The sequence below is a fragment of the Argiope bruennichi genome, chromosome 1 (assembly GCF_947563725.1).
Source record: "Argiope bruennichi chromosome 1, qqArgBrue1.1, whole genome shotgun sequence".
NCBI classification, from domain to species: domain Eukaryota; kingdom Metazoa; phylum Arthropoda; class Arachnida; order Araneae; family Araneidae; genus Argiope; species Argiope bruennichi.
In genome coordinates, this window is record NC_079151.1 from 63,248,185 (window position 1) to 63,320,273 (window position 72,089).

General features: G+C 27.9%; 1 protein-coding gene across 2 annotated transcripts; it reads right to left on the bottom strand.

The window, feature by feature from the left end:
• Window positions 1–10,365: 10,365 nt before the first annotated feature.
• LOC129966661 (mRNA-capping enzyme-like) lies at window positions 10,366–35,384 on the bottom strand. Of its 2 annotated transcripts, none has more exons than XM_056081177.1 (19): window positions 35,147–35,384; window positions 29,692–29,782; window positions 28,777–28,886; window positions 27,671–27,774; window positions 26,095–26,183; window positions 25,645–25,720; window positions 24,368–24,398; window positions 22,491–22,599; window positions 21,664–21,758; window positions 21,478–21,581; window positions 20,291–20,392; window positions 19,353–19,488; window positions 18,950–19,021; window positions 16,430–16,594; window positions 15,511–15,582; window positions 15,169–15,269; window positions 13,734–13,800; window positions 11,025–11,148; window positions 10,366–10,899 (listed from the first exon to the last, which is right to left on the bottom strand). In XM_056081177.1, the coding sequence occupies exons 2-19, from the start codon at window positions 29,774–29,776 to the stop codon at window positions 10,808–10,810; spliced, it is 1,734 nt and encodes a 577-aa protein (XP_055937152.1). In that variant the 5' UTR covers window positions 29,777–29,782; window positions 35,147–35,384; the 3' UTR covers window positions 10,366–10,807. The 2 variants fall into 2 exon arrangements, with proteins under 2 accessions (XP_055937152.1, XP_055937144.1); XM_056081169.1 differs by having other exon boundaries at window positions 10,367–10,899; window positions 29,692–29,814; window positions 35,147–35,383.
• Between the last annotated feature and the right edge of the window lie 36,705 nt (window positions 35,385–72,089).

The following is a 72,089-nucleotide window of genomic DNA, read 5'->3' on the forward strand; positions in this document are numbered from 1 at the left end:
TATTCGTTTCAGAATAATATTAATATACAATATTCCATTCCCTTCCAAAAGTTTTCTCCCAGTGATAATTCAATGCGAATATGACGCAATATGACGAAAGTATATGTGTTTTTTTTTGTATGTATATATAAGATGCAAGAATGCTAGAAAAGTAAACAGGTGTAATCTTGATATTCTTTTTTAATTATCGCAAGAAAACCCCATTTATATGTATTCTGAAATATCCTCTAAATTTTGTAAGTAGTTTGATTGTAAAAAAATGAGTATTTTGAAGATACAGTAATTAAATTAGCAGTAATTACACAACAATTATTTAAAAATTTATTATTTATCCAAAGTGAAAATTTTGTAAGTAGTTTGATAGTAAAAAAATGAGTATTTTGAAGATACAGTAATTAAATTAGCAGTAATTACACAACAATTATTTAACAATTTATTATTTATCCAAAGTGAAATTTTTATTTTAACCCTTATACATTTCAATAGATCTGCTTAACTTTTTCGGGTCACTCATTATTATTATTGAAATGGATAAATTGGTATTTTTAGAGGCAATTTCAATATTTACAATCTGTTATCAATTACAAGCGGTATATCTCAAGTAAACAAAATAAAATGATTACTACACTAAAACATTAAAATACTTCAGGTTTACAAAATATCCATGGATTTCACGAGAATAATGATAATAATAATAATAAAAAAAATGCAAGTTCGTATTTATATGAAATATAAAAGGATAGAATTTTAAGCCTGTTTCATCCGTTTTTATCTTATTTCATCACAATTATATAGCAGTCATGACATATGCATGCAAAAAAAAAAAAAAAAAAAATTAATATTGCCACACTGCACATGTGTATAAGTGCAGTAATAATATCAATGAAAAATATATTCAAAAATATTTTGAAACATTTACTAAAATTAGGGGGAAATATTACAGAAATAAAAGTCACAATATTGAAAAACTTATTTTAAACTATTAACTTATTTTAAATTCATTTTCATAATTTTAAATAAGTTAATTTTTATTAAAAAAAAAAATTGCATGTTAGCACCTTAGAGAAACAAAGTTTTATAATGAAAATTACATTTCCAAAAAAAAAAGAAAAAAAAAAAAGATAAGATAATTAACATTTTCTAGCTATTCTAAAAGTAATTGTGATAAAATACTTTTATTTCATATTATTTATTTAAGTTTCTCAAAATATCTGATTATTTTTTTTAAATCCAAGTAGCAAACAAACATCTATGTAATGGAAAATACAATCTCTAACCTTAGTTAAGATAGACATTTCCGATCCATTCATACCATTCCTTCATCAATTTTATCTTTTATCAGACATGTAAACAATCATTTCCTCGGTAAACTCTTTGATATAATACACATCAACCCTCACACCCTATTCATTCTAAGCATCTATTTCATGATCAATTAACATGGTGGAAATGGAATTATGGATATTTGAAATAATTGGATATCGACATTACGCCAAATTTGACTGATTTTCTCATTGACGATCTATTTGGGAGTGCCACCACTCCATTGGCGCACGTGGAGCGGTCGCGAATGCCGCCTAGTTTTTACAAGGTGAATTAAGAAGAAAAATTTAAACTGGAACATGCAATGTTTAATAATGGATAAGGAGATTACCATAAATTATTTACATAAATACTAAATTTTTATTTACTTTTAATAAAATGAAAATGAGAATAAAAATATGTTTTTGGAATTATATATTGATAAATATATGATTAATACTTTTCAGCGTACATCAGTTTAAGAATTGTTGAATTAACTACTGGAATACAAAAGAATAAAGTGAGGATTTATAAAAATGCTCCTATTTTGTTCATTTATAAAGTTTGAAACCAGTTCTAATCATTTTTTTTTCTTGTTTACATTCGTTTTCTTTTCCTTACATCGTCTAAACCTTTGTATTCGAAATATTTTCAATGGGTATAATTGCTTAAAAGAAAAACCGAAGTAAATTTGAAAATGAAATGAAAATTAATATGAAGACGGCCTCGATACTTTACTATTTATACGTATTTAAGGTGGAAACATTAATAAATTATTATGCTTAAAAGTTAATTAAACAGAGATTAAAGAATTTTGTAGCAAACTAAATTGGCATCACTGAAAAAAATATTTCGATTTTAAAATGGTAGGTATAATAATTATTTTTATACGGAAATAGTTTCGGAAGTTATCGGGAAAAAACATCACAATATTGCTTAATTTTTAATTACTTAAAGATAAAAAAAATTGCTTCGAAGTGCACATTTTCACTCTTAAAATTTTATTTATGCTTAGTTTGATAAGTCAAATAGTCTGATCTGTAAAGTACCAACACGCACCTTAATTATAAGTAGAAATTAAATGTTTATCTGCATTCAGATAGATCATATATAATCAGTTAGCCAAGATACATAATAAAAGTGTATTTTTTTCGCTTTTTTGATAAAAGTTTAATTTCAAAATTTATTTTTTCTTTTACTACCAATTATGTACTAGTACCATCTCAAAAAATTAAAAAACATCCTAAAATTTATTATTTTTTAAATGCTTTTACCTTACTAGTAGGATCAGTTAGGATAATTGGGAACACAGTTAGAAGATTTTTTTTTTTATTTAAATTGATCATAAAAGATGGAAATTAAATCAATAATTTATGTGAGTGCATAATAATGTTCTGGAGGGCTCATTGTACAACGCCCCTTTTTACCAAATTAATTGATTAATTTCAGTTACAGTAATGCTCTTAATTACCTCGGTATGTTCTTAACACTCTCAGAGACTATGAAACAGTTGCGAACGCCTATTTTGGCTTCTAATTACAGTAATGAACTGATTTGAAGAGAACATATTTGAAATGATATACTATTACTTATTACCTCAGAATTTATTTTATCATCTGTCACCAATTATCTCATTTTTTTACTGTGTTTTTAAATAAAAAATATATAATTTCATTAATATCGCATATAAATAACTATAACTATATAATACTTTCAATTTGGAGCAATTTGCTATCATTCGATTTCTAATTTTGACGGGAAATAAAAACCCATAAAAAGATAAATGTCTAAATTATACGATACACGAGAAAGATATATTAAGACGGAGAAACACACACTAAAATGAGTAAGGATTAATAGTTCAATTTAGTAGTATAAAATATAGTTCATTGTTATAACACTTGAGTTTTCTTTCTTTCCTATCGAGTAGCCTTTTAGGATTGAATAATTATTATTTTTTGAACGAATTTGAAATAGCAAAAACCAACAAGAGTTTGTATCTCTTTTATTTTATCGCATTATATTGTTTTCCGGTGCCTTTGTTATTTTTATGTTTTATCATCATTACCAAATACAAGCGCGGAAAAGCATGCAGTAATCGCAAAGCAAACTCTTCAACTCAACTTTAGTAATTAAAAACATTTATTCTGTAAGCAAATACGTTTCTTTGTATAGTACAATTAAAAGTAATGTTTCATGCGAATTTTTTAAAAATACGATATTTCAAAACAATTATATTATTGTGTAAATAGCGTTTTAGAAAGTAAATGTTCAAAGGGCAATTTTATTATGGATAAGATGATGAAAAAGATACGGCAGCAAAAGACGGAGCCCTTACCGACTTCTTATATAGAAAATAACCAAAAAGAAAAAGAAATATTATATCTGGCTGAAAATTATCAACGCCAGTTTCAATATCTTTATCCAGATAGAATTGAACCTACTTTGTATTTGGAAAATGAATGCAAAATAAACAAACTTCTATGCACAACTTTATGTCCAATAAAAATTACTAAAACGACCGAACTGCGAGAATGGAATGACTGTGCGATATTCCTTGCTGATTATGTAGAATACATACCTTTGAAAATTCCGACAAGATGTCCACAAACTCTGTTTTCTTTAGACAGCATTTTAAAAAAACGAAAAGGCAATTCTTTGGAAATGAGTATGATTTTATGTACTTTGCTCCTTTCTTCAGATTATGATGCCTACGTTGTGCAAGGATATGCAACTAAGCAAGTGACGAAAAAAATAGAAAAAGAAAAAGCAGATCCGATTTTTACTTTACCCAAGAAATTCAGACGCTATGAAGAATTCTTTACTCAGAGACCTCAACCAGTAGTTACTGAGAAAAATAAATATAATTTAGATTTCGAAAAAGCAAGATTGTTCTGGTTGGAAGGCAAAGTTTTCGAGGAATCTGAAGAAATGAAAAAGAAAACTACCACCAAGGAAAGGCAAAGGGATATCTTGTATGGAAAACGCGTGCACTTTTGGGTATTGTTAAAGTCATCAGAGAATGGAACAACTCAACCAGTTTTCTTGGAAGCTTCAACAGGTGAAACTATTTCGATAGATAATCCAGAATATTTAGGAATTGAGTTTGTGTGGAATGACAGAAATTTCTGGAGCAACAATGAAAACTGGAACGGGAGTTGTAAAGATATAATTTTTGATTTCGAAGATTTCACGAAATGGGAAGTATTTTTGCCAGAATACAAAATACAAGAAACGGAATCCGGAAGCAGTACAATGCAAATTCGCATGCCAGAAACATGGATAAGAGATATTGAAATAACACAGAAAGATGTAGAAAACAGATTTCCACCTGATGGAAAGCATACAAGATACAAGACGTCAAAAGTGGATAAGTACAATCCACATACTTTAAGAGATGGACTTGTATGCAGAATAATATACTACAATAATGAAGATCTCAGTGATCCTATAAAAAGTCATTCTTTCTATTCAGATAGAAATGATAGTTTAGAATATCGGGTTTTAGATATAAAAGGCAATACTGTATTAGAAATGTTTGCACAGAATCGAGAAGATGCCTTGAAGTCGCATGAATACCATATAAACAATGACCCTCATTACTTTCAGACAATGGAGTTTTATTCGTATTTGAGATCAGACCGACTTTCAGTAAGAAAATGGACGGAAGAAACAGCTATAGATTATTTTATCAACCGTTCAGATTTTTTAAGTACTAGACAAGTAATGTATCAAAATCGCAGTAAATCTGAAGGTCCTCCAGATCAGCCACAGACGCAAATCCATGAACGAAGTAGGGAAAAAATTGATCTGAAGGATGAAGACGAAAAGCAAATAAAAGAGGTTGATTTGGAGGTAAAAGATGGAAAAGAAACAAAAGAGGATGATTTGGAGGTAAAAGATGGAAAAGAAACAAAAGAGGATGATTTGGAGGTAAAAGATGGAAAAGAAACAAAAGAGGATGATTTGGAGGTAAAAGATGGAAAAGAAACAAAAGAGGATGATTTGGAGGGCGAAAGTGAAAAACCAATAAAAACGGAAGATGATGATGCTAATGTAAGCAAGTCACAAACCGATATAAAAGAAACTGAACATTCTAAAACATGGTCTTTCAATCCATCTTCATTCGACTCTAATGAGCCTATTTTAGAGAATATAGACCTTTCTATCTGGAACTTTACAGAATTCTTACAAAGCATTGACCCAGCTGAGAGATATGCTACATCCGAATCAGAGTCAGAAGATGACGATGCTAAATTAACAAAAAAAGGTCATAAACATGATGCGAAGGAAAGGATGTTGCAAAGAAAATTAGAGGTCGACTCAGGTGAATCTAATGATAAAAAAGACAGCGGCATAACCAAAGAAACATCGAAAGTTGATGCAGGAGATGATTCTGACGAAAAAAAACCTTCAGTTCCAGAGTCCGATGATGAAGGTGATAATGATTCTGCTATTCAACGAGGGAAAACAGAAGAGGAAATTGATACGGAAATTTATGACGATATAAATTTTGATGCTTTGTCAGATGAAGAGCTAGAAATTGATTATCAAACGTATTTATCGAAAATATGGAAGGAATATTCGAATTCACAATGTTCCAGTTTATTTTATATAGATAAAGAATATCAAAATAGAAAAGACATGAGTAAAAAAAAGGTCCTTGTGGCGAAGAAAAGAGTAATTAAAAAAAGGCGTATAAATATTAGATATCTGGAGAGAAAGGAAGCAGGGAAACCATTAGTTCGCCACTATAAAAAGAAATCTGAAGAACAATTGGAACAAGGCAAATATACTGATGCTTTGATCAAACACTTGCATTTAAAAGCAAAATTAGATATACCTGAAACCCCATATTTAAAAGAATTTCATGTAGTGGATCTTGATGAAGATCATATTAACGCAGCAGAAGCAGAAGTTATTAAAAAAGAAAGTATGAAGCTTTTAGACAGGAGTCTAAAAGTGGCAGCAGAAACTGAAGCATTGATTAGTGGTAAACGCATTTTATCTATTAAACACACCTATTTAAATGATTCATCTTCTCCATTAGAGAATTCGATACAAAACATCTGGTTTCTGTTTGAGAATAATTCTTACAGAATTGATTTCCATCGTCCAGAAGGAAGATCGACTTGTAGGAGCATAATATTTACGAAACCAGAAAGTGCAAGTACCGAGTTCACTTTTTCTGATTATTTATGCCGCCAAATAATTCCGGTATACGAAAAAAGAAAAATTACGAGGCCAAGGTTATATTCTTATCTTGCATCACTAATAAAAAAGGAATCGCTTGTACTACGAGAAAACACAGTTTTTGAAAATGACATGAAACAACTTTTGGCCAAAAGAGCAAAAGAAATGAGAGTAGCTTCTTCATTCCAGGAGAGATCTGGATGGAAAATTGCAGCTCAAGATGTGCTAGAGGCGAAACATATGTAAATTTAAAATGCTTACTTATAAAGCAAGTGTGAGTTTCTGTTTATTAGAACAAAAAATAATTTCATTTATATGATGTTACAAAAATGGGGTTTAGAATAAATGTTGATTTTTTTGAAATAATTCAAAAATTAGAAAGTTCCAAAAATTTATAAAATTGAGAAGAGTAGCCAGAGTTCTACAAGAAGAAACTTCCAATAAGAATTCATAAAATTTTTGCTAGTTAACTAGACTTTCTTTTTCTGCGAGAAAAAATTAAATTTTAGAACTACATTTCTTTTTATAAAAATACATAAAAATTTTTGAAATATATTTATTTATTAGGAAGTTTTAGATTATTCTGATTTTAGTAAGTATTTATAAAACATCCAAGTATATCTGAAATAAAATTATACAAAACCCAATTACAAATACTTAATACTCTTATATCTGGCTCAATAGATAACTTAGTAAAATATAATTAAATTCCTCTTTCACTTTCTTTTTACAAAATACTCTTCCGGACTTTTATAGAATCTAAACTGGAAATAAATTATTTTCAATGCAAAATTTCCGAGCATTATTATTCTTCAATGACGACTAAAGGATAGAACAACTTGCAATATGAAGAAGAAACAGAAAAAAAAAAAAAAAAGTTTTCTTTCAAGCACCCCACTCCCCTCCGAATAATTGGAAGATAAAATACCCTCTGATGCAGAGTGGACTCTTCTTTTTTCTCATTGACATATAATTCACCTATCAAATCTGAGATACTGAATAGCATAGAGGAGTAAACATAATTTCTCGATCGCATAATACTAAAAAGTCGTATCGACCTATAAGGAAGGTAAAAATAGCATCAGAATAACATCTGTACTACCTGCAAGGAAAGCACTATATAATTTACTTAAAAAAGTAATAGAAAAATGATCAATTTGTAAGATCTTGATAACCCTATATATTTTTTGTTCCTTTCATAACAGTACTCATTAAAAAAAAAAAAAAAATACAGATTTAAATAATATTATAATTAATATTCTGTTAACAAATTTTGTATCAATATATGGATAAATTATATCAGCATTTAATTTAGCAAGCCATTAATTATTTGATGTCAACGATTACAATTAAGTTTTTCAAAAGAAATAGAGCAAAACGTATGCCAAATTTGTCTAACCCAAATTTAAACTTTGAAATATATTAGCTAAAACCAATTTTACTTACAATAAAGATGAAAGTGTGTTGGTATTCCACAGGTCAGATAGTTTGACTAAGAGTACCAATATGACAAATACATAATAGGAGAGAGCGAATGTGCACCTTGGAGCAATTAAGTTTTTTAATTAATTAAAAATAGAAGGAGATTTTGGTGTTTTGTCACAATAATTTAAAAAAATATTACATAAAAATACGATTTTTACATCGTCTTAAAATTTAAAACATTAGTTTTTCAATGTGTGGAAGTTTTTTAACATATAAATTAATTAGTTAAAAAATATTTGAACCATGCTTTTCGAAGTTTATTTTGCACCAATTAAAAATGAAATTTATTACACATGAGCCCTATGTTACCATGAGAAAAATTAGCTTAATCTACATGTTGCCACTACATTGATAAAAGCTCACATTAAAAGATTAGATTAACTTTTACTGCAAACTAAACTTTAAAAGGTAATTTTCAACATATGTCTGTATGAAATAAAATAAATTTTATGAATTTTAAAAAGAAATAAATGTAAGAAGAAATTTTCTGTGGCCTTGTAAAATATCTATATTATTAATTCAATAATTCAGATAATTTAAAACAAATATAGTTGAACATACATACAGAACAACCATTCTAATCAGAGCTCAACAATTATTTCTAAAATCGTAATAACAGGCATACACATCTAATAAAAAAATGATATGAATAAAATAAATAAGCATATTTTATGCAGTTTAAATCAATAAATATTCTGATGATTTACGATTTTTTAAGTTTTTATATGAATCCCCAGCCCTGTGAGTCATATTTAATAAAACTATTTCGAGACATTAATATTTTAAATAATAAAAAAGTACCATTCTTTTGTGCTAAAATGAGTTAAGTTACGAAAATTTGGATACCTCTATTCTATAAAATGCACAATTTTAGACCTTTCCATTGAATGTCATGAAAAAAATAAGCCAACCAGTACTATCCAGAGTTCCTCCTACAAGGCTCATTGGTCTAAAATAATGAAACTTTATTGCAGAAGACTAAAACGTTAGATATTCAAGATTATTTTACTAAAAATCATTCACATGATTGAAGGATATAAGATTTAGATTTAATTTTTTTCAAAGGTACATTTATTGACTGAAATAAGAAAATATTACTTACCGCATTTATTTTTGAAAATTAAAGAATTCTTATTGAAGATACTGCATAAATTATAAAAAATATAGTATAGTATTCATGAGACTTTAGTATTGAATGACTCGATTTTCAGTAGTCATATTTTAAAAAAAAAAAACATGTTTGGTATCGGCAAAAACGTTTTTATATTTATTGAAACATTATCACTTCCTGTTCAAATGTTATGGGAGCTGACAGAAAATTAGAGTATACTTATTAACTGAAATAAAAAATTACTTACCACACTAAAATTCTTTTGAAGTAAAACTGAGGTAAATCGGAGAATTCTACATTGAAAAATTCTTTTATATTGCATAAATTATGAAAAATATTCTGCAGATTTCATTCAATTTTATGCAGTTACATTTTTAAAAAATGTGTTTTATTTCAATGAAAGCGTTTTTATGTTTATTAAAGCTTTATCACTTCAACTTCAATTCTAAATTTTATAAGAACTGACAGAAAACTAGAGAGATACACAATATAATGAACAGAATAACATAAGGCTTCGATAACAGTATGAATTATATGATGCAAAATTTGAAGCTTAAAAACTTTTGTTGTAGAAGCTATTAAAAGACCAAATTACATAAAATATTTAATTGAAAATTTTAGTGAGACATTAGTCATGGCAAATCATTGGTTGCCAACGGCAGATAATATAAAATAAATTTTTGTTAACTGTGTTCATATACAACAGCATTAAAAATGTATTACATAATAAAAGTTGTAACAAAATGCTGAGCATTTAAATGGCTTATAATATTCAATGTTTTATAACAGATTCTAGGTACAAAGCCTCGTTAAAATGATGACTGTACGTAAGTGAATTCCAAACGAAGATCCAAAATAAAATATCTATAAAAACAACATAACTAATTGAAACAATAATTATTAAGGTAACCCATATAACAAGACATATTTTATTTAAAATTCACATAAGGAATGAGATGAAGCGATGACTCTATTATTTTTAGAAGTTCCATAATGTATATCAAGTATCATATTAAGCAAAAGGAATAATAAACTGAAACAATATCATGAAAGTATTTTATATACAAAAATCTTACATTAATCAGTGAATGCACAGTAAACTTTGATAATTTTGGCAAATTTAGTATAGTAGAATTATTCTTCTTAAAAGAAATACAAATTTTCAAATAAGAATTTAAGGTAAACATTTAAAAACTTTAAATAATTTCAAACACAAGTCCACAATTTTAATTTGATTTCTTTTTCTCTTTCTGAATAAAAATACAAATGAAACCAGATGAAATATGAACTAAAATATGGGCATAACACAAAAGCAAAATATATGTATATCCATAATATATACATATGCAGGAAAACAATGAAATGAGAGAACCAGGAATTCTAATAATTTTACATTATTTCTTCTTAAAAGTTCAAACAATAATATTAAGATTCTTTATATTATTTCTTTTTTTTTCTATGAGCCCTGTCATCAATTTTACATTTTAACAATAATGAAAAATAAATGATGCTGAGTTAATGTATAGTAATGACATTTGAAACCCAAACTGAAATTTTGTGCACTATAGTATTTTATAAGCTATTTGAATATTGTTCCAACAAAACTAATTTCTACACCAAAACAATTCAAGAGTGAAAATGAGCAAAAATATATCTTAAATATCTCTTCAAGTATTTGGATATTAATTCTAAAATGGAAGCTATTCTACAAGAAGTCTATTTTTTATTAGGTGGACGCCATCGATAACAATCAATATGATGCAAAAGAATATCTGTAGTCACTGGATTTCGAATACTTTCACAGACTCCTGCAAGTAAGAAATTTATAGAAAATTAATTTGAATTCAATAAACTTTAAAACATACAAGTAACATTAAATGAATAAAAACAATTATTTAAAAAATTGTTTATACATAAATTAAGTAAAACATACCCATTGCAGTTGAATATGCATTAGGAAAGGATTTGTCTGTTCTCTCTCTCATAAATACCCATTGATTATTTTCATATTTACATTCAATTATTTTCTTGTCCAAGCCTCTTAATGGCTTAGTAACCTGAATGGAAGGAGGAAAAAAGATTTAAAACTCAGCAGCAAAAGATTTAAAACAATGTATTTAACACATTATTTCCAGTTAACTATTAATTAAATAAAGATTTTATTAAAAATCAATTTATATTAATTTAGTTTTGAATCTTTCTAGTCATGGAAACTCTTTACTATTAATGCTTAATAAAGAAGTTATTTATGATAGAAAGAAAGGCTTAAATCCATTGAGAATAAAAACATTTTAATTTTGTTTGTAACATGTATAAATATCTGCAACAAATGAAAAAAAATATTGATATTTCAATGAAATATACACTGAGCAATTAAATTATTATGACCAACCCCTCAATACAATGTTGGACCAACTTTTGCTCTTAATACTGCATAGATTCTTCTTGGTATGGATTATATGAGGTGCTGGTAGGAGGAATCCGAGATTATATCCGATTAACTACACTTTCCAATTCTGTAAGATTTGATGGTACTGGACTCGGCTGCCTGATGTCCCATTCGATTTCCTGTCACAAATTCTCATATGGATTAAGATCTGGCGGCTGTGCAGGCCAAAAAAGCAAGGTAAATGTTCCATCATGTTTTTTGAAACATCTAATGACTATGCCAGATTTTTGACAAAGAGCATTGTCTTGCTGGAAGAATTCATCCTTAAAAAGGTACACCATTAATACAACAGGATGTACTTGATCTGCAATAACACTTAAATACATTTGAGAATTCAGATGTTGTTTCACTGGAATCAGTGGACCCATATAATACCAAAGAAACATCTCCCAAACGATAATATTGCCTCCACCAGTTTGAAGCATTATAGCAATGCAATTGGGGTCCATGTTTTTGTGCTGTTTTCTCCATATTTGCACTCTACCATCTGTAAGGTGTAGTTGAAAATGTGATTCCATAGGACCCAGTTACTACCTCTTCTCTTGTTCATGGCAGACAGTAGATGCTTTCAAACAGGTCATTGGCTTCCATAGCCTATATAGTGTAAGGTGCAGCAAACAGTTTGGTCAGACATTTGTAGTTGCACCTCGATTAAGATTCCCTGCTGTTTGATGTATACTATTGAACAACTCTGGCAAGTCTCCTTTCAGCTCGAGCATTCAGTAGCTTGTTACAACAACAAGCCTGATGTTGAAACCTGGTTTTCTGCTTGGTAGTCCACATTCAGTAAGCATTAATAACTGCTGCTCTTGAAGAACACTTCACAAGAGCAGCCATCCTGCTGATACTGGTTCCAATGCTCCATTTTTTTTTTTTTTTTTTTTGCTCATATCTTAGCATGCAGAGCAATGCAATTGATGGTTCACTTGTCCTGCATTCTCTTTTTCTACATATTTCACTCCCTAGCAGCAACACTGTGATGCAATAGGTCATTTTTATAAAACTGTCATGTAGTCATAATAAAGAGGCTGTGCAATGTATATTCTAAGGCAAACATTTATTCAAATTTCGAAGCATAAAGGAAAAGAATTTTTTCAACCAGAAATTTCCTGAAACTTAAATTTTCAAGATATTTTCTGATATTTACATATTTTATAATTGAAATGTTCCAAAGATATGATAATATGAATGAAATGTAAATGCATTTCAGCAATTTGCAATTATTAATGAGCATTTTTAAAGAGATTCTTCCTCTTCACTTTAAAATTTCCATAATTAGTTAATATTACATACTAAAATTTTATTTGGTATGGTTTTTAATACACTTATGAAAATAAAAAAAAAAAAAGAATCAAATATAACAATTTAGTGACTGTAAACCCCCTAAAACTGTAACTTATAGAGAAAAAGGACAGTTATAAAAGCGTAGAGCATTACCAATTTAGAAAAATAAAATAAAAATAAATAAATAAATAAAATAATAATGCATAAAACAATAACCAATTTAGAAACACTATAATTATAATCAAAAGCACTTTAAGCAAATATTATAAGAACTACTAACATGAAATATACTGGGATGAAGATGCAAAATTTGTAATAGATTTAAGTCATTTTCTACTATATAATAATTCTGCACCAACGGCAGTGCTAACTGTCTCAAATGGTAATGCATTACCATTTCATTGTAAATATACAGAACTAATTTCCTTTGTTTGGTCCTACATTAGCTGAAAAAAGATATAGCATATATTTATCATACATTCTTATGATAAATATGATGTTGAGCATTTAATATTTTATACTTGTTTTTAAAAATGCTTTCCAATATTTATTAATTATCTTATATAATTTACATGTATTAATGTAACAATAAGCCAGTATAATTACAGCATTTTAAAGACTCACATCATAAATACAATGAAAGATCAGATCTTGTAGTAAATAGCAATTCAATAATAGACTATGTATTTAAATTCAAACAACCACAACAAAATTTTATATAATTTACAACCAAGAATATATGGCTACATTGCAAGGTTTAATAGCGATTAAGTTTGCCATTAAATTAAACTAACTATAAAGATATGAAATCGTGAAACAGTTTAAGTATAAAGTTTTTACTAAATAAAGATAATTACATATCAATAAAATAATATGAATTAAAAATATTGAACAGATAATTATATTCACTTTGATTTCAGCAAAGGGTTCGCTCATGCCGCCCACATACAAAAGACCAACTTTAGTAGGAAGAAGACTGAAATAATAATTTAAAAAAATGTAATCTTAATACTACAATTTTAAAAGATCATAATAAATAAATTCAAATTAAAAAAATTTACATTTTTGATTCAAATTTCTTCTATGCACTTTCTATTATTGATTAAGTAAGGAGGAATTCAATGTTGAATCAAAATATTTCAAAATGTTATTAAGAAGAAATGTATAAAAATAAGGTGTTCAAACAAAATAAGGTAATATAAAGTATTTTAGCAAATGAAATCAAGTCTTTTAGAACTGAATAAAAACAGGAAGTTTTTTAAAAAGTAGTATTCTTGAATAAAATAAGAAGGAGGGAGGATGCTTAGATTTGCCAAAGCAATGAAGATGTAAATGATAAATTCTTTTTTTCGCATCAATATTATTGAATGTAAAAATAAATCTTTGATTATTGTGATTATTCCAATTTATTTGTTTGATTAATCTAGAAATGTGAATTCTTTTAAAATACCCAACCAGTAATAAAATATATACTGCATTTTATAAAAAAGTTCACAGTGAGAAATTGTAAAAATTAAGCACTTTTTAAATCTAGCCAAAACATTAAGCATTGTAATGTAATGCATTTGCAAATGCATGCATATTTAGACTTATGTAGTTTCTAAACAGAGGATTTTTTTTTAAATTTTTTATTCTGCATTGTAATTTTCACAAACATTTTTTTAACATATATTTTTAAAATTTTAACTTCTATATCTGTATTTGTATAATATCTTCTATTAACTGTTTAGTTTGATACACACAAGCAAATAATGCAAATTGTCATTATGAAAAAATTAAATCAGCTTTTATAAAATTAACAATTGAAATCTGTGCCTTTTTTTTTAAATATTTCTTACATTAACAAAATAGCAGTTGTGATGGATTAATCATTTATAAAAATGTTGACCTTTATGCAAAAGGGGCACCAAAATTTTTTATCTTGTTTATATTAAAATTGAATATAAAAATTAAGAGAATGCATTTAAAAATAAGATAGGAAGAATCTTCATTTTAAACCTCCTTAAATTTGAAACAAACATTTCACCCAATACATAACTGCCTAATAAAGTTTAATTTCATTGACATCTAGAGTGGGAATAAATGAATTGTATCTGACTTTTATATATGCATAGCAACAAATAAAAATGGCAAGAATGAAAAGTGAAAAGTTTTTTTCTTGCTCTAAATCACCATGTTCAGTAACTTTATTTGCAACCTTAAAAAGCTTCAAATAAAAACATTCCTTAGTGGTGATTACCATAAGATTTGGTAAAACTGCCACAAAATTAAAGACTGAACAATGCCATGTTTCAAATGAATTTTATTTATGTAATTGAATACTTTTAGAAAATTATTTGCTTACCCCATTCCTGTTCGCTGAGTTATAACCAATTTGAAATCAACAGAATTCAAATGAGGTGGTTTCCATTTTAAAACATCAGGGCAACGTCCTCCAATATATGGCTGTAAGGACAGAAACAATATTAAAAAAAATTTAAAGCCTTTTATGAAGCTTGAAAAGTTTAAAAGAAGAAGAAAAGTAAAATTTGTTTATTACATTATTAAAATTCTATAATATTTAAAGTTATTAAAACAGATATTTAAGTTATTTTAAGAAAATTTAAAGTGTTATTTCTATTCTCCTTATCTGACCAGATACCAGAGAGATCTGGCTTACTTCTTATACTAAAGAGAATGAACTTACATCAGGAACAGGTTGAAAAATAAGACCATCAACTTCATGAGACATTTCTTTACGGAATTTGTCACCCAATATCTATAATAAAAGGAAAGAGGGGGACCCCCCCCCACGATTAGCAATACGAAGAGAAAATATAAAATATTAAGATTCATAAACTCCTTTTTTTTATTTTATTATGAACTGTTTTATAATTTTCTAATAAAATTATCAGATTCTTAGATAATTTATAAGTAAAAGTATCTTTTAAAAAATGATTGGAAACAAAATAGATTAGGATATAATCTATATGCTGGAAGCAATCAAACTGAGATAATAGCAAAAAAACATTTATGCTGCAATCAACTGATTACAGGGTATGTAGTAAAAATTTGCCATTATTTTCCCTACATCTGAAATTAAAAAGAAAACTAATTAAAGGATTTAAAATATACTTTCAACCAAAGTCTGAAAAAAAAAAAAAAAAAAAAAAAGGAATGCGAGAACATTACTTTAAAAATACAGAGTAAACATAATAGTAAATATTCCTATACAGTATAAAATCAAGTGCTTGCAAGCTGATAATACACTTCTACAAATTAGCAATTGAAGTCAATTTAATTTTTATCACATTTAAAATTTCTAAAATTTCAAACAAAATAGTTTTCAATTTTACATCAAAACTGAGAATTTTACTGAACAATCAATCTGGATATACATTAAAGTTGACCGTAACTTAACTAAATATACATTAACAGATGAAAAGCTAATTTGTTATATTCAGGAAAAAGTTAGAATGAAATATTGAGGCAAGTTTCGGTTGCACACAATTTAAACCATGAAGCACAGAGTACAGGAAAATAGAACATGCAACATTTCCCAAAGGTAATTAATCTTACAAATATAAAAAAATACACTCGAAAAATATTTCACAGAATGCACATACTTGTTTAGCAGAGGTTACATCCCAAAAGTCTTTGGCTCTTACACTGAATGGTTCCTGCATGCGATCAATTCTGCCATTAGCCATAGCATCTCTTCTAGGTTTTACTATTTCTTTTGCAATGCAAAGAAGTCGACGATCAAAGTCAGTTTGTCCTACATCTTGTCCCTTAAAACATTATATATATATTCAAGTCAATAAGTTCGAATATTTCATTTTTTTTTATTTTTTATTTTGAAGCATTAATATTCCCTTGCACATCACATAAAAATAAAAACTTATTTGGCTTTTATATACATCAACATTTCAGTCAATCTCTCTCTCTCTCTATATATATATATATTAAATAAAATAAAATAAAAAAAGTTTTCATAAAATGCCGAGAGATAAGATCTAAACATTGCTTTTAACAAAAACAGATAATTTTTACACTTTTAGTATCAAAAGCATTGTCAAAATGACTACATTTGATAGCATTTAACTCTGTAGTCTGAATATACTGCCTTAGTTACAGAATTAATATAACATGCAATTCTTAGTTTATGAAAAATTAAATAGAAACAAATAGTTAAAAAAATTATTTAGATCTGATACAAATAAAGAGTAGGGTAAAATTGTATATAAAACAGATGTGAAAAAAAAGAGCACAAATAACGTAAACTATCTAAAAATTGTTTTGAATATAATTTGCCATATAAACCTAGAAATTAAATGTATGATTTTAAAAACCAGGACTTACAGTTTAGGTCCCTAATTAATAGACATAATCATACAAAAAATAGGGAGGGGAGAGGATATATTTTGCGCAGCTATAAAAAAAGTGCTTCATTGCACAATTTTTTAATCCACATATGAAATATTAATAGCAGAAGATTCAATATTTCAAGAAAATTACATAATTTATAAATAACTATTTATTTTCAATTCATAGAATTAATTGATTTTCTGAAACGGATTTCTCAGGATTCTGACCATAATTTTAGTTTCTGCTCATCTGAGAAGCAAAAAATTTCACATTAAATATGGATGATTACTAGTAGAATATATATATATATATATATATATATATATATATATATATATATATATATATATATATATATATATATATATATATATATATATATCGTTCAAAATCTCGAGAGTAATAATTTTTCATGATTGCACTTTGCTTTGGGTGGTATACAGAAAGATGGGCAGCTATTAAGCCACCTAATTCTGCAAGTAATCTTCCACACTACTGCTAAATGCAAACATCTATGTTTTAGTGAAAATAACCTTTAATGAGACATTCAGAAAAGTATGGAGAGTTTTAGAATGAATAGCATTTACATGTTGTAAGAATACAACTAAAAATGATCAAGTCAAAAGAAAATGAGACAACAAGGTTTTGTTGTATTAAAACATCACCACTGTAATAAAAAAAAAGCACATGTCAATACAAGATCAGTGTATACTGATATGCATGATTTTTTTCTATTTAAGGGAAAAAAAAAAAAAAAAAAAAAAAATATTAACTCAATTTTTTTTACTTGGCCAGTTTTAGCTGTAACTGGCAATATATAAAATAATATATTCATTATACAAAATAAACACAAAGTGTAATGGCTAAATTTATAGAAGTTTAAATATTTATATAGGTTAAGCCAAAAAAAATTATATGACTATTGCTGTTAGATTTTTTCAAAAAGGCAACATCTTACGATATGTAAAATATATCATATGAAGTTGGGGGAGGAGACATCAGTAATGATATTATATTTTGGCATTCAAGATAAATACTTTTTACTAAAAACATCACAAAAAATGTCACATCACCTTCTAAGCATCATAATTTAAGGACATTTTCTTTCTTTGAAGATATTTTCATTATCTAAATTATTTTGATCATTTTTATTCAGCATATTTTACAAAAAAAAAAAAAAAAGTTATTTTATAATGCTTGCTTTTAACATGGATATTAAAGTATTTCTTAAAATATTATCTAACATTTACAAGATTCTCTCTTAAAACTTAATTCTTTTAGCTGATGGGTTTTCATTAAAAAAAAAAAATATAGCACTATGACTGTATGGAAATTACGTTTTTATTTATACTTCCTAAATTATTAGCTAACTATTTTATTTCCATCTAGATTACCAACCCTAGAATTATAGTGGCATATTTCAGATGTTAATTTTATTAAATTTGCTTCATCAATTTCTTCCTTAACCAACATTTTTAAGATATACTCAGAAGTTATATCATCAAAATCTTTCCTTTCTAGTGATTCAATATATTCAACAATTATATTCATTTCCATTAGTAACAATAGCTGTATAGTTTTTTATAATTCTCCAACCTTGTAAGAGTTCTGAAGTGCAGTTTATTACAAGCATCTGGTCTGATATGTTACGTTTTGGAAAAAACATTACAGAAAGTGCTATGTTTTTTGAAGGTTAATAGTAATAGGTCAACTTTAGTACTTTGTAAAAGAAACATGAATAAAAAATGACTAAATTAAAGCAAAACATATATAATTACCTCAAATTTTATGATATCATATGCAAGATATCTAGGAACATCTTTACCATCTACTTTATCTATTATCATTTCCTAAAAAACAATTACAAAAAAATATTAAATAAGCTTGTAATTACATGTAAATAACTTTGATTATCATACACATAAATAATATGCATAAAATAAAAATGAAACTCAACTCCAAAGAAAACTAAATTTGCAATTACAAACATTCAGATTTTTTAGAAGAAATAAAAATGTGCACTTGGAGATTTTTACTAGTCAGATCAAATCTTTTTAAGTATCATTGTAAACATATTTTTTAAAAAAATTATTCTAATGTTAAAATCCAATAACATAATCAAAAAATATGTTTTCTTATTTCTTAAATAAATTTAAAAAAAAAAAAAATTAAGACAATCACCCCATCTAAAAGTGTATTAGCGATGTGTTCTTCAGGTACTTTTCGGCGAGGAAATCTCAGGCCATCAACTTTGAATACAGAATTATCTCGATCAATAAAATATATTTCGTCTTCTCTATCTATGAGCATCATGTATCTAAAATTGGAAAATAATAATAATTATTATATTGATACTATTATTGTAATCAATAACTTTGATTTCAGTAATAATGTGGTTATATGCACTTTTAAAAGGAAGCACAAATTAATAAATATATATATTAATTTTAGATTAATAAATTTGGGTAATTTAAGAAATTACTCAAATATAAATTATATTTAAATTACACGGAAAACAATCAGTTCCAATTTGTATCAAAATTTTTTTTAATTGGGCCATTAAACCAGAACAGAATTAATAATAATATCTACAATTGTAGTAGGTATTTAATTAAGCCAGAATATTTTTTATAAATGTTACAAGTAAAACAAATATTTTAAAAATAAATAGCACTATTTTTATGTTATATAGAAAATTTCCTTTTTGTCTTTTTTGAAATAAATTTCATAAAACGTTCATAAAAAAATACACAATTAGCAATGCATTGCTTTTAAAAACTAATTGCAATAATTAAATTTTTAAAAATGATAGCATAAAAAAGCATTTAAATTATTTTCTTATTTAATGAATACTTCAAACATTACTTTCTTTATTTTATTATTATTTAAAGATGAGATATATTTAAAAATAAATCTGCAAAACTATAATGAACTGAATAAAAAAATATACTATTTTGCATGATATATACATTGATAAGATGTAAAATTTTGTACATGGTTGAAGGATTTGTAACAGAAAGAAAAGAATACAAAAATAAAAATTATTATAAAAAGGGAAAATCTGTTTTTGAAGTTTAAATACATTTCGTTAGCTAATAGAAGAATTAAATTATAAATACCTTGTGCCATCAGCCTTCCAACTGACTTTATAAGGCTTTGAATGCAAAAGTTTTATGTTATTTATGTCCATTGACACAGGCTGAGAACCAGGAAAACCCGAGCTAAAGCAAGGCAAAAAAATTATAAATATAAAAATAAACATTCATATAAAAATGACAAATGAAAATAGTAGCAAAAGTTAATTTAACTATTAAGTCATCTATAGTAAAATTCATAATTTAGTACATGAAATATGAATTGTGACATTTATATGGCTACTGGATCAAAGCAGAGATCATATAAAGAAGAACAACAAAGAAAAATCTTTTAAAACTAAATATTTGAAGGGGTTATTAAAAGATTAATAAAAATGGAGTGCTAAACAATAGAACAACATGTTTTCATTGTTGAACAATATTTAAAAAATAATGTAAGCCTGGCAGCCACAGTTCGAAAATTTGTGAATTGATCCCCTAGATTGTGCGATTTTACACCACTAGATTTCTTTTCATAGGGTTATTTGAAGTCAAAGATAAGCCAATAAACACACAAGCAGGGTAGCATTGAAGGAGGAAATTCAACACTGCACCAACAAAATTCAGCCACATTCATGCAAAATGGTCATGGAAAATTTCGACAAAAGAATGTGTATGTGCCAGCAAAGCCATGGAGGCCATTTGCACTATGTGTTATTCCATACATTACCTCATCATATGTACTTTACGATTCAATAAAAATATAACAACTTAAAAGAAAAAACAGGGTTATTTAATTCAGATTTTGTGTTAACACGTTGTTCTAATATGTGTGTAGCACTCCATTTTTACTAACTATCAGCTACCAAATGGCTTTTTAATAGGGTTGCCAACACTTTATTGCATGAATGATGACAAATTCAAATCTTGTATTAATAATTTTGGGACACCCTTTAGTTATATTTGATATTTAGTTTAACAACAGTGATTTAACTTAAATTCTTGGCTTGATTATAAAACATTTGAATGAATAAAAAATAATACATAAATTGATTGAAAACTAATTTAATAAATTCTATAATATAAAATATACATAAATGAAATAGCAATAAAAAAGTTAACAGTTATATTTAAAAAAAATCCCAATCATCCAAAAATTTTATTATAATATATAATATATTTTATTATAATAATAAAAAATTTTAAAATAATATATATATATAAATATATACCTTTTCCATCCACACATAATTTGGCATCTTTGTTGAATGCGGGAAAGGAGACCAGGATCTGAAACAGGAGAGACTCCAGGCACACCTTCCATAAAAACTGGATTCTAAAACCATGCAATAGTATTTTAATTTCAATTTAACTGAAAATTTTCTATAAAGAATTTATAAAAACTATACAAAACTTACTTTTTTGTGAAATTCCTTTCGTTTTTTTGAAGGTGGCCCTTCTCTTCTTTTTCCATCCTTTATCATATTCCCGTCATCATCAACATCATCATCTTCTACAATTAGGAACATATCACATAGTTGACAATATAATGAACTACAAGATGATAATAAGACTGGCATCATAAACAATGCTTCAAAGAGAAAATTTACATAATTTGTAGAGACCTAATATAAAAAGTTCACATTCTTTTTCTAGCACCCTTTAATCCCATTGCTTGAACTCTGAGGCAGGATTTTAGTTTCACTAAAAATGTTAGATCAATCCTTATTATTGATATGAAATAAAAAAGAAATAGCATTTTATATATTTAGTGAATTGCCCAACTAAATCAAGTTTTCTATGTCATACCTACAGATAGAAGCTCCATCAACATTCAAATGCTATATATAACTAATACAAACTGATAGAATGCAAAAACTGAAAGAGAGAAGGTTGCCCAAGTGACAGCCATTTGTGAATGAACTAATGGAGAAATGATTTCAGAACAGCATATAATTTAAATCTGGAAACTGGTATATTAAAAATTTTACCGATAACAATTTTTTGACTATTTGGCTTACACGCCTATTATTTTTATAGTACCCATGGTTAAAAAAATGTAATGATGATCCATGCTTTAAATTAAGTTGGGCATTAATAGTTAATTCTACTTTATATTATAATCTAAATTTATATAAATCCATATGTGTTATCAGAAATATTCATAAAATTATAAAACTTATAAATTAGAATAAGAATTGTTTACAACAGTGCCTATTTATAAATATAATTTTATTGTACTAACCATTGCACCAATCAGGAAGAGGCGGAGGAGGAATACAATCACCGATATCTCCATATCTTCGAAACAATTCTTGCAGATAATCACCCTTGTATATTCCAGGTGGACGAGCCTGTAAATTTTATCCATTAAAAACTAAACAAATAACTGAAAACTGCAATTATCAATCATTCAAGCAAATTTAAAGAATATTATTAAGCAATTACATAGTTAGGAGAAAAAATATTGTCTTAAAATATCTGTCTTCTTTAGGATGTTAATTACTGGAAAAAAGAAAAACCCATATTTTATCATGTACAGTCTAATCACAAATTGCAAGTGTAATGTGAATGAATTTTGCATATTTAAGAAATTTTATATTATATAAAGAATATATATTTTTTAAATAATAACTTGTTATATATACAAAGTCTACCCAATGAAGAATAAATTATTATTTATTTAGAAGTTTCTTATAAACACATTAACTGTTTGCTTAATGCTATATATATATATATATATATATATATATATATATATATATATATATATAAAAGTTAAAACTTGCTACTGGTTTGTTAACGCATGTTCTATAGCAACTTTTAGACATTACACCTCTCTCCCTTATCAAAATCTTTTCACAGAATATTTATAGGCTTGTAAATAAATTTGATCCACTTGAATAGAAGTACTATTTACTCTTAAATTTTGTAATGATTGAGACAAATTTCTACCAGTCTATGCTTCAACAAATTGCTTCTAATATATAGTAAAGAAACAACAAAATAATATTTTAAATTTTTGTGAAAAAATGGTATTGAAATTGAAGGACCAAGACAATTGTTTCAAGGCAAAAAATATCTTTTTGATTTAGTATACCAGTGTATGGAAAAAGTCTAAAAAATCACACTGATGATTGCTATTTTTATACAAAGAATTTGAAGTGTTTTGATCTAAAGGACAAAAAGGAAATGTTTTATACTAATAACCCATTGCCCAAATGTCCACATCCTTTTACCACTTAATTCTCACAATATAACTAGTCTGGCCTGTGTTAAAAAAAAAAAAAAAATGTCTTTCATGAATATGGTATGCATATTCTATTCCATATTGTGAAACATTTCTGCTGATTTAGAAATAATATGTCCATCTAGAATTGAGGATTATGACATGTATGACAATCCTGGTAGAAATGAATCTAATTTTTTATTCAAAATTTAAAGGAAAAAAAAAACATTAAGACAAAGAATTTTGAGTATAAACCAAATTTTCATATTGAGTATAAACCAAAGTAAAGACTAGAAATTTTCTATACTAATGGTAATTAGCTTTCTTGAAAATCAGAGGTCTTAACTACAAATATGTTACAAAAGAAATATTGATAAATATGACATTAGAATATAATAAGAATTTGAAATTTCATTTTCTCCATTCAACTAGACTAAATGCTGGAAAATTTAGATATAATCAAGTGAGGAGAAAAAAGATTTCACAAAGGAATAAAAATGGAAAAATACTATCATGGAAAGTGAAATACCTGTATATTTGCCAAAGATGTCGAAAAAGACAATCACAAGCAAGTTCATAGAAGAAAAAAAAAAAAAAAAAAAGGAAAAGAAAGACAATTAAAAGACGTTACAGCCTTTTTCTTACATTCATTTATCAATGAAATCACGACAAAAGTAAAAAGGGTGTTTAGGGGGTGATAAACACACAATGTCAAAATATTTCAATTTTAAATATTTCTCAAAGAAAATAAAATCATTTGTTGACAAAAAAAATCTTACTTGATGGGGGTTGGGGAAGAATTTCATTTTTGGAAGTAGAATTGAAAGTAACATAAGAACATACCATTAAAAATAAAATCTTCAATATATATTGTAAAATCTTATTTTACTTACTTGACTAAAACAAGAAATAGCTGCTTCCACACTAGGCAGGAGAAACAACAAAATTAATATTAAAATCTGAGAATGAATAACATTTCGACATGAGTAAAAACAATAACCTACTTGTGGTATTTTTTAGCCATGTGAGCAAACATATTAACAATGAATATTTAAAAATAATAGTTAAAATTAATAATTAAAGGAAACAGTTTCTTCATAAAATTATTTTGAAAAAAAAAAAAAAGACAAATAAACTTACAAGTATTATATCTTTTACACTATTTACAGTTACTTTATTTAAAAATTAAATTTAATTCACAAGGACCGTTAATAATAAATGAGTGAAAATATGTTTTCTGATACTGATCATAAAAACAAATTAAACATGTTAATTTTAGGAAGACCTGTAATGTATTTTTTTTTTTCTTCTTTTTTCCATAATACAAGTCATTTCAGTATCCTGAAACAATCACTTTTCGAAGATTCTATCTCTTTAAAAGGATGGTGAGCGCATTTCTGGAATTAATCATTCTTTCATTTTGCTTTCTGCCCTATTAAATACTTTTTAGCTCAATTTTTTTTTCTATGTGTATGCAAGTATTGTGTTGTTTTTGATAGTATTATTTTATTTTAATTCAGTCCACAACTAAGTCGAGTATGCTTTATAGTTAAATGTAAGCATCTCCTCCTTTCATCTTGCCCCTATTTTGATGAATTAAACCCATCCTAATGCATGCACAAAAGTGCAAAGGGTTTTAAAATCCATTGGCAACAATGAATGAGTTGATAATTATTTAACAAACTAATTTAATTCTTTACTTATAATCATTTACATGTGGTTAAGGAGAAGCATATTAATGTTGACAGCCAGGAAATAAAAAAATTAAATGCGCCCACTGATTGTAATGTAAGTGCTACTTCCAAATTTAGTTATAGAAACATCTGGACTAATACAGCAAATTATAAAAAAATATTCTTTATACAATATTTTATGTTTATAACATAATGAAGTGATACAAAATTTTCTGTTAGGTAACGTGCAATTTAAGAGAGAAGGAACAAATAAACAAAAAAACAATTCTACAGATAAAATTACTTTAAAAGAAAATTTTATTTCTATTTATTATCTATCATAGTAAGAATTTTTTTAAAAAAGAAGGAAAATATTACTTTTATTTTATGTATTGAGTTAAAAATTAGGTTTATGAATAATAAAATATTTTCATGACACATTTTTGTATTAGTATTTCATATTGATGTGAGGAAAAAAAAATGACACTATAAATTACCTCCAGGACAAGCTTTCAATTAAGTAAGCAATTATTAAAAAACCTGTTCTATTAAAACCATGAGTACAGTGAACACCTGCAAGAAAATAGAAGCAAAAATTATTTACAGTATAGAATTCTAAAAATAATTTATAAAAATTGAAACTAAAACATTTAAATACAAATGCAAAATTTCTAAAATAAAGCAAAAAAAATGTAGAAAAATAATTTAATGATCATTCAGTAAAATGTTCTTTAAATAATTGGATTATTGATGACAATGCATTATCAATTAAGCAGAAAATAATTATTCATAAAAAATTAATTCTATTAGAACTAAGTGAATAAGAATTACACCAAAAGTAAAATTTAATAATAAATAAGATCCATAAAAAATTATAAATCAATATTATGACAAATATTTTCAAATTTCTAAAGAAAATAAAAAGTAATTTAAATCTTTCTACTTACCAATAATTTCTAACGGATTCTTAGAAATAAATTTCTGACAGATTTCTATAAAAGTATTGGTTTGTTCAACAGAAGGGCATTCTCCATGTCTAAAAATGAAATTTTCATAAAAATTCATATTACAAAACCTTATTCATTAAAAATATATAGGCTATTTTGTATTGACATAATTTCTGACACAAAATACTTGAAATAACATATAATGTTATCAAGAGTAGAATAAACAAAAAAAGTGCTTAGAAGCTTTTATATTGTAAATCAAGTTATATAATGTTACAAGATAAAGTTTCTACAAAAAAGTAATGTAATAAAATAATTTGTTATTCCCGATACTGAATTTTTAGTGATTTATGTTATGTACTTAAGAAAACGTATTTAGAATATCTGTAGCTTTTTATAAAATTTAGCATAATTATCTAAACTCACATTATAATGAGCATCTATGATGTTAGTTAGTCTCATTACAATGTCAGTATCTTTCTGAATCTTAATAATATCAATTGAAATTTTTATTTAAGTTGTTAAGTAAGTTAAGTTTATTAAGTCAGTGTTATTAAGTCTGCTCATTAAAAAAAAGTTTAATCAATATTCTCAGAGAAATTTGGAAAAATGTACAAATTTGAAATTGTCCAAATACTTTTGATCATGCTGTGTATTTTTTTAAAACAATTTTCATTTTCTGAAAATAGAAATTCACTGACATCTTATAGAATTTTTTCAAAAGGTATCAAAATGGGAAGCATTCACAAAAGCATTAATTATTATTATTGATTATACATAACAAATAGCTAGTGAAGTTATTAATGGATGGTTAAAATGGAAATCATTCTCAACTGAATGATTTACTAATGTTAATCATTTATAAGTCAATGATTACTCAAGTTGAGATTAAGAAGAATAACTGCATCATCAGCAAATGATATTAAACATGTATATATAAGATCCAGAATTATATAGAAAGACTTCCATGATATCAAATAACATCTGGTTTAAAATAATAAATTCTGATCTTTTGTTTAGATAAAATGCATTTAATGCAATTAGCATTTAAACCTAAATTATACTAAAATTTAGCAAGGGATTTAAAATATTTGAGGAACATATTTAGAATTAATTACCAAAGTGCAGCGATGCACTTCTTGACTTAATATTTATAAGTTGTCAGTAAAAACATATTTTTTACCAAAAACCTTAAAAGATAAGAACTTGATTCGACTCTATTTATTTAAAATATTTTACAATAAATTTTTAGCTCGCTTTTTAAAGTAAGAAAGTCAGTTCTACACATAAAACTAATTTTCAATTATAAGCATAGCTTTGAAATCCCTTTGTTACTTCAAATTTATTCAGTACAAGCAGAACATGTTACTCCTTGATAATTGTACAAATAACTGAAGCAAGATTTCATTAGGGTTGCTAATTAATTTTTAAAGGAGTACACTACCAACATAAGAAGAGTATTTAGATAGTTAAAGAATGAAACAATGCTTTTATTTTCTTTAAATTAAATTCACATAAAAGTGTTTTGATTTATTAAAACAACTCTTAAAATTAAATAATTTGCAATAATACTCACCCTCGACATTGTAATTTGACATATCTTATATTGTGTCGTTCAATTTCTTCCTTGTTATAAAAACGGTTTGTATTTGTTAAATCTATCCATAAACCAAGTTTCACCTTAAATAAAAGGAAAAAAATAATTTACCAATAATAAAAGACTTAAGAACAAAATATGTCCCTTGCTGTTCATAAGTAACATGGCAATATGCCTCATAATTAAATAAATTAACTAATTCTTTTGTCATTATACATTTTTCTACAGCACAGAGAAGTGTTTAATTGAATGAAATCAAATATGTAATAATGATTAAAGAGATTTTTTTTTAAAGGAAACTCTCAATAGGGCAATAAAAAAAAGCTATTAATTAAGATTCTATTTATAAATGCTATTCATCTTATAGCTTAATACATGCTAGATAAATTTATTGTTATATTAGATATGAATATATCATAACAAACATTAATGAATTATTTGAGATGTATTATATGTACAGCAGTCAAACTTTTCAATTCAATTAGAAAAATGACAAAACATTGTGAATGGAAAACGAACATATAATACAATGGTAAGTTTATAATTATTTCAGATTGCCAATAATTTTAAAATATCACAGCATCTCTATCATGCAATCAATAATGTTTTAAATCTATTCAGATCTTACTATTTGACACATTGTAACATCCAAAAATTTATATTTTACACATGTAATTTCAAGCAAAATGAAATGTAATATGTAGGAATCCAATTTTTATTAAGGCTCTGTGTTTATTTTTCAATTTATGTGAGACTATCTAAGATACATGCATTTTTACTTGCAATGTAATTTTACATCATGATATAAATGATAATATATATATATGCTTGAAGAGCTATTTTTATTAATATTGTACATTTTTTAAAGAAATAAATCTTTATAATACTATTTAATTAAGACCTCTTTTAAACAATTTTGTATATCAATATTGAGTCATGTATATGCTTTCTATGTTTATAATTCATGAAATGAACTAAACCTTGCATCGCAATATGTTACATTTGGTCAGCTGTGATGGAAATTTTAATGAAATTAAAACATAATTCTTTTAATGTAAATGAAGTTTGAAGAAATTTAATATCACCTTTTGACTTGATAAGGAAGCAATAAGCAGAGAAGGTGTGAAAACACATTCTTCAGGAATTTGAGAATCATAAGATTCATCTAGTGGAGTCTTGAAAGCAATGAATTTGTCTGAAAGAAAAATAACCAGAGGACTCACAGCAGAATTTTATAAAATATGAAAATGAAAATACAAAACCCACTCTCAATCAATACTAAATTAATATGTTTATTTTCATATTTTAAAATTTGACATAACAGATGTTACTAAAAATGTCTTACAAATATTTCCTGAAATAAATATTTGATGCTGTTGTTTTCTATTACAGTTAAGAGTAATTTTAAAATTGGATTTTGAATTTAAACATAACAATGACAGGAATTATGGATATTTTAAAAATATTTTTCAATTATTTAATAATAGAAGTGTATTTTTAAACATAGGTTAGCATTTAGTCATGGATAATTTAAAAATGATTTTCTATTATTCAATAATAGAAGGTTATTTTAAAACATATGTTAGCATTTAAAATAGACTTACAAGATAGTAATTGTGTAAATCTTTGAGACAATTATTTTTAATTATCTAACTTTTATTAATGAAAGCAAAATATATCAATTTACAGAAATTAAAGAATTAAAAATAATTAACTTCACAAATCAATGTTTATAAATGGTCATTTTAAAGTTAAAAAATTTTTTTTCCCAATGTCTCAAATTTATAATTAATTTTTTTTATGAATAGCCTACTCAAATTATCAGAAAACACAAGCAGAATAGCTTGTAGCAGCTAAACAGCAGCAGTAAGCTTGTAATTATTAGAACTACAAGCTTTCAGTTGTAACCATAATATCAAATAATATAAAAAATATATTTATAAATAATATAAGGAAGTAATTTGAAGCTAATTATTTATATCTTTTAAATCAATACTAACCAACAATAATCGATCCTTTCCTTGGACAATGTAACCATCGTGGAGGAGGTCCTAAATCTTTCCTGCCTCTTTTTCGATCACCCATGATAATCTTGCAAAGGAAATAAACAGTTGCTTATAAAACTGGAGAGAAATAAAAAGGAACAATCTAATTCCCTATATTGAATTTTTCATTAAAATTTAGAAAATATAATTAAAACAAAAACAAAATCATGACTTAGTCAAAAGTGGGATAAAAACTTAATTGATACTTATATGACTTAAGCATTACAGTTTTAAGAGGTAATTAATTGTGTAACAAAAACTTAAAAATACATGCAAGTAAACAAAATGAAAAAATATATAATGGAATATTATATGTAAAAATTAAATAAATAATTTTTTGAGGAACTTTTCTTTCCGAAAATCTTTTAAATAAGATTTGTTAAATTTTTTTTCAAAAAGTAAAAACTTAAAAGGTTGGAAAACAAGAAGTCTGCAAATTATAAATAAAAGGAATTTTCCCAATCATTGGACAGCAGTTGTTACCAAGGCAAGATGTTGATACGAAGTGAAACGTATGGAAATTACATTATAAAAGAACAGGAAGTAAAATAATTGGCCTATTTTGCAGGATTAGATTACTACAAATGGAACATGTGGAATGTTGCAAATCTCATGAAAAAATATCGAACTAATTAATTTAGGAAATTACTTTGATTCAAATCTTAATAATATAAAAAAAAAGCTACAGAAAAACTATTATATAAAGTAAACATTTAATAAGATATCATAAATTAGGAGAATAATTTAATATTAAAAATCATGTTAATGCTTAGTTATATGACAAATGCTTTTTTATATACCTTAAAGTTGTCTGCATTTATTCTTTTGGAAATTGAAAGGTAGCACTTAACAAGATCTCAAACAAGAAACAGGCAAGCAGATTTTTATGAAATTGTGCTAACATTAAACACAACTAGACAGGATCTGTTCTAATTAATGGTATCTGATTCTTCAAAATTTATTACAGAAAATTAAAAATATTACATAGCTCTCAAAATCCAAAATTAGATTTAATCTACTAAGGATATCAACTTCAAAATTATGGATAAAGAAGATCATATTTCAGAAAATTGACACAATATATCCTTTAAAGCTAATTATCTTGAACATTTTATTAAATTTATATAAATGATGGCCTTAAATATATATCATAAAAAATATTTTTAAAAAAACTGGAAATAAAACCTTGTAATTTATTATTTAAGATAGATAGATACACTTACGTAAATTGTTTTGTAGAATAATTCAACTATCATCAATTATTGATTTAAGAATTTTATTAATAAAGAATACAAGAACTTCCAAACTTTAGCAAAAAATTATTAAATGAAACATATATCTTTAAATAACATTTTTTAAGAAAATTAAATCCTTTAAAAATACAAAGACCTTTAAAGTTTCTTTTAATTAATTTACTATGTACATGTTTTTCAAAATTATGTTAGTGTTATATGGTAATCAAAAACCAATTATAAATAAAAATAACTATGGCATATTAAATTAATGCACTAGAAAATTAAAAAAAATCTAAAACATGAAATAAAACTTAAACAATTTAGATAAGCAACAAAAGAAATTCAAAATAATCTATAAAAGGCAAATAACTATACGAGTAATATATGATAAAAGTTAAATTTTGGAGTTATGTTCATATCATAAACTTTTTTAAAAACCATTATCATAAAATTAAAAAAAAATTAATCAAGAAATGAAACATGAATTCTATTATGGCAAAGATCAATGTTCCAAATAATAAAATAAAATAAACTATTAAAAATCAAAGGAAATTTTCACAAGGATCATATCGGTATTACTGGAATGGAATTTTCTGAAATTCAAGACAGTATAAAGACTGGTTTTACATGACAATATATTTTTAAGTTACTGTAGAAAAATGATTCTTTCATTTATTTTTTAGTTAACATTTTTGAAAAGCTTAAAGTTATCTTTTACTCTCGAAAGCATAATTGTGCATACTTTGATAACTCTATATTCAATAATTTGCTCCGTAGACAAATACAAAGTTTCACGTTTATTATTACTACAAATTGAGATATATTAACTTTTTTTAAAAATTAAAAGTGGTTGCTGGAATTTTTACAGTAAAAAAAAGTATAACAGAAAGAACAGAAGATATATAAGATTTTTTTTAAAAATTAAGTAGAGTTCTTTATATTTATATAACTCTCCTTCACATCTTTCAATCTGTTAATTATGTAACAACAGTGTATGTAAAATAAAGAATTGAGTACAAATCTAAGAAAGCATCATTTTAGAAAACATTTATTAAGTAGCATGTTAATTACATTGACAATCCTTTTATGAGAAAACACACACAGGAACAAATTTGTTCAAAAAACAAGGCAAAAAAAGTGGGAAAAGATAGAAATATAATACTGATAACAATTTGGTCATTCAGCACTTTTAGAGTGATTTACAATAAAGTCTGAATTAGGCAACCACTCTTAATGAAAACAATTTAAGATGATCAAAGTATTCCAGATTCAATTCATCATATGTATATCGACACTTATTCATACATGAAAGATTTATATTTCCATACTCCCTGCACAATCCACGTTGCAGGGAGTAATTAATAAGTCTTAAAAATATTTAGATGATTTCTTAAAATTTTTTTTCACATTTGGCGAGTAACATTTCATTTATTAATTAAGAAGTCTATTTTAATTTTAAAATCTGTAAAAAAGATGACAACTTTCATTTTGTTGCACATGTCACAAACAGTTCAGAGATGCCTGAAGAGTTCTTGGTGAAGTCCAATAATCCTTTTAACTCTGCATCTTATGAACTTTGTATTTCAATTTTAATATAATATTTCATTTATTATTACCACCGTTTTATTAACCATCAATACCATGAATTTGCTGCTTTATACATGGAATGTTTTATGCATTTTAAAAGAGTTAACTTTCATATTAACAATAAACCTGTCTTCTTGTTTTTTTAAGCAAATTAAATTTGACATATTTGTACATTTGGCACTTTCAAGCTTTTTAAAACCAATTTATAACTTTAGTGTTGATATTTTATTATAATATCAACACTTTCAAAAGAAGAACTCATAAATAAAGTACAATGCACTGAACTTTGATACAATATTAAGCTGAAAAGCTCAGAGTTCATATTTGGAATATGTTCTAATAAAAAGAATGTGATGAATAAAAGCATAATGATTTCTAAATTTTGCAATAAGTAATGAATAAGTTAGTAGTTTAAAATAAATCGATGTCTCAGCACAATCTGTTATTTAGACAAATTAAGAGATTCTCAATACTGGAAGTGATTTTAATTTTTAAAACTTAATCAAAGGAAATTAGAGATTATTCACTACCACTGTTGGTTATTTATCTATGAATTTGGATGGTTATCTATGAATTTGGATATGTTTCACTATACTCATTATAGAAGCATAAAACTACAAAATACAATATCAAAATAGAAAATAATGATAGAAGCCATAAAAAAGATAAGTGCTTGTCAGTAGCAAAATATAATTCTAGTGAAAAATAATAAATATGAAAAAGTGATTGAAAAATAAAATTTCTTCCATAATTTGTAAAATTTATAAGCTATAATATTTCAGAACTTTATTCATAGCAAATAGTCAATTTGTCTGAGCAATCATTCAGATGCACTGATAGAAAGATATATTTCTTAACCACTAAATCTTTTAGATCTTAATTATTTCAAAATAAACCATGGAAAACGAACAGAAGTCAGAACATTATCTTAAAATATGATCATTTGTATGAATCATAAGATTAGTTTCAATTAAGTTCATAAGATTCAACTGTATCAGCAAACATAAAATCAGTCACAAAATGCAACAGAAAATGAAGAGCACTAAAAGCTTGTGTTTATCCTTTTCATTCATATATGTAATAATCCTCCATAATAACAATCAGAAAGATTATATAGATTTGTTTTAATTAGGACCATAATACTTCAATTTTTAGAAAAAGAAATTTTTAAAAAATTCTGACATATTATTTAAATAAAGTACAAAGGAACAAATTACTTTTCCAGAACAATGTTTAATCACTGATAAAATTTTAAAGCAAATTCTTTGTTATACATTAAAAAATGATCAACATTTATATTTTGTTAATCCAAATGATTATCTTAGATAAAACTATCAGATACACCATAAATACATTGAAATGGCATAGGATACAAAGTCGTTTTTTAGAATAATCAAAGCTTTTCACAAACAGTAACATGTTCCAAATCATAATCAAGTTAAAAATAGATTACTTGTTATACATTAAAAATATTCATATAAAAAGAGGCAGGGTTACACTAAATTCCTGATTTGGGTAATTTTTAAATATCACAAATACATTGAAACATAGTTCAAAATGTTAAAGTATATTTTAAAAATAACTTAGACCTTTTCCATATACAAACATTTTCAAAATTACATTTATCTTGACGAAATCAAAAATTACAACCATACAAAAAACTAAATTAATATCAAAATCGATAAGAAAATTATTTTTAAAACAAATTGTACTTGTATCATGCATTAAATGTATTTGACAGTATTTAATGCTTGGAAATAAGAATCACCAGATTTTTCAACATAGAAATATTTTTAACTTGCTTAGACAACCACTAAAACAATTAAAAAACAAATAGAAATTCGCTGAAATGATACACAAAATGAAGTATATTTTTAAAATAGCTCAAACTCTCATATATACATACTTAAAATTATATTTATGTTAAATGTGGAATGATTATTATACATTAAGAATATGCAGATTAAAAGAAGAGATTTACATATTTACAATTAATTTACCAGCTTCTCATAACTCTTAAACATCATGAATTATTGAAATTGTATACATTACAAAACGGTACACTTTTAAATCAGTCCATGCCTTTCGCATGCAACATCATGTTCCAAAGTATATTTAGCTTAATAAACTCGACAATTACGATGAAAAGCAACAGACATAACACTACAGCAAGTGGATAAATTCGTAGAAGTGCACCTTCCATATTTAGACAGCAAAATGAATTGATCTCGAAATGCAGAGAAGGAAGAAATATATATGGAACAAATGTTTCTTTAATCGTGTTACATGAACGTTTCAAGTAACATTACATAATTATTTTTCGATATAATATGTTGAAATGGAATATTACGTGGAACTGCCAAATTCAAACAATTAAATGTTTAAAATAACGTAATTATACAAATATAATTGTAAGAATATTGGTATGAAATAGAGCCTGGCAAGACTCTACATTATATTGCACATACTGCATTAGATGCATGTTAATAAGATTACTTAGATAACTAAATTAGCATCAAAATGCATAAAACCATAATCATTAAAGTTATATGTAGCAATAGGGACTGCAATAAACGTTATGTACTTACAATATGCAACAAATGCGTTGAACAGTCTTTTAATGCATAGTACTGAAAATAATAACAATCATCAAATTCCTCAGCATAAAAATATTTTAAATTTGCTCACAAAACCACTAAATGAATAATAACAACAAATTCAATCTATGTTTTTAGGAATAAATTCGTTTCCTACAAAACTTTTCGCAGAAATCAACAAAAACACATTTTTCGTGGATGGTTGAATTGTCAAGTGAAGTTGTGCTGTTTTTATGGTTATCAAGGTTGAAATATTTGAAAGCTTCATTAAATTCAATCCATTATTATTCCCATCTAAGTAAAATGTTCATGGAATTTTATAACATTATTCGCTACTAATCGAATACGAAAGAATATTCTCGAAAATATTAGTGAAGGAATGAATAGTTATTTAAATCGGTTTGGCAACATCAGCATTTCTTGCATTGAAAGGAAAGTTTCAGTTTCTTATGTTTTCAGTTCGCAAAAGATGAATGAGTTCAGAGCAGCCAGTGTTGTATTTTGACAATATGAAGCCAGAAGTTTTAAATTATTTTGAAACCCTTAATCGTGAAAAGCTATTAGTGACAAGAAGAATGGACTAATTTTTTTTTTGTGATTTTAACTTTATCTTTTTCTAATATTCATTATTTAATTTGAAGGCAGTTTTCTATGTAGCTATTTACTGCACCTATAACGTTTATTTTTCCTCATTTGTACATATAATATAATTGACAAATTATAAATTTTATGTCATCACTGAATCGATCTTATTATTCATACAGGACTGCCATTCAACCGATTAAACCAATTGCTTTCCATAGGAATAGCAACAGAGTGCTGTTAAATATATATTCTAATTTATTTAAAAGAAAATCAGGTTTCAGTTTTTAAGCATTAAATTAAGGAATTTTTCATATTTTTAAATTTGTTTTCCGATATATGTGGTCATTTAAAAAAAAAAAAAAAACTATTAATTTCACGTAAAGGGGGAAAAAACAGTAAAAAGAAGGGGGAGGGGACACATCATTTAGTCATCTCTCGGAAGAACTGCCGTTTCCTTCATAAAGGGATATTTCCTCTTCCACTTTACCGTGTGCTTCAACAGCCATAAAAATTCTAAATTATCCTCTGAGCAGGCTTTGTATTGAAGAGATTGTTTGTTACATAAAATTTATAACTACAGTACACTCCCGAGTATCCGGCTTAATGTGGCGGAAGAGTAGACTGGATAAAAAAAAAGCCTGGTACGGAGTTCTATGAACTTATTTCTTTGCCCGCTATTACCAGAAGACAAAGTTTTTATACCATAACTCAATGTTATAATACGTATTTTCTCACTTCTTATTGAGTACTATGCCCTCCATTTATCTCAAACCAAGCAGAATGTGAATTTACAAATACTGCACGTACTGTGCAGTTATAATCAGGAACAGCGGCAATAACTGAGGTCCGTTATACACTGACAGATCAATGAACAACTAGCAGAACGCTACTCTTTTCCTGTCACAACTTGTATTTTGAACACGACATGTAGGAAGATCGTGATCGTAGAAGATGCCCGTTTCCACTGCTAATGAAATGTCAATACAATGCCTTGCCTTCCTCATTTAATTACGATAAAAGAAAATTAGGTCGGATAATAAGGAAACCGGATACTCGGGAGTGTACTGTATCTGTTGATTTGTTTGTGGAAAGGCATAGATCTCTATTAGTACAAGATATTGTACGATATCTTCACGATGTTTTTCAATATTTTGATTGTTGGCCAATATCGTGGAGATTATTGTTGTAATGTTGTTGGAAATATTGAGCTAACAGACGAAATTTTAGCAATAGTTTGCTTTACTTTTTCTTCCGCATCCCACATTCTGTGGGATCTGTACTGTTATATGAGTAAAAGGACCCACTTGCCATAGGGCAAGCTGGTAAATTGGTCAATTGGTATAATTGATAATGCCTTCGGATTGCAACATTTGTAGAAAAGGAATCGAGCTAGACGGACCCTATTAGATTTATGGCGCTAAGGTTGATTTGGCTAATTAGGGCATTTTTAATTCTAAATCATGGGCAATTGAAATTATTTTTCCCAACCTTGAATATCTTATTAATGTAATATTAAAATATCGTCTATAAGGCAAATTTATATTGCTTATTTTAAAGTGGAAACATACAAAATATAATTTTTGAAAAAAATTCTGAGTTATTTTTTTTAGTATTATGTGTATTTTCGATGTATCCAATATATATATATATATATATATATATATATATATATATATATATATATATATATATATATATATATATATATAGGATTATTATTAATTTTTTTGATCAATAAATACCATTTCACTATTTTTAAAACTTTTTTATTCAATCATTTTGTGCAATTTATTAAAACTGTTAAATCTAATGAATATTCACTTTAACTTTCTATTGCTATTTTCTTTACTTTACTACTTCAGTCTAAAATTCATCGTTTTTTTTCTTACTGCATTTTGTAGAAATTTTCCTAGATTTAAAATTTTTGGATTAATCGAGTTTTTTTGGCAGCTTACGATTAGTCAAATTCTACTCCTTTCACTGTTTCACAACATTTGCTTTAAAAAAACATCATTTGTTGTAGTCTATAAATGTATACAGATATAAAGTACCAATGGATTTTCATGATAAAATAAATTAAAAAAAAGAAGGGGATATTTTTCAAATATTGAGGGGAAAATAAAATTGTTTTTCGTTCCAATGGCATAAATCTAATGATAATGAAGGAAAATTTAAGTTGAATTGAGTCCCGAAACAATTTTTTTAGTTCCAAGATCATTATTTTTTGTACTTCATAGTTTAATTATGATAATCTGAAATATTATAATTTAACCTTTTCCTACAGAGTCATTTAAATAATAAGCATCTTAAATCTGGGAAATCTTTATTTTTTTTTTATAAACTATGCATTTGATATGCATGATTTATTTCTCTTCCTAATGTGCTTTGTAATGGAATTCCCAATGAGTGTAACTGATGAAATGTCTTTCATTACATAAGAATTTTCACTTACTTGTTGATGTGGTAGATAGGGTTTATACAAAACCCGACTTTTTAAAAAAACGGATTTCTAATTCAATATTTCCAAAAAACCGATTTGAGCCGGTTTTCGAATTTTTGTTTTAAAAAAAATAGAGTAGGGAAAAATATTTTATTTAATTTATATAAAATAACAACAAAAAAAAATCAAAATCAATACCAAAGTCAAAATATATATAAAAAAAATTAAGAATTACATATACATATTACTTACACAAAATTACGAAAACTTAAACAAAAATTTCAAATCATATTTATATTATTTCCACTAATTTAATTTCTTCTAAGAAAATATAATTTAAAAAAATATAAAATGAATTAAACGAGGACTAAATCTTCTTATTTTGGACGGAATATTGCCTGAGATTGAAAATACTCGTTCACTAGCTACTGAGCTTGGTTTTATAGTCTTCAGGGCAATAATATCAAATAACAAATCAAAGTTTTTTGTTCTTTTATTCCAATAATGAAAATTCAGCTTTCAGTGTCTTTTGTAATTTGTAAGTGTAAAGTGATTTGTAAGTTTTTCTTCAGGGTTTTCAAGAAACATATGAATTGATTTTTCCATGTCTTCTTTTTAAAAAGTATTACTCTGATGAGTTTCTTCGATTTTCTCTTCGTCAGAATTGGTTTCCACATAAGAATTTGGAAATATTCTAGACAGTATCTTTCCAGATAACTTAATAATTTCGGTTTTTGAAGGGAAAGAAACAGTAGAACAGAAGATAGACTTCTTCGCTGAACTAGAAATGTTTTGTGGAAATGCAACGACAGCAAAAGAGTTCTTGATTCTATTTGTCTTCTTTCTTGAATTTGTTATTCTAAAGCATATAGTAATTTCAAACTAATTTCAGTGTTTAAATTTTTTAGTTCAGTTCATTTAACAGAAATTCAAATATACTTTCACTTGTTAATAAATAGGCATCTCGTCGCCCTAAGCCTTCAGCTGCTAGACAAATTGGCCCCAACTAATAAAAATTCATTTTTTTTTGAAGAAGAAGAAGAAGAAGAGGAATATCTAGGCTTTCTGGAAAATCGGTTTTCTTAATTTAAAAACCGGTTTTCAAATTGACAAATTCACTTTAAAAAAACCGGTTTTTTAAAACCGGGTTTCAAAAACAGTCAAACCCTAGTGGTAGAGTTTTGAAATAGTGCACATGTTTATATTTTCGGTGACTATACACTATTAAAATCTTTTTTTCAGAATTTACTCACGAATTTATAATAATTTACTTTAATTTTAATTCTATGTTAGTGATGGCATTTGATAATGAATTTGAGAAAGAATTTCCTTTTAAGATTCTATTAAGTATATAACAGTAATTATCGATTAACAAATAAAAAACTAATTAAAATAGAAAACTTCTATTTCTCGTTAATTAATAAACAGGCTTTTTTAAAAAGTGTTTTTTATCAAATTAATTTTATATTCTGAATGAAAGATTGTTGGAAACAAGTACTGCCAAAAATTGTTTCCATTTGGTGCTTGAATTTCCTAAAGTATGCCCTGATTTCATGTGTGTGTGTGTGCAAAGTTTTACACTTAAATATATGTAATATAGGTCAATATTAAACAAACATTTCAAATTGCACTATTTTTCAGAAATAGAAAACTCGTAAGAAAATGTTTATAAGCACTTTTCTATACGTTCGAGAAAAATCCTATTCTGAGAGAGTTTTATAGCTTTTAATGGTTTCTTTATGTTAAATTAAAGAAAAAAAAGTAACTCTAACCAACAGCTATTTTTTAAAAACCATTAAAAAGTAATGCTTGAGAGGTGTGGCTTGGAATAACGATTTCTTTTCATTTTCAACTGAAAAACATCCATTCAAGAATTTCTTGGAATCATAAAGCAACATAATTAGAATACACGTATTTGTGACTTTTTCAACCATTTTTGCCATTACATTAGTTGATTTTTTCGAAAAATAATGCGGATATCGTTCCGAAATTTTTAACAGATGACTCTTCCTGTGTAGCATTTATTTTGGCATGAAAGACCATATGCTAAATTCTTTACTTTCTTGCTCGTCGTACTCACAGATATTTACTCTTTGGACAGAAGGTGGTCTAAAACGTGGAGAAAAATCAAGATTGAATATTTTGATGATTACAGTTTTTTTTTTCCTTATGCATACCAGAAAGTGAAGATATTTAGCACAGAGTTTCTTTAGAAGCTTGATATAACCTGTTAATTGTATTACAAAGAGATAGTAATTTTCTGAAGTTTATGTATTTGAAACACACATCAATGACCGAACATGATTTGCGATTAAAACACTGTTTGATTTTTTGTTTGGAGGGAAGTTTAATGAATATTAAACGGTAAATTGAAACGTCTTCTTTTTTTAATGGAATTTTCCTTGTTATCTTAGAATCATGTAGGATTTAGGCTCTAAAGAGTGTACATTATGTGGTTTCTTTTTTTCATAACTTGCCAAATTAGTTACACATCTTAACAAATTTTTAACTTAATTGGTATGTCAATTTTTTTTTTATTTGAATAACATTAGGAAATTGTGATTATTATTATCATTTAACATCATTATCATTGTCACTTAACATCACGCATGGTTATGTGTTATTTGTAAACATACAAAATTTTATTTAAGCACACCCTTTAGAATAAAACAAAATGAATGAAATACACTAAATGAATACACTAAAATAAAATGAATGAAATGAAACAGAATAGGAACCTGGCCAATTGTACTAGACAAAAGTTTTAATGTTTTATAATTAAGAGAATTTGTATTTTTATACATTTAATTATTTGGTATCTAAGTGAATAACATTTTAAAACCGACTTACTTGCAGTTCTTCCCCAAGACCATTCATCTTGGGAAGCTGTCTAGACGAAAATCCGCCATTGTCTTGAATCTTATTCATTTTTCTCGAAATCTTTTGTAACATAATAAGTGATGGTTAGGACCTTAGATTATGAAAACCATAAATTTGGTTCAAGTCATTAAAAAAACAAATAAGCTGGTTGTCTTTTTTTGTTCAGTAGTAAGATGACTTTCCATTTTTCTTCTCATTTATAACATAATATAAATTGTAAGATAAAACAGTGAATTTTAAAATAATATATTTAAACAGAAGTATACTCTAATTATATGAGTATCCTAAATTCAGTCTATTAGTATATTTTCTATTAGCATAAAAGAATGAAAATAAGGAAAAGCATTTTTGAGCTATGAAAATAGAAATTATAATGCTAAATAACAGCATATAATATTTAAGTTAAATTATAGAGGAAGCATAAATATACATATCAAGTCGTTTTAAACTGATATTTTTGAAATGATAATAAAAAAAAGTGGGGGGAGGACATCTGAAGCAAAGTTTTAAATATAGAAATAGATATGGAATGAAATCAAAATACTAACATATCCCTTTTCGAGTCCTTAATTAGGAAAAAATATCTATACATTTCCCATAATCTGATTCCTATATTTTGTTATTTTCAATTAATACAGGTGATTAACTATATTCCTCTAATGGTTCTTTAATTATATTAAATTAACTATATTCCTTTAATAGTTCTTGATGTTTCTTAGAACAGAAGTTATATATAAGTTAACATGATGATTAATGAGTATAAGTTAACATAACTATAAAACGAAGGGAGATAGATAAATGAAATTTGGTACATACATATACATTTTATAGTGCTGACACCCTTCAAATTTTGAACTAAATCCAATAAAGGGTTGACCATCTGTCGGTCTGTACTTTCAGAAACATGTAAACGCGATAATTCAAAAACACAATGACTTAAATATATCAAATTTGGTACGGGATTTTGTGTAGTTTTGTGTCACACGCGCGTGCGTGCGCATACTTTACTCGAACAACGACGATTTTTATTATTAATAGAGATATATCACTTTCTCTAGAAATTAATACGAAAGCGAAAATTTTATTTTTGCTTTTATTTCCTATCGTACACATACTTTTCATTAGGAAAGCTAGCAATAATCTTTTAATCAATGCGTTTTAAAGTTGCTTGAATTTCTTTTTTTTTTTTAATTAGATAAATTCTAAATAATAATCCCTTTAGACTGTTACTTTTTCTATAAATGCAAAGATAAAAATCATTAATCACAGAATACATTAGTTGATGCAATATTTAAATAATGTCATGCATTGTGGCTTTTCAACGAAGAAATGTTTTTGATATTTCGAAATTTATTTCATTTTTCATGTAAAATCAATTATAAAGAAATCATCATGCTTTATTCACAAGATCCAATTTACAAGCAAATTAATTCGATAAAATGACAGATACAAAAATCCTCTAATTAACAGTTCATATAAAGAGCATGTTATAAAATTATGAAGTACTTATAAGTTTTCAAGATTTTTAAGTATAAAACGTTAAAAATGTAAAAATTGAGAAAACAAGTTTAAAAAACATTAATATAATAAGAGACAGGAATATAACAATGATTAAGAATACCAAAACTTTAAATTCAGTTGTTTACAAATAACATGGCTATCGAAAATCTCGAATATATTGAGGGAAAAACTGCAACACCAATCGTTTATTTACTATTTTTACAAGCAATAAGGGAAAATATGCGTGTTCGTTTTTACAGGCCAGGTTGTTTGCCCAAGAGCTACCAAAATTCTCACGTATACACATAAAGGGTTAAAATCTGCACCTTGGGGCGATTTTTTTTTGAAATTTTAATTAATTAAAAATTAAGCTAAATTTTGTGGTTTTTCTACCAAAATTCCAGTAGTATTATGACAAAGAATTATTTTTACATCATCTAAAAGTTCAAAAAAAAAAAAAAATTATCTTTTCAATGATACTAATTTTATATTAGTGGACATTTTTTCTGAATTTATTTTTAAAGATATATATTTGCCTAATTTACAACAATAGATTACATTGTTGCCCTGAAATTCAAACCGTTTTTATTGTTTCATCAAATATTCAAAAGAATGATTTTCTTTTATAGTCGAAAGCTAAAGAAGAACGATCCTTCTTGCTTAGTTTATAAAAGGAAGAAAAAAGTGAATTTAACGATACTTCAGAATCAAGCAAAGATGGAGAATTTATAAAGTGCGCCAATTTTTAAATTTTTTTACTTTTTTTTTGTGATATAATTGGATGTGCATAGATACAGATATAAAATTAGAGAAATACGTAACACAATGAACGTAGCTGTATAAGTCTTGTAAAATATTGTGAGTTAGATTCAGAAAAAGAAAACAAATTTTTATTAAAAAATATTTTTAATCAAAACTTATTTAAAAATAATTTGTCTTAAAAGTATTAAGATCAAGTTATACAGAATATTTTATTGAAATTTTTAGTAACTTTTGATCTCAGCCAATTAACGGGTCATCAAAGACAGCTAGTATTTATTAAAAAACATTATTTTTTAAATTTATTTCTACTTACATCTAAACACTTGGTTGAAAAATCCTTAAAGCGAAAGGCAGTTAAATCCTATTTTCTTGATAAACATAGAATACCAGCAAATTTGAACTTTTGGAACAATTATTCGGAATGTTAAGAATATATATATATATATATATATATATATATATATATATATATATATATATATATATATATATATATATATATATATATATATATATATATATATATATATATATATATATTATTTTTAAAATATTTATTAAGTTTTTGCTTTATTTTCTGTAGTAATATAATTCTAATTCTTAGATTAAAAATGTTAATAATTTTTTTAAAAAATATTTTCATTAGTTCCTAAAATTTTACCTAATTTATTCAATCTTGTTTTTTAAACATTATAATCATTCGTGTTCAGTATTATTATTAATGAATTTATTTTTTGTAACATTAGTACTTTTTAAATTTATGTTTATTTTATGGTTAAATTGTTTATTTGATTAAGTAAGCATACAAATTAGTATGTAAAAAAATTCTTAATGTTTAAAAGAACACAGAACATATTTGATGTAGGGTTAAAATATTTCGTTTCGAATTTTTATAGTTAAAGCTTTTTTCTTTTTAAAAAAAAAACGTAGTTATAGAATTGCAAATAGTAAAAATGCTTTCATCTGGTATACGTTTTTCTTCCTTGCATCATAACATCAAAGGACTGCACAAATTTTCAATTCAAATTTCTCTACTTGCTTTTACTATTCAAATTTTTTTTGTGTATAAGCATAACATGCTTGATGGAAGATTCATATGTAAATGTATGTCTGGAACTTAGTATTCCCGGTTTGAAAAGTTATGATTATGGTATGTCATTTCGTCGCCAAATGATGTGGCCCGTCAACATTCACCGCCACATGAATTTCATTCAAAATTCGATGGAATTCGATAGGAATCTACAATTCTGATCATTGCAAAAAAGTTTAATTTTGTTTAACTAACACTTTGCATTATTAAATTATCGCATCCACGTGCAAATGGATGAACAGTAATATTTCCCATTCACGTATTTGATCCGAAATTCGATAGAAATCTGTAGTTCTGATGATCACAATAAAGCTTAATTTTACTTTACTTAACAAAATTTGAGAGAAATCTATAATTTTGATGTGAAGATCACACACCGAATGTCATAGATCTAGCTTGTTGAACAACAACAACAAAAAAAGAGTAAAAGGAAGGGAACTGTAAGTTATGGATTTACTAAAAAAAAATGACTATCGTGATTCTAAAAACGCTATTTATTTCACAGCAATAATTAAGGAGCAGAGTTTCATTAAAATCTCGAGTTCCCATATTTTTAAACGTTATTATACTTTTTCTATTATATTTGTTTATAGAAAACAAACAAACATTTTTAATTTTCTGTACTTAATAATTTGCTTTAAAGTTAATTTCTTTTACCGCTTCTTATAATGGCTCATAAGATATGAGTCCTATCTGCGCCAATTCAGTGACGTCATTGAACTGAAAAGACAGGAGACATAATTCTGATACTTCGGCGGAGAGCTCAGTTACGAGAAATTGGCCCAATCAGCTGAGGAGACAGAATATAGAGACAATTATAATAGTTAAGGTTATGCCTGATACATTGTATTAATTTTGATGTATATAATCTGCTATTTAAATAAAATAAAATAAAAGTTTTTGTGCTTAACTTTGTTTATTAGTTAAGATTGGCAAAATTTTAATTAAAATTTCATATATTGGACATAGTTTCTGATAGAGTTAATAATAATTTTAATACAGTTATGGTATAATCTCCCCCTCATCATGAAATCAATGAGCTTTTTTTATTCTTTTTCAAGCAGAGTTGAAATTAGGTATAATTTGTTAATACTATTAAAATAACAAAATTTACATTTTTGAGATTGAAGCAATTTGTTCGTGCTGAATTCGACACAATGGATACTTTTTTTTTAATCCTCTTCAAGAAAAATGATAGTTCCCCATTTTGATGCTTGCAAAAAGAAAAGTCACATCCAAGCACTTTTGAACCTCACACCATGTAACTGATCTGGCTACAGGAACTTTTCAGTCCATCCTAGCGGATCAACGGTTGGCATGGAAACGCGAGCTGATCTTTGTCGAAATGTCGTAAATTCGGACAAGCGCCAGTGAGTCTCGCTCAGCTTCTCCATAGCAATGCCACTCATTCACTCGATTTCTTGCCGCATTTTATAGGATGTCTGACAGCGTGTGATATCGGCCGCAGTTGTTTTAAGAGACTCGGCTGCCTTCACAACCAAAGCGGTGTACGTCAAGATTTGCTCTCTGCCTTCTCTTCTTTTCTTCAAGACGAAAGAACTGAGATCATATTTTTATTTTCTCGTATAGGAAGAATAGAAAAATTACTAAAATGGTTAAAAATGTTGAACTCGACATATCTCCACGTTTTGGATCTCCCTCAGCAAGGAAAATACATTTTTGGAAAATGTTTGTATTTCTATTTGTGACAAAGACAACTCAAAAACAATTTGAGTTAGACGATTGATATATGGTCTTTACACCAAATTTGCAGTTTTCTATCAAATTTAGACAAAATCCGTTTAGAGGAAATCTGTCTGTCCAACGAATAACAGAAAACAACCAATAGCAGCAGAGAAAAAACAGAAAGCAAAACCTTTTTATTGCATTTCAAAAATTTTCTACTTGACTTACTTGAACCACGATGACACTTTGCATGCGAAAACCAAAGCACGTGCATGCCGAAAAGAATCTGTTGAACTTCACGTCTTTAGTAAGCACACCAAGTTGTTTTCTCTTTTCTTCTTAGTCTGTCTAGCGCTGGTGATTTTCGTGCTACAGGTACCGCTCCAACGCTTTTTTTTTTCTTTTGCCATGGAGAATATATTCCAATAAAAAAAAGTTAATGATACCTTTTGAAAATTTTGTCACTATAACAGTAAATGTTAGAGCTTAACTGTTGTGTTTCTTATGATTCTTGAGCGCATATCTCAAAATACCCTGAACCAAAATTTTATTCCGTTATTGTGAGCGGTATGATAGTTATGGTTTCATATATCAGGATAGTTTTTTGTATAATCGCCCTGTATATGATCGGCCAATATTTTTATGCCCTCATATAAAGCAAGGGCGCTTAATACAAGTAGGACTACATAATTCATAATTGTTGCCATAATCTGAGCTATCATTATTGTGAAGCAATCGGGATCGAAATTCATCATATTTTGTCATTCTCTTCTAATCGTCTAAGATTCAGTTATCATGTCTTTAGAAGGTAACTGTGTGTAGTGGGAAATAGAATTCTGACCGGTATTTGTTCTTGCAAGTTATAAAATGAATGAACCCTTTATCACACTGATGATAGAATATCTTAGAGATCTTTTATTCAGTTGGTTGATCAAATGAATTAAAGTTAGGGGTTGATGACTACAAGTTATAAAACCGTAAGACTAGGATATTCAAAGCTGTTTGCCCGATTACGATTGTTTAACGTTATTCGTGTACTCGCGCCATTGCTCGTTACTTCTGAGCAAAAAAATATCGTTTATGTAAACATTTCTGAATTTAAACAAATTATGAGATGAGTACATGTTGTTATACCTGAAATTTACCCACGAGATTTTAATAAATGTACAAAGAATAAGTCTAACTACATTTAAAGCTATATTCATTCTACAGAATAAGTTTATATCAATATTGCAATTGGACAGTCGGATACAGAGTGTCCACTAAAGACCTACTACCTCGCACTAACATGATAACGGCGACAACAACAACTATACAAATGTGATCCTAACGGCAGGGCCAGCCATCTGGAGGCTGCGGCGGATGCTATGCACTGGGGCCCCAGATTGAGGGGCCCAACATGGTAAAGAACTAAAATGACGATTCGAAAGCAATCATGTACTATAGTATCCGAATGGATTATACTGCTGCTATTTCCCATAAGAAGCAAACGTCTGTCATTATTAGATATGCAAATTTTGAAGAGAAAAGTTTAACTATAAATGTGTCATTTATAGGTTTTATTGAAGTAACTGATGTAACTGGAGAAACAATGGCGAAAATTCAATTGAAAAGATTAAGTGAGTTTGATTTAGATATTGTAGAAGAATGAATTGTAGAGGACAGCCATACTGCAATGGTTGCTATATGAAAGGGAAATATAAAGGTGTACAATTTAGAATGATTGCTCAAAACCTTCATGCAATTTTTGAGCCCTGCTCCTCACATTCTTTTTATTAATTTGTGAAGCCGCTTCGAGCAGAATATACTGTAATTTTTTTGATATTGCAACATTTATATTGCTTATTTTCTGCATCTACGAAAATATGGGAAATTTTACAAAAACATTTAAACATTACTCTTAAAACATTATGTGACACTCGTTGGAAAGCCAAAATAAATTAAACTATTTCAAGCAAAAACAATTGTTCTTGATTGATTTAATTTTATTTAATCAGTAAAATTAAAATTGAAATCCAAAATTTAACACAGTTTTAGACGAAACAAAAGAGATAGCATGCAATTTGAATATTTCAGAACATTTTCCTGAAAAACGAATTGGAAAAAGAAAAATATTATATACCAAAATTGCTGAAGATGAAATTAGAGAAAACCCGGTAGAGGATAGGTGTTATTTTTAAAACTGTAATTGATACTGCTATTGTACAGATAGAAAATAGATTTAAAAGTATTTCACCTAAATCACTGATAAAAAAAAACTTTAGTAAAAAAGAAATTAAAAAAAATGTTCCAAAAACTTTGTAAAGTTTTATAACAGCGATCTAAATGTAAATTTAATCCAAGAAATTGGTTTACTATGGGATTTGATTTCGAATAAAAGGGATGCAACTAACGCCCAAGACATACAGCAGTACATAATAAATAATTATTATAATGAATGATTTCTAAATATATTGTGTTAAAACTTTTCTTTACATTGCCAGTTACTATGGAAAGTGAGGAGCACTCTTTCAGCAAATTAAAATTAATAAAGAATTGGAATAAGAAATGCCTTTACAGTCAAGCACGTGTGCAGAACGCTTAAATGCACACCGAAAAAGAAATTATAAAAAATTCTAATTTCTCTGAAGTAATTAATAGTAAAGATAAAATCTCGCATTAAATAAACAAACAATAGTAACATATCTTCGTGATCGTAATTTTTTTTTTGTTTTATCAAAAATTTAGGGCCCAAAACAGTTTTTTGAACTGTGGCCCCATTTATAAAGTGGGCCGGCTCTGCTTAACGGTAGCAAATTTGAACGCTAAACGGCGAGATCCATTATAATGTCACTTGGCATTTCTATCTCGGAAACATTAGAGGTTACAGGAAAAAAATCAATTGCAAAATTGTAGAGCCTTTTTGATTGATTACGAAAAGACAACTTCAGCACAAGAAAAAGAGAACAAAATGAACAAAGCACATATTTATTTGCATGCGATTTTCGAAAACTGTCACGAGATCAGGAGGAAAAATCCAAAAAAAGATTTTAGACTTGTATTGTAAGTGACGGAGAACATTTCGAACACCGAAAATAAAAGTATTTACTGATAATTAATTCATCAATTTTATTTCTAACGCTTTTCTGGCGTAAGAATGTTGAAAATCGTGCCCAAGCAAACGCGCCTTTTACTTGTTTTGTCCTTAGCATTATTACACTCAAGGTGACATTTTTGTACTAAATTGAAGAGGCTGTATAATTTTGTAACTGACTTTTTCTTAGACTTTTTACCGTTTTCATGATACGAATGTCAAGTCAGTTGTTTCCTGTCAAGTGACGCTGTAACTGATTTCATCATATAGCGCATGGTCACTTACTTTCCCTTGGCACCAAGTTTCTGACAATAGTTGTAGACGTTCTCAAATTATTGCATAGCAGAAGAACTGGTGTAATGCTATGCATTCCAGTGGGAGTGGGAATGGAATTCTGGATGTAAAATCTCAGCTTCAGGGGGTTTATAGTTTAAAAATCTGATTTTATTGAATATTATTTGCCGTATGGGAAGTAGGTGTATTTCAAATCTGTTGTCTTATGTAAAATAGGTTCACGGACATGGTAAATTGGGTAGTGGAATTGTGGCTCGGAGATCGCACTCAACTTTTGATCACAGTTTAAAAATTACTAGGTCTATGCCAAATTACAGTCATGTAGCTACAAAAAAATGTTAATCAAACTACATTTCTATTCACTGACTTTTCAGTATTTTAACTTGTTTTATAACTCTTGCATATGATTTGCTAATTCAAAGAAGAAAAAAAAATTAAGACAGTTATTTAAATCAGTTAGGATCAAGCATATTAATGCATTACCAAGGCAGAAAAAATACCCATAAAAGGAATAGACAGAGTTCCAAGTTTTTTCCGCTGGAAAAGCTGCACAAATAAAGGTTTAAAAAAGTGAGATAAAACTCGAAAGAGAAAGAATGGCAGTATCGGATTTTTTCTCAACCCAGAAAGACTTTTTAGAGTTTTCCCCCAAAGTTAAGCTGAATTAAAATCCTCTTTAGCAGGTTCAGTCCTTTTGAATAGGAGAAAAATCCTCCAGTAAATCCATCACAGAATCTGTTTTTTATGTCCTCAAATATTTGCCTATTGATGCTATGTGTGAAAAAGAAGCACTTAATAGAAGGATTTCAATCACTTTGCGCCCCAAAAGACCCCCTTCGACTTAATTCCCTCAGAAAAAATTCCAACTTTCAAAAGTAGGGATGAAAGTGAAGCCAAGCGGAAATCGCAATATATAAATCAGAGCCGACGTGTGTTTGGAGGAAAAAATGTTACTTTTCCCTATTCCTTCTCGTTTTTTCCCCCTTTATTTTTATTTTTAGGGAGTTTCTTTCGCTTCCATTCACACAGATGTAAGAAATAGTGGAAATTTTCCACGAAAAATTGAATGCAAAGATGAGGGTACATACTTTCAGACGCGTGAAAATTTAAATAAGTTGATTTATTGGGCAGGAAAAATTTTAAGGAGGCAAATGAATATATTTAAAGATGCTGGAATTCTTCAGTGGCGATAAGTTAGACTGAATAATTTTGAAGTGAAAGTATAATTATCTTTTCTGTTTGAAGCATTACCAGACATGTGAAATCGGGAATATCAATTTCAGTCTGTTCCGAAATTTTGTAAATTACTGTTGCATGTTGTCTTAGAATGTTCAAGTAGATTTCTTCGATTTTCAGTATATTTGGTTGTTTTAATCTCTATCTCTATTTAACTTTCTACTTATAATAAAGATGAGCGTATCTGTATGTGTTGTGAGTCTATAGGATAGACCATTTGAACAAAGTATCTATGTATCAAACTCGGTACAAATATATTTTGGAAAGTAAAAATGTTCACATCGGAGCAATACTTAAAAAATTCTAATTAATTTTTAATCAATTAAAAACTAAGCAATATTTGGGTGTTTTCCGCGATGAATTCTGAAAATATTTCAGCACAATAATGATTTTTACATCGTCTTAATACTCAAAAATTTATCGTATCAATAATAACAATTTTTTTGGCCAAATAACTATTTTTTTCTCTATATTTAATCAATTAAAATATTTTAGATTTATTTTACAACAATATATTTCATTGCTAAAGTGAAACTTCAATCATTTTCATTGTTCTTATTACAATTTCATCTTAACATTTTTTTTTTCGTTGTTAATGATCAAATATATGAAGATTCGACTTATTTTTTCCCTCTTGAGTAGATTTTGGTAAAAAGTATAAAGGGTTAATAATATCTTTGAAATTTGTAGCAATTACATCAGAATTAAATAATTCTGAAAAGTTTTTGAAGTGCACTCAATTTTAAAGACTATTGCTTTTTCTTGGAGTAGAACTGGATGAATATAGATATGGATAGGAGAACGCATAGCACTATGAGTAGAACTGTATAAGGCTTTAAAATAATATGAATTATGTGTCTATCAAAATTTGAAGTTTAAAAATATTTTGCTGAGGATGCCATTAAGACCAACGTAGACAAACTATTCAAGTGAATTTTTGAGCATCTATTAATCTTGGCGATTCAAATGGCTGCCAAAAACGGTAATTTAATCGTAAATTAATGATGATGTAGTGTCCGCGTTACCACAGAAAGGGGGTGCAGTAGCTTCTGAGAGTAAAGACCCTTGAGCACCCGAGGGCAGAAGTCTGACTTCTAGTTCATATGAAGATGACACACACACATTCTCTTGCACAACCCCTTTTAACAGGGGAGGGGGCACATTCACACACCTCACACATAGAACACAGATGAACAACCATGCCCAAACCAGGATTCGAACCCGGAACGCCCAGATCACTGGGAAGATGCGCTACCCCTATGCCAGGAAGCCGGCAATCATAAATTAATCTTATTGTGAATTGATGATCAAATTCCTTAATTGAAAATAATTTCTTACGGAGAAACTATTATTGTCTTAGATTAATCAGAATCTATTGAAGTTAATCCACATGATTATATAGCTGCATCACCCAAGGAGGCAGAAAAAAAAAAGAGGTACTAGCTGCGGAGAGTCATTGTCTGGGTTACATTGACATCTATTTCAATAATAACACCTATCTACGGCAAGAAAAGTCGAGCTGTGGCCTTTGATGATCCTTATTACTCCGTTGTCAGATCCTATATTGATGTCGTAATGATTCTCATCCAGATTATTTTGGATGTTCAAATAAGTCAATCAATAAGAGTCGCAAGTTAGTCCGCTTGTGACTACATATTCACATGATAACCTTAAATGCACATGCCATCTGACAACTTCTGTGGGTTGACATGTATTAGGTTATTACTTCACTTCTTTTCCTTCCTGGAAAAGTAAGATTAGTAACTGAATTGAGGGAGCTGAATTTATTTAAGTTAAAATTGAGGCCACATATACCATGGGAGGTTCCTTATCTAATCTTTTATACAATTCAAGGTGACGTTTATTATTCATGGCCAAATTTAACCCTCAAGGTTTATATAAAGCATGGATTTCAGACTGAGAGACACTTGAATCCTCGTTATCACACTACAGAGTACTGTTTATGCTATTAGAGTACATAAACAGATTTATTTCTATCTCAGCAATAGGTTCAGCGATTCAAAAGAAATAAAAAGACTCCACACATATTTTACCATAAAGTCCGATAATGCCACATGCGTTAACAAATTTAGATGCAGATTCAGCGATTCATAAGAGAAGAATAATTGGACAAACATTATTGAGACAATATTCATTCAATGTGCGACTTTCTATTAGAAAAAAATTGACATTTTCCCCCCAGTGAATTAGTTTTAGCCAAATTTAAAAGATTACCCCCCCTTCCAAGAGCTTTTTTCTCTTAACAAGAAGTATTTCCAACGTGAGAAAGAAATAAAGGCTGTGGATAAATCATTATTCTCTCTAATTTTATATGCGCATGCAGTTTCCCAGCATATCTGAAATGCTTTATCATTATAGGAAATAATTAATTAAAACATTTTTTTTCAATATATATATTTTTTGAAAATATGCGTTTTAAAGTAGTTGTACAGTTTTTTTAAATGAACATTTCAGACTTCCTTTTCCTATTTCAATAAAATGTTTTTCTAACAGAGTCTCACGGAAACAAATGGTACTAACGAGAAATGGGCTTTCTTTTGACTATGGTATTTATCAGAAATGGTATTCATTAATTTATGAATGCAAAAATCAGAAATACTTAATTTTAAAAACTTGGAATTGAAGCATTTCTTTTCTTTGATTGATAGTATCTTCCTTTTGCAACAATCCTTTTCTTTAGCAGAAGCTTTCAGGAACTAAGCATATTTCTGTCGCGAGCTTCATCTCTCTACAATTAGCAGAGAACCTCCTTTTCCATGTTCCTGAGATCTTGCACTGGCTTCCTTTTGTGGAGCTATCTCTCTTTTTTATGGCAGCCTTTCTTTTTATCCAATTCTAGGTTTCTTTACAGAATGTTACCATTAGTCTTTTTTTTTCGTAATGAAATCTTCAACAAGAAAAACAACCAGATTTAAACTAAGAGAATGCAAAGTTACAAGCATGTCGAAGTAAGCGAAGTTGTTACCAATAGATTAATAAGACTTCAAATGACTGCGGTTAGGGTTAGGATTTTACATTAAAAAGATCAAGGTTGATCTAAGAGTGTTTTTTTTTTTAATGAATAATTTACTAATATATGCGGTTCGCAAGAAATAAAAGTTCAGAATACCTAAAAATATAGAAGAAATTTACTCAAAGCTATGCCTTATTCTCTTAAGCATGAATAGTCTCATCTATAAATATTAAGTCATTTTCTCTCTTAAGTATAAAACTTGATGTACATTGATTTCTACAACTAATAAAGGAGAATATATGTGTAAGTCCAGGGCAGATTTCTGGATCTATATAAGATTCACATATTTTTAAAGACGAAAATATGCACCCCGAAGTCAATTTAAAAAAATCTGATTAGAATTTTAACTGATTAAAAATGAAGTAAAATTTCTGAGTTTTCTGTTGATAATTTCCAAAAATATTGTTTCCCAAAAGTGATTTTTATACCATTCCAAAAATCAAAACTATTATTTTTTAAATAATAATATTAAATAATTATAATATAAAATGAATAAATAATAAGAATAATAGTAATATAAAGTGACTATATAATAAAAATAATATAAAATTACTATATAATAATTTAAGTATTAAAAAATTTTCAAATAAAATAATTTTAAATGGCTTGTAATTTTCTCTTGATTTTTGACAATTAAAATAACATTTTCACGCAATATTTGTACATACACTTTTCATTGATGCTATAAAAGTTAAACTGTTTTCATCGTCTCTACAGATATTTAACTGCGTGCCGTTACTGGGAAGAAAATTTCTTTTTCGAAAGCCAAGAAAGGAAATTTCTATTTACTTCTTATTCTTTGGCAATATCACAATGATTTTTTTTGTTTCATTTTATTCCAGCAAATTTTTATGGAACCTATAAGTAAAAGTCTTTACGATTTTAATATCTAATTTTTTTAAAATTTTTATTCCATTAAATTTTTTAAAAAAAATCTATTAGCTAAAGCCTTCTCAGGTGTTAAATTGAAAATTATAATAGATGCATTGAATGCATAGTAAAATTATAATAATACATGGAAAATTATAATGGATACTCATTAATCTTATTTGTGTATTCCAACCCATCTAACATACTGGTTAGATGCCCTCATATAATAATGAAACGGAACGCGAATTATCGTTTTATTCAGGAATCGACTATTTATCTTATATCATTACTAAAAGTAACGATGAATCTCTGTATATCTGCTTGCATGTTTCCCTATTCAGGTCTGATCGTTTGTCTTCTACCAAATTCGACATATATCTTGGAAGATGAAAGTGTGAAGCTCTCAGCTATTTTTTAAACTTTTATTAGAATTTTAATGAATTAAAAATTAAGCTGAATTTTAGCGTTTTCTGCGATAATTTTCGAAAGTATTATTATATAAAAAATAATTTTATACCGCTAAAAATTTTCTGTTTTAATGCTACAAATTTAATAGTCATGCAAAATTTTCCAAAAATTCTTTAATTTTAGCAATTAAAAAATTAGGTTTCATTATTATTCCGAAGTTTATACCATTTTTATTGTCATCAAATATTTAATAGTGCTATTTCCTGCCAATGTTGAAAGTTAAGTTTAGTTAGTTATATTAACGTCCCGTTTAAAGCAACACTAGGGCTATTTTGGTATGGACCTCGTAATATTGAAAGTTAAGAAATAAATATTCTATTTATTTCGCAAGACGTATAAAAAACGAAATTACAATATCGGGAAAATTAGAAGATAATTGAGATATCCATTTATGTTTTTAATAGTGCTATGATGTCATGAAACTGCTCTCCATTAAAAAGGTCTATGCACATAATGAACAGAACATATGTAAAAAATACGAAAATAACACGGTCTTAATGTCTGACAGTTTGAAGGAATCATGGACATGAAGTTTATGTCTAAACGATTTAATTGAAATGCAGTAAGATTCCCAGGTAATTAGCCGGTAGAGACTAGTCTCTAATAATCATAAAGGAGAATGTGTGTGTATCTGTGATGTATTATCGCTATACAGGCCATACTGTTTGACAAAGAGTTACCAAACTTGACACATGTATATTTTGGAAAATGATAATGTGCATCTTGGAGCAATTTTTTTTAAAATTTTAATTTATATATATATAAAAAACAAACAAACAGAAATTTGTACTTTTTTCCCCGATAACTTCCAAAAATATAGCAGCACCCACGCACACGCACACACACGCACACACACACACACACACACACACACACACACACACACACACACACACACACACACACACACACACACACACACACACACACACACACACACAACACACACGAGCGATTTTGATTTTATCTTAACATTCAAAAAGTTTTCTTTCCAATGATATCCATTTTTTGGCGTATTATAATTTTTAAAAATATTTAATCAATTTTTTAAAAAAACATTTAAGTGTACTTTACAATATATTTCATTGTTGTAAAAGACTCAAATCATGTTGCTACAATATTTCTTCCTGTCTTTTTTTTCCCATTGATGATAGTAATGAAGATATAAAGATTCAACTTATTTTACCTTACTGAGTAAGTTTCAATAAAGGATAGGCTTTAATAAGTTTTTGATTAGATTTAATAACGGAATCAGGCAATGAAGAAATACTTTTAAACTTCCCATATTTTTAAATTCCTTTGCTCTTTCCTGTATCACAATTTGATATACACAGATATAAACATAAAAATAAAAGAAATTTGTAGCACACTTAACAGAACAAGATTTCTAAAATAACACTAGCTATATGGATATCAAAATTTATTGTTTGTAGATATTATGTTAAAATCTTCATCAACTCTTAATCGCGTACAATATTTAACTGGGATTTTCAGCAACCATTAATCTCGATAAACCAACTGGTCTATAAATGCAGATTTTATGAAATAAGAAAGCGAAGCTGTTTAGATGTTAGGTAATGTAGACAGCCAATCTGCATGCAAATATGATGTCATATGACTTGGCACTATTAGGAAAATACATTTACACGATACTGTACAGCATATTTTCTTGCCGGAACTATGAACGTCAAGTTATTGATAGCGAGTTATTTAAGAGTAGCCCCTTTAGACAGCAGCTGGTATATCAAAGGTGTTGTTTGTGTTAATTTTAATTAAATCTCTAATACATAACTTCCATTTTGTTTATGATTACCTCAACAAAATATTATCAAGCATCAAACTTATAGATATAAGGGATTTATTATTTCAACATTCTTAAAAGTGTTTTATTTCGTGTAAATACGAAAACAATGTTTAATAGAGAAATCCCATATTGCCAGTACTCTTTTAAGTGAACGTCATCCTTTATTGAACTGTATCTTTATCTTGTTATTTCTCATTATCTGCCATAAACGGATGATAAACTAAATCCTATTCTCTTAGCTTAAAAGAAAGTAAAAAAAAAAAAAAAAAAAAAAAAAAAAAAAAAAGAAAAGAAAACACGTGATTAAATATTTGATGAAATAACGAAAAAAAGTTTACATTTCAGGGACAATTTAATCTATATTTGAAAATTAGGCAAAATAATATGTTTTGAAAATGGAGGGAATTCTCAAAAAAATTTGAACGATTATTAAATTAGCCTCAGTAAAAAGAAAATTTGTTTAAATTTTGAAATGGTGTAAAAATTATTTTTGTGCAATAATACTCGCGAAAATTATGTTAGGAAACCACCAAATTTCCGCTTAATTTTTAATTAATCAAAATTCGAATTAAAACAAAAAAATAAAAATGAAAGTCACTTTATATATGCATCAAATTTAGCAATTGTAAGTTAAATGATCTGTAGAGTGTCAATGCGCGCAAGCACACAAACGCGCAAACACACACACTTACATATTTATGTATACACACCCGTAACAAACAAACACACATATAACACACACTCTATTTTTTTATTATTACAGGGACAAGTTGGTTGCCAAAGGCAGTTAGCCTTACAGAATCAAATGATACTAGGGAATTAAATTCTTTTCTAAACATGTTTATATTTAAATAATATACAAATATTTTTTTCGCCTAACAGATTTTTTTTATCTTATCCACAAAAAATTGGAATAATCGGAAAAAAAAAGATACAATGAAATATTTTAAATATTCATCAATAGTCAATAGAAAAAATAAGACATAGAACAGAACTTCAACTAAAAGACTCTGTATACCAGCAAATTATATAGAATTACGAAAATTTGATACCTTCGAGAATTAATATAAAAGCAAACTTTTCAAAAGACACAGCTTTAAAGGAAAGTTTTAGGAACAAGTGTGAACGAATTATGGAGCTGGTTTGTACAATCATAAAATTTCTATAAATGATTTCTATATACAAAGTATCTAATAGTCGTACAGTACTTTATTTCTAAATTGTAAGAGGTAAGGCATGTACGTCCATTCAGAAAGCTGCTAAAGGATGCAATGAATTAAATTTTCTTTTCTTTAAATTTAAATTTAATGCTGAACAAATCTGAAGTCTTAGTTTTTTTATACTCTCTCAGTCTTGTTAGTTTATTTTTAATAAAAAAATTTTAATTGATAAGTAATAAAAGCTAATTAAAAACATGATACTTAATTGATTAACTTATTAAATTATTAAATAAAATTATAAATTAACTAATATTTTAAAATAAAAAAGTCCCCCTTTTTTATGAAAAATAATTATTTTAAGCTACATTACGGGCAAATCGAAGGTGATCCGCCAATCAACGTTCGACGCATCTATCAAGCGGCAGTTGATTGATTAAAAGAATGAAATTTAAAGCTGCGTGGCTAGAGAAAGTTTAGGAGAGGAGTTTTCTTATTTGAAATGACAGTCAATCAAAAATATTTTGTAAACAGTACCGGGAGAGTAAAAAATTTAGAATTCATAATATTTTTAACACGAAATTCATTGATTCAAACAATATAAAAAGTAATCGTTTATTTCATTTAAAGCATTTTTCCAATTAGAAATATATACTTATCTCTAGTGATTTAGAAATTAGCCACTAGGCAACGCTTAGAGTAGATATTTTACAGTCTCTAAAATCCTCTCATCCTCATTCTAAAAATCATCCTTTGGTCTTAAAGATTTTAAACCTATTTAATAGATTTTCCTCTCGTGGATTTACTATTTTATTATGTTGGGTGCCTTCTCATGTAGGTATTGGGGGCAACGAGAAGGCGGACAGTGCCGCCAAATCGGCTACTTCTACAGCAAATATTAGTATCCCTGTGAGTGATTTAAAAAAACACATAACTTTGCTCTACCTCTCAAAATGGCAGACTCAATGGGATCTGTTAACAGAAAACAAACTTCATAGTGTTAAACCTCGTGTTGAACATTGGCCATGTCTTCCAAATAGAAAAGCAGACACTATCTTAACCCGTTTGCGGATAGGTCATACCAGATTCACCCATCGCCATCTACTTTTTGGAGAAGCGGCACCAATGTGCTCTCAATGCAATTGCACCATGTCTGTTTACCATATTCTCAGTGAATGTCCAAATTTTAGTACTCAACGTTTATATTATTTTAACAACTCCACACTTTCACATTTGCTTGATAGAATACCACATGCTAATCTTTTTGCTTTTTTGAAATCAGTAGGTTTTTACCCCCATATTTAAGTAATCTTCATCTTTTTCATTCTTTTACATTGCTTTTTAAAGTTGAAATTATATTTTTAATCCTAAAATAAATACAGTTTGGCGCAGCTTAGTCAATACCATGGCTCTTGTGCCAATAAAATCCAAAAAATCCAAAAATCCAAATAGAGTAGATATTTTTCATATATTGATGTTCTTAACCACCATGATTGATCCATATAGTATTTAATTGCTACTCATAAGTAACAAATTTGAGATTTAGTGTTTGGTTATTTTTATTGAAGAAACTTTTAACTAAAAGGGATTTCAAGTTCTACCCTAAAAACATTGCTGCAGTAAAGTATTTATTGCAGAAATCGACATATATATATGATTCTGATTAGAAAGTTTACTCATATTTAGCAATAGCTGCACGTTTACAAGGATTTTAGGAAAACCTACTCTCCACACTTTTCGATTAAGAAATTTTTGTAAAGAATTATTATCTACAAATTTTAAAGAAGAATAAGAATATGTAAGATCAGATATCGTATCAGTTATTTTTCTATGAGATACTTTTGAAATCAGATTATTGCTACAAAACTGATAAATAAATATGACAGGTGAATCAGGATTGCTCTAACAATGTTCGAAATGTCAAGGAAGAACAGTTCTTTTCCTTGGGACAAGACTTAATTTATTTTCCAGAGCAAATACTGAATTTATATTGTTTGTGATTTTTCGATTTGTATCAAATGATTCGAAATAAATTTTTCCGCGGAACAGTTGTTGTCAGAGTACATCAAAGGGAAAAAGTTTTATCCAACAGAATAAAAAAAAAAATTAACATAAAGCATCTCCGAGAAACAGATTCCAAATCTTTAGCTGCAATCTTAAGAATTCTAATCAAAAACAAGCGTAACTTTTCAACATACTATTTAATTTAAGTCATCAGAAAACTTTCAACAGAAAAGTATTTCAGTCTCGGGAAGTGAAAAAAAAGGATTGTTGCCTTCCTTGATGCCTACGATTCCTTGCGCCAGAGATTAATAGATAATTAGAAAGCAACACAAGTAAAAACATCGCCAAAAGTCAACTCGAAACATTGACTGCTTCTGAGAATCCTCATCCCTATTTGCATGCAGACACATTGATTGGGTGGCATGATAATCATTTCCAAATAGAACAAAACAAATGAAAAGTCTGTGTTCCTTTCAGTTCCCGCTCGAATAGTTTTTCGCCCCCTTTTTTTTCTGTTGGGCATGAGTCTTCCTTAGAAAGGCAGCTAGCTCGTCTCAAAAGAAAGGAAAAAGTAAAAGAAAGGAAAAAGCAATCTAGTGAGATGCGATTCGAGACAAAGGTGGGAAAGAGCAGCCTCCGGGTACTGGAGTTTTGTAGAAACAATGGGAAAGCAGTTTATAAAGAGAATCTATTAACTAGAATAACGAAGAGCAGTGAGATCGAAATATAAAATAAAATAAAGAAAAGCTTTGCTTGGCTCTTTTTTTAATGAGTAAGTGCATGCGAGAACTTCTTCCTTAAATGGAGGCAATTCGAGAGTGGTGTATGTCACAGAACTGAAAATTATTTTTCGGAGATGGAAGTAAGAGAATTCCTTAATAGATTCTGAATGTTAAATGAAACGTACTTGCGTTTCTGTGAAAATTCTTCTTCTGTTTATTAACTTTTAGTTAACTCCACTTGATTCATGTGAATGAAGACGGGAATTTGTAAATGATTTTTTTTACTCGCTTTCTAATGTACCAGAGTTTTGAAATTTTATGAAATTATGTGTCTTTGATATCAACACACTATTTTAATGTCTCTAAGAATTAATTGGCAATTAATAGATCATTTGAATTATTTTTTGTTCTAAAGGGATGACATCATGTGGTAGAGAATTTGTATAAATACTGATTTCGTTATTCCATAATTTATAAATTTAAATTAATGACAAAACGTATATGAGCCAGTCTTCCAATCTTAATCACTGGCTCGATTTCACTATTTTTTTATTTCACATGAAAGCTCATGTTTCCTAAAGATTTTATCAAATTGGTTAATAATAATAATTCTAAATAGTAGTAAATTGTAGTAAGTAGGTAATAATTCTAAAGATACGTAATATGCTTTCTATTTTCGAGAGAAATCTCAAAAACGGAACTTCACTGTACGTTCTGTATTTGGAAATGCCTCAACAGAATTTGCCATCCACAACTACTTCACCAATTTTGTCAATTTATGTTTCATATTTCATATGAAAACTCATGATGCCCAGAATTATCATCTTTTGTCGTCTACCCTTCCTACTACCCTCCAATTTTGCTAAATAAAGCATTGACAAAGTCCCCAGCATCAGTAAATAGATCTATTTCGCCAATTATCATTTCAACTAATTTTGCTACCTTCAAATATAGCTTCCAAATAAGAATGCTCTATATTTATAGTACAAATATAATTTAAAATAATTCTTTCATTTGAAATTATACCAAACCAAGATGAGTTGATATTTCCATATTGATGATATTTATTGGGTGAACGAGTGGGCAGCTGGGTGCCGAAGGTGTTAGTGAAGTTGAAAATGCGATGATACGATCCGACAAGTTCAACAACAAATGATGACGTTTCTAATCTAGCAACAAATGATTCTATGCTAAATCAAGAATACACAGCACTTGCAGTAGACAGAAGCACACAAGCAATAAATTTGGCACGAAGTATTCAGAGAGATCTTTATCGAAGAGGGACTTGGCTCAGTTATTCACACCTCCCTAATCATCTGCTGTTTGAGATCAAAGACTGACTTGTTACTGACCAACTTCAGCTCTGTCTTCTGGCGTTTGGCAGTTTTCGTGATGTTAACAATAAAGGTTCTGAAGAGATAGTTATAATTCGGCCAAGATTCTTGCTGTTCCTGGGATCTTCAGTTTTGTCACTGAAGTCACCAGTTGTCATGAGAAAGTCAACAAATAATCGCCAATATAGGCAAAATTGATCTGGCATCCATTCAGCTTCCGTTGAGAATTATATGTAAAGCTATAGTCTTTACTATGAGACTTCCTTACCGCTGAGAAGCAACATTGCAAATTCATAACAATGTATTTCTTCGAAATATATCTGTACCAGATACTAGTATTATATAAACGTCTTGAGTCTCAGATAAAGTATCACACTCTGTAAGAGCAAAATAAAGCATCTGTTATCATAAGGATAAAGCATCACACTCTATAAGAGCAAGAGAGGAAAAAAAAAGTAGTATGCAGCTTTAGCATCTATAATGTAGTTTCTTATCAAAAATTTTAATCAAATATGTCAAAGGGATGAATGTCCATCTGCCTTTACTTTCATAAACATGTAAACGCAAAAAATCATAAATGCAATGATTTAAATCATTGAAATGCGGTATGTTTTCTTGTGACTATAACAGTAGTTCTATGCGAAATTGTGGGTCAATTCGGCATCTAAAATACATATTATCTTGATAGATGGATTAAAAATGCCAGATTTACGGCAAAGATATATGATTCTTAACTTTTATACGTCAATGCTATCAAGGCAATTGCGCTTTTAAATAAGGTCAACAATTTTATGCGGGAGGAGAGGGATCAGATCTTTATGAGAGAGTGCGCATGAAAGTTTCCGTGAGACCAATTTCGTTGGCTATATAATAATATGTAAAAAGAACCATTTGAAGTATTAAAGATTTAATCTAAAAGAGCACGAAGAAAGGATTTAAAAATAAAACACAATTTCTTTGAGAAATCCCAGGAAATGTTTGCTGGATGAATTGACCACATCTTTTAAAGTAAGAGGTTTGAGGTAATTAATTAAAATAAATTATCTATTGAATTGAATAGGGGAGAAGTAATAAATAATTTTCTCCACTTGCTCTTTTTTACAGTGACTAAACTGTAATATTAAGACGATGACACGGTTAATCATGAGAAAATACTTCCACAAACGACCAGTCAATTCCAGCATGCTCGGCACACAATTCAGTTTTATTTAGGTCACGCACTGGTCGATTCGGCGAATGGACCGAACTTTATAATGCCTATTCCCCATTTGCTTCCATTTATAGAAGTGGATAAGTTCATACGTACTCCTTCACTTCCTTTCTTCTTTTCTTTTCTTGAAAATTTCGTCTCCAAATACGATACACTTCTTCAAAAGCCACAGCTAATAATAGTTTCGACTTTAAAAAAAAATTAAGACTTTTTTCTCTATGTCCTTTAATTGTATTTTGTTCCAAAACATATTCTCTAACATTTTCAGTGTTAAGACAAAAAATAGTTGTATTTCACTATATTTTATTAATTACATTTTCATTGTCATTTCATAAATTAAGCAAATATTTATTATTTTCAGAACCTTCCCTTTTACATATTCGCATATAAACCATCTATTTTTATGGCCTAGTTTTTGATAGTAATTTACTACGTAGAATAAAAATTAGAAAATAAAGGACCAAAACAGATTACTGCAACATCCTTTATGTCCATTCATTAAGCACGTGTGAGAAGTCCGATTCCTCTTTTTCAACTATTTACTGAATCAGCAACAGCTGTCTTGACTGTTTCTATCCTCATAAGTTCCTCTCACCTCTGGTTCCGCGGTAATCGACATAGCCAGAATCACATGCTTGTCATGGAAGATTCTTTATTATAGCTGGCAAACATACATATTATAATTGTACTTTCATTTGTATAGACCACACTTAAGGTATTTTCCTGTAAGTAATCTTGAAACTCCTTTTCAATATTCTTTCAAGAATTCACACATCAATAAGATACCAGTCCCCATTGCAGCGATGTAAAATGAAAAATTTTCTCCATTTTTTTTCAGTCGCCAATGGATTAGATGGGACAGATTTGCCCTTTGGTTAAATCCTTAATGGATAGGAATCTCTAGGAATTATGCTGTGGATACAATCAATTCCCATAGAGATAGATGAAGATCTAACGTCCAGCCAGTTAGTTACTGTTGGTAATATGACAAATCAATGTATTGATGCTTTGAATTTTATATTAACTGGGATTGTTACTTTTAAACACGTACAGTAAGAGTTCAGTCAATAATAATATATAATAGTTCAGTCAGTAAGAGTTCAGTCAATTCTAATCAATGCGTTGATTCTTATGAATTTTATATTAACTGGGGTAGTGTACCTTTAAACGTGACTACCGCTTTCATCATCTCTTCTCTCTTGTGTACTATATATATAGAGAGAGATAGATAGATAGATAGAGAGTGAGGTAAGAGTTACTTACATATGCAATTTTAGCAAAATTTAATCTCAGTATTTAGAATGCATTAAAGAGTTTTGAAATTTTTATTTACCATTTATATAAAATTACTTTTAAATTTAAATGTTTTAAAAATTATCTGTATATATGTTGTATTCTATTCACTTGAATGCAATCCGCAGTTATATATTTTGCAATTTCATTTTATTAATATTTATTATTTAAAAAAACTGCTTATATATATATATATATATGTGTGTGTGTGTATGTGAGGATTCATTGATATTTTAACTCCTAATTAATTTCCTAATGTTTATCTTAATTCAGCCCATTTTAACTTTGTTCTAAAATGTTCTCTTTTTTCCTGATTTAATTCCCATTTTTTAAATTTAATTAATTTTAACACGCTCTTAATAAAACGGCCGATTTCGTGGTATCCAAATCAAGAACAAAGGAATAAAAATTCCTAGCATTCACACATACTTTTCAAAGATACCTAAGATTCCCTTGCCTAAATCGACACGCGGAAAAGAAATTCCTATTAGAATCTTATAATAAAATCTCTGAAGGGGAACATTTCAGTCAGATTGCTATAATATCGCGATATAAAAATATGTCATTTTGATCATGACTTTGTTCTTGTACAAATTATGGCTCCCGTGATGAAAAAAATCTAAGTGCACTCCCTCACGCATGCTCACGTGCATGTGTGTATGTGTTATAATCCCGAACAATAAAGTGCGGTTAACTAAGGATGTAATTAAATTTTTAATACGAACTAATGGCATAATCAAAAGTATGAAATGCTTAGAAAATCAGTACTTTATTCTGATAACTACAAAACTAAACAGCCCGGATATCAGATGATTATTTGGAGTAGATCTCCATTAATCTATAATAAAAAAAACACCCCCCTACCTCGCCTCTAAATAATGAATGGTAATGACATGCTATTTTGAGATCAATTTCTAAGGCAACAGTGCTATTTTCAACATTCAAAGCCAATTAATTTGCAAGATATTTAAAGAAAAAATATCAAACTGAATTTCGACTTTTGTGATAAGTTTCTGCCAGTAATCTGTGAAATAATTACCGAATTAAAAAGATTTATTTTATCTTTCTTAAAGAGAAAATAATTATACTTCCAGTGATATTTATTTACTACGTGGTGTTTCGTTTAATTTTCATGAATTTTTAAATGATCCTAATAACTAATTACAGACATTCAAGGTTACAGTTGTCAGCTCCGAAAAGAGAGAGAGAGAGAGAGAGAGATGACCCATGGGAATTCCTCAGTTGGCTACAAAAACACACACACGCTAAAAGATATTTCTAACCAAGGCAATAAAAACAATTATATGAAGGAATTTTTGTAATGGTTATAGCAATGATAGGTATGGAAAATGAAATCTCAAGGGTTTTTAAACTCGGGCCAGGTGTTTCAAAGAATATAAACAAAAGGAACAGAGGATTTAGCTGCTGGTCAAAGGACCAGACGGCACAAAAGATAGTGACCAAAAATCAACGAAAGATACGGCAACAACAACAAAAAAACTGTTTATTAACTTTAAAGTGTTATACTTTTAGTTTTCAAAATTGAAAATAATTTTATCATACTCCGGATATAAAAACTAGTATTTTTATATAGTTAGGCTTATAAATATAAAAATTATGAAAGACACTAAATATTATAATTTAGCAATCTTGAACAATTAAAAACTTTTGACAATTCAGAAATTTTAATTGCAGTTTGATTTCTTTAAAAATTAGCAATGTTTTTCCAAGTAAAATTTTTAGGTAACTGCTTATAAAAACGAATGCATAGTAACGAATTGCATATTTTGCTTTGGATTATAATATGAATCAATATAGTAAAAGTATATTCGTTTGCACTAATTACAACCAATTTCTGTATTTCATTTTATAAAGTAATTTACATCAAAAATTTCAAAATTTGTATATTTCTTCCTTTAAAACAATAAGTTTTTTAAAAGTATTATTTTTAACCGAGAGCGAAATAATAACGAAAGCGCAATAGTTAATATTTGTTCATTAATAAAAGTATATGAAAATTTTTATTTTTATTTATTTTATCTAGCTTTGTATAGCAATCAATGAAAAAATATAGTAATCTGTATATAATTTAAAATTGATATAGATTTTCTTTGATTTAAGACTACGACTTAGAATTTATATTTTTTATATTTTGAAAATCGTTTGCAAACCAATTTAGTCCTTTTTTGTTGTTGCGTTGTCACAAATAGATAAACATCCCTGGAAAACTTTGCAATGCAATATTTAGAGTGCTTTAATATGTTTTTAATCTCTTTTTCGCCATTTTTTAAAATAAAACTATTTTGAATATTATTTTATAAGAAACATATTATTTTGTTCTTGAAAATTATCTGCTATTAAATATTTATTATTTCAGTTCGCATTAATGATTGTTACTTAAAAAATCCTTGCATAGATTAAATTAAAAATCAATAAAAATACTGGTTTTAGAAGATTTGAAAGTCAAAAGGGTATCAAAACAGATACTGTCTAAGAACCTATATAGAGCTTAATCTGATTATGTTCTTCAAACCTTAAAATTGTATCAAAGTAGATTAGTTTCCGATTGAGAGTTCTTTGAAATTCACGTAGATGTTGATTTTAGAATTGCATCTTGTGAAATAAGAACTGTTAGATCATAAAAAGCTTATAACTAATTATTGGTTAGTGTTGGAAAAGTAATAATGAAACACCATTTTCAGGAATTTGAGAAGTATTATCATTTGCATAAATTTTGCATCTGATAATAAATATAAAGCTACATCATAAAGTTTTATGATTCAGCTTTATATTCATAATAAAACATCATACTTATTAATTTCAGTTAATTCATAATAAATTTAAAATGTGATAATTTTTAATGATATGTTAATTAATTTATTACATTTTTTTAATATTATGAAATGATTTGCCCTGTGTGCTTCAAGATTTCTGCATGTACATTTTAGAATATTGTTATCGAAAACAATTGTTCTGAACAGCTAAATACTGTATACCTATTAAATGAAAATATTTTTTAAATCAAATTTGATTCTATGAAGTATTCATTTTGAGAATCATGCTGAATAAGTTTAGAACTTTTTGCAAGAAAATTGATTTATTTTGCTTTTATTCCATCTTTTTCACTTAAAGAAACGAGAGACAACACTGTGATTAACTGCATCATCAAAATTCGGTAAAACTTTTAATTGAAAATCTTTTAAATCACCTTTAAATAAATTCTTTTACCTTTTCTTTTTGCTTATCAGGATTTTCTTAAAGGCTTAGAAAATGACTTCACGTAATGAAAGGGGCGAAAAGCCATTTCTCTTTCATTCCAATTGGTTTCGCGAGAATATTAATGCAGATTCCACGATTATAATTTCAAGTTCCATTCTTCGATGAAGTTTGAATCGATTCAAATCGTGACTCACATCGTTATCGCTGGAAATCGTCTGCAATGAAGGAAAATTCTATAACCGAGGAAAAAAGTAGGAAGGTTCGGTTTCTCCAGGGAACCATAAAAATGAACGAACTTTTTGGAAAATTTACTCCGTTCAGGCCCCTTTTAAAATTGTTATTTCTCCCCCCTCCACCATCCCGCTTCTTCTTTTCTTGGCGAAAAAAGTTAGGTACTCCTTTATGTTATAGTTTCTTTTTGATAGCGAATTTTTATTCAAGCTATTTTTCTGCGGATGAAAGGCTTTTAAAGTCCGGATTTCTTCTTCTGTATGGGAATCACTTTTACCTGGTTTCAAATAAAGTTTAAAGACCGAGTTTAAAGAGAAATCAGAGTCGTTTCTCTAAAATGAATATGACGATACTTTTCCAATGGTAGGTGACATATTATGTGAAGAATTTAACGTCCGTCGATTTTATAGGCTTCCTTTTTTTTCTTTTCTCTAACTTTTCCCAATTTTCATTCAATCCATATTCTTTTGTATCGAGAAAAGAAAACTAAATGGAACAATACAATTCCATTAAAAAATTGATTTATTAAAGTCAGTTTGGCTTTGAGATATGTGATTAAGATTAGTATTTTGATATTTTCTGAAAAATTTAAGTAAATTTTGCGGTTGCTTAGTTCAAGCAGAATAATTATATTCGTAAAAAAGCTGTCAAAATTTAAAGTAATTATATTAATTAAAGATGATGTACTTATGTATGTATTTAATTAAAATCATTTTGAAATTTAAAACAATGTAATTATAATTTCTTATTTTTTATCATTTTAAATAATTTAGTTAATATTGTTAAGAAAAAAAAAATCCAAAATCCGTCCGTACATTGCTCGGTGAAAACTCCAGCAAGTGAAGCATTAAAAAGATTTATTCTATATCAAAGCATGAAACATAGATAACAAAATATAGATAAAGCGTGCTAAAACAACACTTACAGAAATCAACACCATACCAGTAGAAAATCTCTGTTAAACAATCATAACGATATAAAGAGTTCATAGAATATATCTCTTTTCCAGTTTGAATGATTGGACAAAGAAGTTCTAGAACAAATGTCGGAACTCGAAGCCTAATGTAGACATCGCAAAGATTTTTTTGATTATTTTATATATATGTAATGATATTTTAACTCTAATTTCAATTTAATTAATTTTCATAGTAACTTCATCTTAATTTAGCCCATAGTAACTTCATTCTAAAATATTCTCTTATTTCGTGATCCAATTCCACTGTCTCTACTTAATTAATTCAAGAGAAGCTTTGTTAAATTGTTGAATCAGCTAAAATCTAACTTTCCCACACTACGCGTGAAGAGATAACATACCGCTGATCAAGCAAATTCTTTTTTGAAATCTCCCTGTGTTTCCCCTACCTTGTCCATCCATGTAATGAAAATCCCTATCGAAATCTCATAATACATTAGCACTGTAAAGAAATATTTTCCCTATCAAAATCATAGGTTATATAAGACCAGGGATAAAATGTCCGAGAGCTCTTCCCTCATTCCTTTCTGTGTCGTTCTGTGTGCTCGTCGCTTGTACATATGCTTGCTTCTTCAAAATGAAATAAAACGACGTCACGAAATTAAAAGTATCTTCATTGTCTTCAAACTGCATCATGCTTCGCAACAAATAATATTACATATTAAAAAGCCGACAGGATTCGAAATTGTTATATATATATATATTTAATATTTTCACCAAGGCACGGAGTTAACAAGTCGGCATCTTTTCGTTATTTGTTAGAGCTAAAAATTCTCTTCTTTACCAAGATACTAGAGGCCGCGGTGACCTTGTGGTAACGTCATGGATTCGGAATCGGAGGGTTTCAGGTTCGACACTCTATTCCACCGAAGAACCGTCGTGTGAGCGGGTCTGCTGTGAGCGGGTCCGGGCCAAACGTCCTCCCGCTGGTGTGGTGTGGAGCTCAAGTGTCGTCCTCGTCATCTGACCGATGTTCAAAATTTCTAGGTCAATCCCAAAATAGCCCTAGTGTTGCTTTAAAGCGGGACGTTAATATAACTAAACTAAACTACCAAGGGCCGGCGTCCTGGCATAGGGGTAGCGCGTCTTCCCCGTGATCTGGGCGTCCCGGGTTCGAGTCCCGGTTTGGGCATGGTTGTTCTTCTGTTGTTCTATCTGTGAGATGTGTGAATGTGCCCTCCTGTAAAAAGGGGTTGTGCAAGCGAATGAGTGATGCGTGAGTGGCAAAGTCGTACTCTTGGCCCTACTTGGCGCTGCTATAAAAAATAAGAGACGTTCCCCCTCAGGCTTAAATCGCTGTCTTCGTAACAGTGGGCTTGTCAGTGGCAAGTGCCATAAGAAACAAACAAACAAACTACCAAGGCACTAATTGCGAAGGGGCACAATTCTACAGATTCGTAACAATATACGAAAAAGCGGGTAAATTTATATCTCAATGGTATTTAGGGCCCATAACAGAGTATATCGAACAAACAGAATGGTAAAATAAGCATACTAATCAATGTATCCTCAGATTTTAGAGAAATAACTTCTGTTTACTTTAAGTGACTTGATCACTCTTTTGATTTTACTCACATTTTGTAAACATGGGAATGAATAAAAACTGTGATGGTTTATGGGCACTTGAGGTATTACCTTATAGCTAATGGTGATGTACGGGATAGACAGTCAAACAGATAAGATTCAAAATTTAATAAAATCTTATACATCAGATGTCAAAACTGCGAACGAAATTTTATTTACTTATCAGTTATGGTCAGTTTATATGCATGCAAAAGTTCAGGTGAACAGATGTACAACCCTCTTCATGTATTTAGCACCAAATTCGACACAGATTTTTTTAGATGTTAAAAATGCCCTGTCTACCATATTTTATCCATCTAGTTTTCTATGTTTTGTAGTTATTCTGTTCACATGAAAATTAGAAAAATTGGAATAACAAACGAATTTGGATGTATTTCAATCAAAATTTGATTAAATTTCAAAAATTTGGTTATTTATATATGTAAAATTTTATCAATCTTGTTGAAAGAATTTTTGAGTTAGGGTGCGCACAAATAGATAATTCCAAAAATACGTTTTTCAGATTCTGGGAGATCTGAAAGTGGAGATTCGTCAAAATGATTTTTTTTGGGCGATAACAATGGTTTCTTTTCGTGTAGTTCGTTTACGAGAAAATATAAAACTCTATGCAAATGTTCGTCTATTAATATATGAAGCAAATTTAACCATACTTTCTTAAACAATAACTTCTCTAATATTCCGCTTGAAACAAAGATTTTGACTGAATATAAATGTACATAATAAAGATCCAACCTCTTTAATAATACTTTATTACCATAGAAGATTCATGGAAAATAAAAGGAAAAAAATCCCCAGAAACATAAAGCTCGTTAGCTACCTTTTCCCCATGAAAACACTTATAGAAAACTCCTTTCTCATTCTTAAGAGAGAAGACCCGTAAGCATAATGACCAGATCTCTGGAGTTAGGGTAAAAGAGGGAACGAGAAATCATTTCATGTGCATAAATAGGGATCTCTTTCAAGTATCACAAAAGCTTTTGTATATTATTTCTAAAAGAGCTCGTTACAAATACCATCTTTCGAATTCTGAAGATGCACGACTCCCCAAAGACAATTGTTCTAGAAAGATGAGTCCCTCAGTGGAGAGATTCTTGGTTTAAAATCGTTCTTTGTTTTAGAAAAGAATTTTAGAAAAATCAGAGAGCAGAAATGGAATTAAAAGTGAATAAATTGAATGTTAACTAAAGTAATATCATTATTTGTAAAATTTTTAACAGCAGTACCGAATTTTTATCATTAAACTGGCAATGTTGAAAATGCCTAGGGGGCCCTCAATTTTGGATTTCTGAGATTTATTTTTGCGGTACTTTCAGGATAATTTAATTTTGTGGTTCATTTGATTTACAAGGATCATATATTCAAACTTATTCAAATTAAAATCAAGTATCATTGAAATTCCAGAACATTATTCTTAGGATATTTTTCATGTTTGTAAATTAGTTTTCAAATAAGTCTGGCGCAGTTTTTTTTTTTTTTGAACGGTTG

Excerpts from the sequence above, each read along its gene's own strand:
- LOC129966661 (XM_056081177.1), bottom strand. The coding sequence starts at position 29,776 with ATGGGTGATCGAAAAAGAGGCAGGAAAGATTTAGGACCTCCTCCACGA. Across the intron at positions 28,887-29,691 it reads GAAAGGATCGATTATTGTTG|ACAAATTCATTGCTTTCAAG; the intron begins GTTAGTATTGAT and ends TTTTTCTTTCAG. Across the intron at positions 19,022-19,352 it reads CTAATACACTTTTAGATGGG|GAAATGATAATAGATAAAGT; the intron begins GTGATTGTCTTA and ends ATTGTTTTTTAG.